General features: G+C 45.0%; 3 protein-coding genes across 3 annotated transcripts in view; 2 read left to right on the forward strand and 1 right to left on the reverse strand.

The window, feature by feature from the left end:
* Window positions 1-1,745: 1,745 nt before the first annotated feature.
* On the reverse strand, window positions 1,746-6,445 carry tmem170a (transmembrane protein 170A). The gene is made up of 3 exons (XM_030053215.1): window positions 6,208-6,445; window positions 3,921-4,091; window positions 1,746-3,285 (listed from the first exon to the last, which is right to left on the reverse strand). The coding sequence occupies exons 1-3, from the start codon at window positions 6,320-6,322 to the stop codon at window positions 3,155-3,157; spliced, it is 417 nt and encodes a 138-aa protein (XP_029909075.1). The 5' UTR covers window positions 6,323-6,445; the 3' UTR covers window positions 1,746-3,154.
* Window positions 6,446-8,348: 1,903 nt separating this feature from the next.
* Window positions 8,349-32,458, forward strand: cfdp1 (craniofacial development protein 1). The gene is made up of 7 exons (XM_030054570.1): window positions 8,349-8,708; window positions 9,468-9,600; window positions 11,022-11,253; window positions 12,130-12,239; window positions 18,308-18,433; window positions 28,929-29,087; window positions 31,130-32,458. Exons 1-7 carry the CDS (start codon window positions 8,639-8,641, stop codon window positions 31,218-31,220), a joined length of 921 nt encoding a protein of 306 aa, XP_029910430.1. The 5' UTR covers window positions 8,349-8,638; the 3' UTR covers window positions 31,221-32,458.
* Window positions 32,459-39,274: 6,816 nt separating this feature from the next.
* The window catches only part of bcar1 (BCAR1 scaffold protein, Cas family member), a 92,259-nt gene continuing 59,444 nt past the window's right edge, over window positions 39,275-72,089 (forward strand). Inside the window, exon 1 of the mRNA XM_030053620.1 lies at window positions 39,275-39,486. Coding sequence (XP_029909480.1) covers window positions 39,475-39,486 — 12 coding nt within the window. The 5' untranslated portion in view covers window positions 39,275-39,474. The remainder of the gene's footprint in view (window positions 39,487-72,089) is intronic.

The raw sequence follows: 72,089 nt of genomic DNA on the forward strand, positions 1-72,089 counted from the left end.
TGAGAAATGACACTGCCCTCACCACCAGACAGACCTGGGAAAGATCCATCTGGAAGTGGCTTTAGCTATTTTAAGCAAACACCAACGAGCAGCTGATTAACAAAAACAAAACAAAACAAAACAAAAAAAAACCTCAGGTGGTCACATGACTTGTGAGGTCAATCAATCGCTCCATCTTCTTTCAAATCTAAACATTCGAAATTTCCATTTCACCCACATCCATATATTAGTTGTAAGTATATATACAATGCAAACTTAAAGTACATATTACCAAGCTAAAGCAACTTAAAGGGATAGTTCACCCATTTTATTAAATGTGATATTACCCCCTCCCCCAGGGCTGGATGCCCCACATGCTAACTGTTAGCCTCCTGACACTGAGCTGGACTTGCCCCCAGCTAACGTTCAACAAACAAAGTTTGAGTCTGATGACTGGCAGCATCTTACAGACCAGTGAGGAGGAAGATAGCACCACTACTGTCCTACAGAACAGCTGGAATATGAAATTTTTCAAAAACTATCCCTTTAAAAGTGACTTTGTGTACCCCACAAATATTACAAGGGCTTACACAAACCAGATGTTGCACATTTAGCACAGAAAAAAAGTGCTCGATCACTGACAGAAAACCTAAAGACCTGCAGGTAACTAGCTAACAGTTTCTACCACAGTTTAGTTTTTTCATGTCACCCAGAGTGAAGCTGTGTACACCCAAAATAAATTAAAACACATACACTAATCATTACAATATCACAAAAATATAACAAACCTGCAAAAGTTTCTATCATTCAAGAGAAAAAAAATGATAGCCTCATGACCGTGAAGTTTGTTTAACAATCTGCTCCGGTGTCCCAGGGCCAGGCCTCTGCTCCTCCCACGGGACACCGCCCCGGCCTGACTGGGCCGAGGAACCAGTGAGACCATCCAGACCGTCCAGCCTGCATCACGCCTCAGGGAAAAACACAGAAAGCAGGAAACATACAGAGCACGGGAGCCTCTGTCGGATTTGTATGACAGCGTATTGGTGCCATCATTCTCTGAATATTCCCCTCATCCTCTGGCTCCATAAGATTTTTCCCACCAAAATGGCCCCAATACACCATCATAGATTTAAGCGGGAATCGTGTGCCAAAAACAAACAAAACAAAACAAAACAAAAAAACATCCTAAATCATGACGTGTTGAAATTCCTCCACAGTCCAAACAAATCAGATGTGAAGTCAAGAGAGGAACAAGTGGTTTGAGCTGATTTGGAATCAGCTGTGATAAACAGACAACCAGTCTTCAACAAAATTAAAAATAAAATGACACAAAGGGAAAGCTGGATTAGGGAAGAGCAAAGGGAGCAGCAAGAAACAGTGAAAGAAAGAGAGCCCTGAAGATAATAAACACCACTTTGGAAGTTAGAAAATATAAATTAAGGCCTCTAGGAAAAAAGCCAAAATGTTGCATATATACGTCATATTCCTGTCTCAAACGCCTGCCTGCCTGCCTGCCTGCCTGTCTGTCTGTCTGTCTGTCTGTCGCTCCTTTCATTGCATGGAAACTGCAGCCTGACTCATCAGAGAGTCAGACAGTCAGACAGACAGACAGAGGACTAGTCTTGGCTCAGTGGCTGCTCTGCCCCTGAGAGGACGCCGTCACCCCGAGGGACGACTTCGTCTGACAGCGACCCTGTGACCTGCCGCCACGGGGGGGGGGGGGGGGGGGGGGGGGGGGGGGGGGGGGGGGGGGGGGGGGGGGGTGGCGCTGTCCCGCTGCCTTCACGTCATGTGGAAACAACCGCTGGGAAAACGTGACAACTGGCGAGTGATCAGTCCGAGGCTCTGAAGCTCTCGGGATGCCGGGGGCTCAAAGTGGTCTGCTGATTTTGGTTGCACCTGATAATCTGTTTTCAAACTTAAAGCAGAAGTGAACTTTGGTGGAGTGCTGGGATGTACAGTTTCCTGGTGCTGTACCATTCCACATTTATGGAAACATCCTCGTTATCTGATGAACTGCCAACAGGAAAAACTGAAAAACCTGCTGCACTTCAGCCCGGGCAAGGTGCCTCCAGAGGGGGACGGGTCTGTTCCTTGGAGGAAGCCAAAGGGGACGCTGGGTTCATGGGTTCAGTTTTACTGATTCTTCCAGAGAGCAGCAGCATAGCTCTGAAAGTACCACTGTTACACAGATTATGCCAAAATTTAAAAAAAAAAAATCCCAGCACCCATTTTGGAGGTAATTAGAGCGCTATTTTGTTGTTATTCTCCAATGTTAACTGGAAAGTAGATCCGGCAGGTAGCATGCAGACTTCTGCATAGTAACCGATAGCAACCAGGAAGAAACTACCTGAAAGGACGATCACAAATCATTGTAATTACACACAAAAACTGGGTACCAGGACTTGCTTCTTTTATATTGGCAAAATCTGCTTTGTCTGCGTGCTAAGTGTTACTTTGGGAGCTGTTTTGCCCAGGGACTACAGAGCCCTCCACTCCACCAAGGCTCAGTTTTGCATTAAGGCTTGCACTTAGTGATTTGCCTCGGCGTTTTACTGTGAACCAAACATCATCATGCCAGTGACAAACCAGTATGTAGTGGTGTCCTGCCATCATGTTTAGATCATACAGTAGCTGTGATGAGAAAATGACTTCTGACATGAAAATGGTAGATTTTGTTTGTTTGATTTAAAATTAATATATCATTCCCTACACCTGACTACAGTTATTTCCTTGTTGGTGATGTCAGTACTCAGGAGCATCCCAGTGGTACTGACCCCCTGAACACTGACATGAAGGTTATTTTTTAGTAAGCGCATATCTACCGTCTTGTCATATGACATGAATGAAGCATTTTGCTGTTGTTGGCTGAGCATTGGGAGGATGAGTCAATAGCACGACCAAGTCAACATGCTTCGATCTGCATGTTGCTCATTCTTTACGCTCTGCTTCCTTGATGCTTGAATGAAAACAGCTCTGGTCCACTTCCCTCAGTGTTGTGACATTATCTCCTGGGCCTGGCCATGTTGGTCTGTAGGTATCTCAGAAATGAAGTGATGGGCCGGGGTTTTTTGTCTTCTACCACAGAAAGGTGAGTCACAAGTTCAGCAGAAGCTCTGACAGGGCTACAACTGCCCCGGGAGTCTTAGGTGCAGCCAGGCAGGACAGGCCGCTGCTAGAGGGTGGCAAGTACCCTGAGGAAGGAGATGATGAGGACGCAAAAGGACTGCCCCACACCAAAAACAAGCGCCTCCAGAGAGATCATCCTCTTCCCTGCTGCCTTGTACACACCGGCTATGGCTGCACCTGCAACACAGACGTCACCAGAAAAACCTCTTTACTCCGACTGAATCATAGCATCTTAGAGTCAGCCTGTGATATCTGCTTAAGGTTAAATATTATCTGATGTTCAGTGGCAGAGCATGAAGCGGCCTATATAGCATACGCAGACAGATACACTTGCAAATATAGAACAAAAAATACATCTTGTCCATTGTTTGAATAGGCTGAAAAGAGGAACAAAAAAATCTGATTAATTTTACAGACACTGACATATGGATTCACAATTTTAGTTGGAATGATACTTTCACATTTTAATTTTCACTAAAACAGCAATTAAAATGAAGTGATTTTATTTTGCTGGTCTGATCAATTTATACTCCATTTCATATCCACTGTGATGGTGTACAAGGGCAAAATTATGAATATTGTGTCACTGTCCAAATACATATGGACCAAACTGTAATTTGTAGGCAAATATATTTCTGTAGCACTGTAATACTTTATTTACAACCACGGTTTGTCACACATTTTACCTTTACCAAAAAGTTGCAATTGCTTCAATTTGGATATTGCACTTGGCCATATTAAGCTTTCACTAATATTTGGATTAATTGTTCAGCCTTAACACATGCACACACAACATCAGACAGAGGACTTACTGGTGAGAACTCCTCCACAAACTGGTCCCACTATGCCCATGAGGAGGATGGCGATGGGCATGAAGCGTGCCACCTTGTGCTGGCGAAGGGTGGCGAGAGCCAGCAGAGCTGCAGGGAGGTGGAAGACCAGGGAGGAGACTGCGGCCCACAGAAACACTCCATACCACATCTCTGTACAAACACACACACACCGCAGTCACACACTGTCACTGTGTTGCTCACATCAAATTAATGCAAACGGCCTTCACTCAGACCCTGACCCACTTTGAACATCCACAAGATAAAGTGTAAAAATAATTACAGACACTCTTGTGTGCGTGCTGAGGTCTGCACCACCCTCACGTCTCAGTCTTCCAATATAACATGAACAATAACATTAAAAAAACAATTTTTGCAGCGTTTGAACAATAAATCCATTTTGTTTCCTCCCACTGGCAGCTAAGAGAGCATGAAACACAACAACAAAAGCTTCTCCCTACATGTTTGCAATGAATGTTTATTACAGGTTCCAAAATGTGTCCTGGTTCACTGGAACAAATGCAAGATGATAATTTGCAAATCATGTGGGGGTACTAAAGACTTCACAATATATAATCAAATCGCTCATCGAAACAGCCACCTCATAATGCTTTGCCTCTCAGGCTAACAAAGTCATCACCATTCATAAACCACAGAACTGATAACTGGATGTGGAGAGCAAATGTTTCCACTGGGACTATTTTCCACAGGAGGGCCATTTTCATTTGGTTAATTTCAAGTCCTGAAAGCACAACAGTGCTGCTGCTTTTAGGAAAACTCATGTGGAGGACTTTATTGCGCTGATGGAATACTGGAGTGAAGAAAGTCTGAAGGCTCTGAAAGTTCATTTTCACATCGTTGTGGAATGAATGGAAACCAGCGGCTGGAGGAAAGGGAGGAGGAATGATGTCGAAGTTCTAAAATACGACTACTCGCTTTGGGAAAACAGTAGCAGAAGTGTTAAGTTTCTACATTTTGCAGACATTTCTAAACATGTAAAATCACTGATATGGTCCTTTAAACAACTGGACTGATTGTCACAGTCACAGGGTCGTAAACAGGCTTGAAATGAAATGACAGTAATTCTGTTACTCTCAGATGACTATAACTCCATACACACACTCCATACACACACTGCCAAACAAGCTGTTTCCTGACCAGTCAAACTCCTCTAAGGCCTCATCAGCACATCAACATCAGTTAACCTTTAAAGCAAATAGATTTCCTTAAAGAAATGGAGGCTGTCCTTTAAGGGGAAAGATCCAGTCCAGTATCCTCTGCACACAGTTCAGGGTTCAGGTTCGGCTGCACCGAGTCGGGGAGGAAAACCAAACCACTGAATACACAAACACGGTCCTCCCAGGTGATGGTTAGCCCCATGGCGCCTCAGCTACCTGACCGTCAGTGTTCAGTATATTTTGAACTGGGAGATGGAAGTGCAGTGTTACAGAAACACACTGCTATGTTTGTTTTAAATAGTCTACGTTTTAACCTTAGAAAGAAAATTTTGTTGATTTCCTATTGCTATCTCAAATCTGACTGAAAAATGTATTTTCACAAATAGTACAAAATACAAAGAACTTTAAAAAAGGTAGTTTTTTCCTCCTTAATGTGCTGAACCGAAACCGAAACCCAAAAACCGCGATACAGACCTAACCGAAGTTTTAATGAACCGTATCCCTAAGCGCTGAGGGACTTTATTTATTATCAGCCTCATATTGCTCACACAGTGTTACTGTTGTTCTCTTGTTCTGTTCATCCCCTGCACATTATATAATCTAAACAAAGTAATCTGTGGAGTAATGTTAATCTCCTCTACTGGTACAAATACCGCACCTCTCTAACCCGTTCAGGAAGCGACCTGAAGACAGAGGATTACTACCTGACATTTATTTGTGCTGTTTAGCTAATGGCTGAACACAGCGCTGTACAGGATCCGAGACAGGCTGCAGTCTGAAAGCTTCTGCCACATGTTGTGTCAAATAAACTTCTAATGTCTTCATGGCTGCTGGCCGCTGCGCTGTAAAGGTCCAAACACCACTGAGGCAGGAGTTAGCATAGCGGCTACAACCAAAACAAACAGCGCTGACGTCCAGAGCCGGTCAAACTGCTGCAGAGGAACAAATCACACGACGTTAAAATAAACCTACACTGCTTATTCAAAAGCCACACTTTTATCAGCTGCCGTTTCCATGTCAGTCAGCTGTTTAAACCCTCACGGCAGCGGCTACCTGCAGTGAACAGGCTAGCTAACAAACATTAGCCCCACCTGAGAAGTCGCCGAGCGATGTGTCGTTGCCTCGGATGGTGCCATTTTTTCTCGGCACTAAATTCAAACTGAGTATCTGCTGGATAAATCCTATCTCGTTATACCTGTCCTGCATGTCTTACACGGAGAGCAGACAGCGCACAGGTGAGAGACGGCAGGTAAACATGGAAAACCATGAGAGTCTGTGAGGTATTCCTGAACACTCTAGCTAGCATGTGGCTAGCTGCTAATGCTAGGCTGTCCGTCAACACGGCTTAGCGTGACGTCACGGCTCAGAGAAAATGCTGCGTTCCGGTTCCTCTGGGAAACTCTGTAAACTCCCCATTCAAAAAAAAAAAATACAAACTGTTTGGTAAAAAGCATCACATCACTGGGGCTCACGCATTTTCCCGTCACCAACAGGAAATTACCTGCAGATAAAGGCAAACAAAACAGCCACTTAGAACAGCCACTTGGCTTTCAACGCCAAGTTTTTCTAACCAACGTTTTTTTTTCATACAGACCATGAACACACCAAAGGAGGAGCAGAACCTGATGGGAGCTGGGATTGGCTGAAGGTCCTACAGAAACTTTAGCTTTGCCTGCCCGCGCTGCGCGTGGCTGTACGTCAAACCGCCTCCCCATCTGTGCTGCTGATGGCAGGAGGCGATTTCTTTAATATGTAATATTTTGCTGATTTTTTTGCGATGGTGTTTTGGGTGGTTGCTAGGGTGTCCCTGATGGTTGCTAGGGAGTTGCAAGATGGTTGCAAGGGTATTTAGGGGGGTTGCAGGGGAGTTTCAAGCCAGTTGCTAGGGTTTTCAAGGTGATTGTTATGTGGTTGCTAAGCAGTTGCGGTCATTGCTGTGGTGGTCCTGATGGTTGCTAGGGCATTGTAAGGCAGTTTTTATTGTGTCCTCAGTGGTTGCTAGGACATTACTAGGTGGTTGTTATGGTGTTTTTGGTGGTTGCTAAGGTGTTGCTAGCCTGTTGCTGTGGCATATGGGGTGGTTGGTAGGGTTAGCCAGGGGGTTTGGTGTGGTTGTTAAGGACTTGTTAGGGTGTTTGCGGTCGTTGTTAAGGACATGTTAGGGTGGGTGGGGTGGTTGTTAAGGATTTGTTAGGGTGTTTGGGGTGGTTGTTAAGGACTCGTTAGGGTGTTTGGGGTGGTTGTTAAGGACTTGTTAGAGTCTTTGGGGTGGTTGCTAAGGACTTGTTAGGGTGGGTGGGGTGGGTGTTAAGGACTCGTTAGGGTGTTTGGGGTGGTTGTTAAGGACTTGTTAGGGTGGTGGGGTGGTTGTTAAGGACTTGTTAGGGTGGTGGGGTGGTTGTTAAGGACTCATTAGGGTGGGTGGAGGAGGGTAAGCCACGGCAGTATTTATTCAGATTTGTCTGCTGGTTGCATTACAGTCTGTGCTCATCTTCCTGATGACGTCAGGTTCTCCGGTTGTTGTCAGGTTGACAGTTGTCAGGTTGTTCACATCATCACATGTGAACAACATGTGATGTGAACACCCCCCCCCCCCCCCCCCCCCCCCCCCCCCATCACCACATGATCAACACCTGATCAACAGTCATTTCTACATTATGTATTTTAGTTGTCATTGGTCATATTATTACTACTCTAATTATTAGTAATTCTCAGTCCTGCACCCATCACACCTATGATTATCATTATTACTATTAAATATCACTGTTGTGACTACCACTACTAATATCAGAAGTTTTATTATTATTGCTGTTTGTGTTATTATCATTACTTCTGTTGTTGCAGCACTATTGGTATTGTCATTACTGCTGTTATCACCACTGTGTTACTATACAGCCCTATGTTGGCCTGCAATGTGTTCCTCCCTCTCTGTCTCTCTCTAAAATTGAAAATTGAATGTGTGTGTGTGTGTGTGTGTGTGTGTGTGTAGACAGATAGATACATAGAGAAATAAATATTCCACTCAATGGCCACACAGATTTTCCTTTTTTCCTCCTTTTATTTTGGCAGGTTCAGATACTGGGAGCACGGGGAGGAGGGGAGGGTAAATGACATGATTTACACACTCCTGTACAGTAGGTGGCAGTATGAAGCGTAGGTGGTTTGCAATTCTCCAAGAAGAAGAAGACGAAGACGAAGAAGACGAGGAAGAGGAAGAAGAAAAGAAGAGAAGGCAGCAGAAGGAGGAGGAGGAGGAGGAGGAGGCACAAAAAGCGAACCGTAAAAAACGGAGAGCAGTGTTAGTTTGGCCGCGCGGGCTTACCGTCGTCGCGGCAGGAAGTGCAGCTCCCAGCGCCGCGCTCACGCACAATAACAAAGGCTGCTGAGCCGCTCCACGCGCCTCGCGCTGAATCTACCTGAAGCTCAGAGACACCGACAGCCGCAGGTTCACTGAGGAGCGGACACACCTGCCGGCTGGCCACAGCAGCGCACCTGTCCGGCGGAGCAGCGGGAGGCAGCGACATGACGAGCTACTCGGATTACGACTCTGACGGCTACTCGTCTAACGAGGACGCAGATTACGTCCCTTCAGGTGAGCACTGCCGTAAAGCTGAGCCGTTACCAGAAACAGGAGAGCGCTGTCCCGTGTGTTGAGTCCAGGTAAACACAGGTGTGTGTACAGGTGCGCACACCCGCAGGACGCAGGGCGGTAGACCAGACGGCAGTCCATGCCTCCGTGTTACCTACCAGCCCCGCAGCAGACCCGCACAGCCCCTCTATAGCCCCGCAGCAGCTCTGCGGGGTTTAAGCCCCAACAGTGTGTATCAGCTGGACTGAGTTTCACTGTTAGTGTTTAAATCACCGCAGCGACTCACCCTCCAGCACACCATTAGATTAATACACAGTCAGACTTTACACTCACCCTCCCAGTCAGCCCAGCTCTCCCTCCCAGCTCTCCCAGTAATGACCAGTTCTCACACCAGTACAGGTGTGTTGTGTCAGGTCCTGAAGCAGAGTGTTATAGAGGATTATAAATGTCACGTTGTGTTTTGTGCAGCTGCCTGAAGTCACACGGAGCAGTGAGACACTAGATGCAGATCAAACTACCTTTAGTGTGTGAGGAACACTGATCCCTGACCCATAGCTCCCAGTCACACCTCCCAGTCAGAGCTCCAGGACTTCATCTCTTTGATCATCATCATCATGATAGAAAGTTCCAGTAGACAGGTTTCCTCACCTGGGATCAGGTCTGCTCTCTCCTGTCTCACCTCGTCCTACCTGTCTGTCTGCTCTCTCCTGTCTCACCTCTCCCTATCGGTTTGTCTGCTCTCTCCTGTCTCTCTGCTGCCAGACGATAACCTCAGTGAGGACGACATAAACGAGTGCGAGAGGGAGGAGCCTCTGGACGAGAGCGAGGAGGTGCCGCACGCTGAAGATGCTGGCAAACAGAGGAAGAAGAGGAAGGGGAAGGAGCTCAGCGTGAGGTGAGAGACTGGCCCATACCCAGCATGCACCCTGAGTCAGACCGGGGGCCGAAGTCTGGTTTTTGGCTTATGCAGATTATATCCGGATTGCTTTTAGAAAGTCTGGACAGACACAAACCGCACAAAATGTTTTCTGATCCGAGCCACGTTGGAGATGATCTGAAAACAGATTCCAGGTGGATTCCTTCAGATCCGCCTCGGTCTGGACGCTTTCCAAGCAGCACGCAGGCTTCTAGCAATCCTTTAAAGAGTTAATCTTCACAACAGATCAGCTGTGTTCAGCCTCAGACCAGGTGTGTTTTGGTGCCGCCTGACATTCCCCCACAACAGGTATACAACAGGTTGTATAATGAAATTAAAATGTGGTTCCCTCATGATTGATTAATTGATTGTATAAAAAATAAAACTATTAAACGTGGAGGAGTGCAGATGGTGCATTTAGTAGTCTACTGAGGGAGGAAGCTGCTCTGTAGTCTGGTGGTACGGCAGCGGATACTTGTGTATCTTTTGCCCGATGGCAGCAGGGCGAACAGGCTGTGGCTGGGTGGGTGTTGTCTTTTAGGATCCTTTTGGCTCTGCGCAGGCACCTCACCTCCCCAATATCACTGATGCTTGGTAGATGAGTACCAATGATGTTTTGGGCAGTTTTAATCACTCGCTGCAGAGTCTTCCTGTCCTGGGCCGTACACATCCCATGCCAGTTTGTGATGTTTCCAGTCAGGATGCTTTCAATCGCTCCTTTGTAGAAGCTGACAAGAACTTGGCATGGGAATATTGCTTTCTTAAGTTTCCTTAAGAAATACAGCCGTTTCTGAGCTTTTTTTTTAACCAGCGCAGAGATATGTGAAGTCAATGGCAGGTTTTCTGTTATGTTGATTCCCAGGAACTTAAAACTGCTCACTTGCTCCACCTCAGCTCCATTGATGTAGACAGGGTTGTGTGTCTTTGCCTCCTTTTTTCTAAAATCAACTATCAGCTCTTTGGTTTTGCTGACGTTGAGCAGTAGGTTGTTTTCTGTGCACCATTCTGCAAGATGGTTGATTTCCTCCCGATATGAAAACTCATCATTGTTGGAGATCCGGCCGATGATGGTGGTGTCATCCGCAAACTTCACAATAGAATAATAATAAATAATGAACCTCAGTCTTTCCATTCAGTTCTGAGCACCGGAGTGAAAAGCAGCGAGACAGGACGCTGGGAAAGGTCCAGGGTGTCGTGTTGAATGCAGCGTTTTAGCTGTTAGCCGTTTATTCCTTGCTTTTGTTGACTTTCTCTGGACCCACCAGGTGTCTGAAGTAACTGCCATGTTTCAGACATAAACTTGGTGCACATGTGACTTTTGGCCTTTGATACAGATGGCAGATGACTAGTTTGTTGTCAGTGTGACCTTAATTCACTGACGTGTTTGTGAAAATGTCCAGAAAGAGGAAAAAAGGCGTTCTGAAGGTCGAGGAGGGGCAGGAGCCTGATGGAGTCCAGGAGGAGAAACCCCAGGAGGAGTTTGAGGAGGCGCACAGAACCAAGGTGGCAGAGGAGGATGACGATGAGAGGAAGAAGAAGAAGGCAGATGATCTGTGGGCCAGTTTCCTGAGTGACGTTGGATCCAGACCCAAAGCCTCCACACCTGCCCCGCCGGCGAGCAGCACGCTGAAGGTACTATTCCCCAGCCCTGCACAGTGCAGTGTGTTCTTCATACACATACACACACACACACACACACACGCACGCAGTGTGCTCTCAACCTGAACATGTAGACAGTACTGTGATACGTAGCTTTTTTCTTCAAGTGTCCAGTTATTTCTGAGCAAAAGAGGAGACAGTGTTTAAAACTGGCTGTAATTTCTAAGAGGTTGATGCCATATTATTGTTCAACCCCTTAAATTAAAGCTGAAAGTCTGCACTTCAGTCACAGGTGGTGGTGAAGAAGGGCAAAATTATGAATATTGTGTCACTGTCCTAACATGTATGGACCAAACTGTAAACTCAGCCATGCAGAAGCAACAGTGGAACACAGAGGCCCTTTCCACACTGGCATCCCTCGGCCCAGGGCTAACCCTAACCCAGGGCTTACAATAAACATTTGTTGCATTCAGGTTAATGACAAAAGAGTTCACACTGATGATTAAGCCTCAGACCCGCAGATAAAATAATTTTGCATTATTGCAAAATTATTTGACATTCTCACACTGGGGCCTGACTGACCTGTAGAGATACCTTTTAGGTCAACAAGGCATAAATTTGTGAAAGTTTGTGCAAAGAGCAGGAGGTTCAGTAAAATTCCTTTATTGATTACATGGGTTATATAAATATAAAAATCATGGCAGAAAAAAATGCTACAAAACGCTGGTTGGTTTCCACTCACACAACCCAGTGTAGGGGGAAACCACTGGGGCGTGGCTGCACACAGATCTCTCTATGAGCTCCTGTACAACCCAGGTTACCAACCGTCAAACCATCAAAACTATGGTGTGTTAGTGTCTTTGTTTGTTTGTTTGTTTCTTTCTCTCTTTCTCTCTTTCTGTCTTCCAGGCTGACTCCTCAGTATCAAAGGTTTCTCCGTCATGTGCAGAAGCTAAAGCGTCAGAACCCACGACAGTCACCATCACTAAGGTCTTCGACTTTGCTGGTGAAGAAGTTCGGTACGGCTCTAAACCATCTCTCTGCATTGTAGAGTTATGTTAACACCGATAAGATTCCCTGTAAAAACACTGCCTGCACAAAGATATACTGGCAATTTAACCATCAAAGGCAAGGAGGCAAGAAAAAAATAATATCAGTGTAAATGAGCTCTCAGGATGATGTGTATTATTAGGCTACACAACACTGTGCCTGGTGTAAGGAGAAAGATCAAAATGAAGGCAGACGGGATGGTTAGGGTGAGTTTGGCTGTCAGTCCAGCTAAAGAGAGCAAAACTGTTTACTTTATGCATATTCATGTAAAACCTCATCATTCCCGAGTTTATGGCCATCTGAAGATTATGTTTAGGGTCTGATGGTGGCGCTGTGGTGGGCCAACCCAGGTTACATTAAAAAAAAAAAAACAGACCCCAGTGTCAAAGTCTACCATTCACACAACTTCAGTTCAGATCAGGTCAGCAGAGGCTCAGAGGTCACATGAACAGATATAACTAGGGCTGGGCAATATATCAATATTATATCAACACTGTGGTCTGAGACTAGATACTAACTGGGATTTTTGATATCATATTATCATGATATGACGTTTTTTAAAGGCTACACAGTAAAGAGATGATGCTCTCTGCGTTCTGACTGCTGCAGCTGCTCTGTTACCTGCCTCCACCCACCTGGTCATCAGATCCACATTACTAATCACTGGTTATCAAAAATCTTTGTATATCTTATGAAAACACCATTACAGTACTATGACAATGCTGCAGGGTTGTCACAGTATCGAAAGAGGTGTTTGGTCAAGCATATTGCGATATTTCATTTCCATATTGCCCAGCCTCAGTGTCGTCTGTTTGGGTTTGGGTCTCTCTGCTGATCTGTGATCCCAGTAGCAGTGGTCACAGTGGAGACGAACAGTCTCCCAACCAAAAGATGAACCGAACTGCAAAACTCAGCTGACCAGAAAGGTGAACAGACCGAGCAGCTGACCTGCCACACAGGTGCTAATGAGGCAAAAAACCACCACACAAGCATCAAGTAATATTCAAAGATGATGAGGTTGTGGATCACTCAGTGTTTAAAAATGTAATATACAACCCTGTAATTCCAAGCGCACAACATGTTGCAAGAATCAACTCCATGTTTTTAACATTTTAAGGCTTACTGTAAATGGCAAGATTTTCTGTGTCCCTTGCATTCTGGGGCCAAACGGTTTGGTCTTTCTTCTCATTAGTGGGCAAGCTGGCAGCTTGCCCACTAATGTTCTTCCTACTATTTCTTTCTTTCTTTCTTGATTATTCCGTACATTTTTTTGGCACGTAATTCCTCCTACAGCTTCCGTTTTAGGCCCACACAGTGAATTGGAAAAATGTGCGGCCCGATTGGGAGAAGTTTGCTATTACTTTTATAAGCATTCCGACTCATGGAATTCTCGAAATTCCAATTTTAGGGGAAATTTCGGCCATCTGAAATGAATGGCCAAAACTTCCCAAGGCTCTGAGGCGCAGAGCTTTTGACCTGTGTCCACTCACCAATTACGAAAAACATGCGTTGTGTGGAGAAGAAGAGGCGTGTTGATTTTCAAGGAGCTCCGACTTTACGTTTTTCCGCAATTCCAGTTTGAAGTCGGATTTTCAGACACAATACACACTAATGGCGGAATGTTCGGCGTGCCAGAGTGAGTGACATCTGAAAAATCGCCTAAAAAATTTTGTCTTTTACTTGCTCTCCTGGCCACAATTTTCACTCCACATGCATAAATTCGGGTAAAGTAGTAGGAAAACTAGTTTTGCTTTGAAAAATGTGAATACAAAAGCAAAGTAGTTTAAACTTTTTAAACAGTGACACTTAACGAGGTAGGAGTGCCAGCTCCCTCCTCCATAGACTCCCATTATATCTGGAACCCAAAATCTGGGGAGAGAAGGAGAAACACACACTTTTTTAACTCGCTCTAGGGTGGGCATTTTTGGGAGTTGAAAAATAGGTTTTACACAGTTTGAAAGCCCAAAACCTTACCTTTCTCATGATACATTTTATTTTCTGCTTGGACTTACTGTCATTGAGGAAAAAGCATTTGTTTGACCACTACTTTCAGGAGATTCTGTCCCAGCACCACTGTCACTCATCCAGCTTGCCCACGCAGTTTCCCCAGAACCTGCACTTTTCTAGTTGGAGGTCATGATCACACAAGACAGCATGAGCGCACAGAATGCTGGCTTAGGATTTAAGGATTTTACTGATAGGGAAAGCTTTTGTTATTGACTGCCTGATCTCAGGGGTTGCCAGCACAGGTTTTCAATGTGACATTTAGTTGACAAAGTGAAGTTTGAAAGTTGCTTATGGATAGGGCTTAAGGATATCAGAATAGACCTCTGCATGTTGCTATCCCAGTCCTTACCACCAGGTGGGACTAGAGTTTTACAATGAATACACAGAGCTCTGTGCTGTCAAACTCAAAGTTTTATCTGTTCAATTAAAGGCTGTAAATTATTGCCTCTACTATATCATTATTTGTCCAAGCCAATTGAAATGGGGACACAGCCACTGTCTTGTTTTTGCACAAGACTGAGCTCAGAGCTCCAGGACTCATCCAGGGGATGATGGGTATTCTTCATAAGAGAGAACAGCGTCGTGATGTGGAAGCTGTGCAGTAAATGTTTATGCTCACTGCACAGCTGGAATACCTTGTGGAATACCTAACCCATTAGATGTGGAATCAGTCACAGTATTCATGTTGGACGAATTGGAAGAGGAAAAGATTTGTCATCCAGTGCAGGAAAGCTGGCAGCTGGCAGTAGCTCCACCTGACTTCATCACAGAGGACTAACTAACTTTCAGCAGTTACTCCCTGTCACTCAGGAAGATATTCTACAGTTAGACTGAAAGTGCAGGCCAGTTAATCTTACAGAAGTTTGATGGATATGATGGATTTGTGATGGGCCTGTGTCCACCTTCACGTCCAGAGGTTGTCTTGTGAACGCTGCTGAGGCTACACGTATTAATCAGTTTTTTCAGGACACGGGTTGTGGTCAGGGAGCAGCATCTGTCAGCTGTGCCAAGCTGCTAAACCTATCCAGGGCAAACAGCCACACAGCTGCAAGACACTCTGATCTCTGTTATGGTTTTCCAGATACTCTTGATGCTCCTGTGCTGTGATGCCACACATGCTAAATGGATAATAACGGCAAGGTTTACATTTTAGGTGAAATTAATGTTGTTGGAGGAAATCAAATAGAAAAAGAGAGATGTTCAGATCACAATCAAAGGCCAGCCAACTGGAGGAAGGCAGTTTGCTGCAGCAGCAGGCGGTCGCCCAGCAACTACAGGATTTGGGTCACAAAGAATGACTTTATTAATCTACAAGCAACAATCCAATGACTATTTTACCGATTTCACAGGATTCAGGAAGTATCGTCACTAAACAGTTCAGCGACGTGTCACCATCTTCCCTCAACATCAGTTCACGTTCCAGTTAAAGGCAGACGTCTTGAGAGAGTTTGAGCTGGAATCAGGACAGAAAGTTCAACATCACATCTGAAATCACTGTAGCTGGTTGTGCACACAGGGAAAGACCACTTTGTTTTGATAGAAACCACAATGACTGTCAGTGTATCACTGATTTGGAGCCCAGCGCTCAACCAGCACATGTACACCAGAGTGTGTGTGGTTTGCACCGACATATTGAGAATAAACAGCCAACAGCCAAGCGAACGCTATCTGCCAAAATGTAGCTGTGCTGCTTTAGAGGAAACGAAATAAAAGCTGCTTTTCGTCTCCGCTGTTCCGCTTGATAAATTTGAACAAACCAGCAACTGCGAGTGAGAGTTAGTTTAGTTGTAAAATATGAATGAAATAAGCTCGCATCAGTGTGTGAGGCTGGAGTCAGACGGGTGTGTCAGGGAGCAGTGTGCTTCTCAGATGTCGAGCTTCAAAGATTTGACATAGCAGCAAGCAGCGTTATTTACTTTCTGTGTTAAATATTTAATCTAGTGTTTTTTTCAGTGCGAGCATAGAGCATAAAATATCACTCAAAGACCATGAATATGTGGGTACCTAACTTTGAAAAATAAAAATGAGACAGGACCTTGTAATTATAAGGTTAAGAGTTTGCTTTAAGTTTAAAAGCTGGAAAAGAGGTTTTTAGTGAGTTTGAGTAGCACATTTGAACCGACTGATGGCTCCCCAGAGTGACGTAACGTGAACGCCGGGCCCGCGCCAACGCTAATGTGCTTTAGCTCTCAGTCTGAATGCGTTTAAGACTCTCACTTTGCAGCCACAACTCAGCAGCAGAGCCTCTGTAATTATTGCAGCACATGATTAACATTTCTTCCAAATAAGCAAGACTCTGATTTGCCAGCACTGTTTCTTCAGCCAGAGCCACACAAACAGGCTGGGGAATATTTCCCATACTAATTCTATGTAATTATCACAGCACAAGGCGAACATGTATCACACAGGAAACCACATCACCGCAGCCTGGATGGATGCTCGCTCTGCAGTGCAGCATCTAACGTCCCACCCAAAATGTTTATATCCAAGTCGACTTTATTCCAACCAAAATATTATGCTGGGTACCCACATTTCTGATTCATTATGCATGAATCTCTGTGCCATGTAAACATGCTTTCAAAAACAGTTGGAGATAGCCTATTCACATACACACATTGCTTATGTCAAACATCAGTGTTGTGATTGATATTAGCATTTTCCTCCAGTAACATCAGCGCTTTAAGACCCAAAGAGGAAAATGTGCTTTGCCCAGAGAATCCTCCTCCTGTTCCAGCTCATCCTCCATGGACCTCAGATCTGTCTGGTCCATGAGAGTCACACTCATCCTCTCCAAATGCTCTGCCTCATTATGTATGGAGCTGTCTGCTCTGTGTAATTATGGCTGTATATAATTAGCATACATCACAGTGGAGCCTTTCGCTGCCGCCATGATGGATGCTGGCGGTTGTGGAGCTTAATGTGCAGCGCTGATGTTCCCAGAAGATGCAGCAGCAGTTCCTCATATAGCCAGACTCGGATCCACTGGGAAGGACAGACCATAAGCTGTGTGTGTGTGTGTGTGTGTGGCCGGCATCTACATCAACACTAACATGTTTTAATGTGCCTCGTTACAGGAACAACACACTGAAGCTCTTACTGTTACTGATTGGTTAGGACATTTAAAGGCTCTGTACTTCAGTTGTTTGGGCAATTCCCCTTTTCCAGTGTACCCAGGCTGAGACCAGGTGCTGGGTGCCAGTTTCACCTGTGTACGTCCACTGGTTTGTTTCCTGTATTAGCTCAGTGTAAAGGCTTGAAGTCACCAGCCTGGCCCCGTCACAGTGCAGTGATAGAGTGACTCTGAAGCTGTTTTATTCACATAGTGGATCATGTGTTTCAAATACAACTTCATTTGTTTTTAATGTATACATTTTAGTTGCTTTGTGTTGTTGGGACGTCCTGAGAACAGAACACAGGTCCAGTTATAGTACTCAGATATGGTTCAGAGTTAACGATGATGCTCATTTGCCACGGAACATGTTGTGATAATGCAGTTAAATTTAGCCTCGCGCTCAGCGCCTTTCTCCAGTTGTTTAAACAAAGGTTTCCATTTTTGGGTCTTAATTTTAAGCCATTGTTGTAGTTTTTCAGTTGTAACCTGAGTTTCCAAGGTTTCCAGAACCAATTTTGACAGAGATCAAATATTACACTCAATTACCTATTAATTATTAATTATACTCAAATTTGTGGGTCAGTTTTGAGGCCCTTACTAATTGCTACATACATATACATTTTAACTTGCCAGAATAGTTACACAGATGACACCTAAAGGTAACACGAGCCCAGGTGAGCAGCTGGTTCACTGACGGGCACACTGACACCTCGGTCAGTCTAATTTCCACCTGTCATTATCCACATATGCACTGCCTCAGGTGCTCTGCCTCAGGTGAGCTGCCTCAGGTGAGCTGCCTCAGGTTCTCTACCTCAGGTGCTCTGCCTCAGGTGCTCTTCCTCAGGTGTTCTGCCTCAGGTGAGCTGCCTCAGGTGCACTGCCTCAGGTGTTCTGTCTCTGTCTGTCTCTGTCTGTCAGGGTGACGAAGGAGGTGTCGGCAGACTCCAGAGAGGCAAAGGGTTTCCTGAAGAGCCAGACGGCCGAGCAGGAGGAGCAGAGAGAGGAGAGCTCCTCGTCTCCCGGAGCGCTGCTGCCAGGCCCCAGGTACACAGCCCCCCCCCACACACACACACTGCAGGTTCACAGTGGTATACTGGTGTTCTTTAATCTAAACTGGGATCTGCTGCTGCCAGTGCTGTCTGCCTCTCATATGGTGGAGGTGATACCGTTTGCCACATGGAATGTATTTTTGGAGATTAAATGGTTTTTTTTTTTGGTTTTTTTTTTTGTAGACTGCACCTGTAATCTGTGGGAATACCATAAAAGTGATACATGTAGCATTTTAGATATGAACATAAAAGAACAACAACAACAACACAGTTCAGGTTCGCGCCTGTGTGTGAGTGTGTGCACGCCTGTGTGTGTGTGTGTGAGTGTGTGCGCGTGCCTGTGTGTGTGGGTGTGTGGGTGAATGTCAGTTTACAGGGAGAAATTTTCTGCTTCAGCCTCCATGTCTCACATTTCAAAACAATGGAATTTCCCGAGGTGTGTGTGTGTTTTTTAATTTCCCATCTCTCATGTCACTATTTGTCGTTGCTATGGCAACAAGCGGTTTTGGGATGGCCACTTCTTCCCTCCAAAATCCCAGACAGGAAACAGGAAATCATCTTCCAACAGACAGGAAGTACAGTATGTCCTGCGCACAGGCCATTTCCTATTTATCTGTTTTGTGTGTGTGTGTGTGTGTGTGTGTGTGTGTGTGTGTGTGTGTGTGTGTGTGTGTGCATTGAAGAAAAGCAGGACATCCAGCACAACAGGAAAGAGCCATCAGCACCCCTCCCTACTTACACACACACACACACACACACACACACACACACACACACAGCCGGTGAGGGTGGTTAGTGTGTGTTGCTGATGGAGATAAGAGTGTTGCTGCTCTGTGATGGAGCTGAACTCCCTGTGTGTTTACTACAGTTTCCCATGTGAGGCTCAGAGGCACTGTGGTGCTGCTGCAGGTCAGACTCAGCCTGTGTGTGTTCATGTTAGTGTGTGTTCATGTTAGTGTGTGTTCATGTCAGTGAGGAACCTGCCAGCGGGGCACCGAGAGCAGAGACGTTGCAGGGAACTGGCAGCGGGTCTGTTTCTTCTACAAATGGTTCTCCTTTACCCCTTTTCCACCAAAGAGGTTCCAGGGCTGGTTGGGAGCCAGTACTTGACTTAGCACCGGTTCTTTGTTTTTCCACCGCCCAAGCACCGGCCAAACTGGTTCCAAATCAGGGGCCAGAGAAAGAACCGATGATGCGACCCACCACGTCATTGGTGGGCGGGGTTACAGACCCAAATGGGAACAGCGATCGCTATAAACCTATAGCGTATATAACGTAGTCGTCTTTCGTTCCAACCACGAATATGACGGGTAGCCAGCAATAATTGTGTTTTTCACCTCTGGATCGCAATGTAGGCTTGTTCTTTGCTGGAACCAGTTAAGTACTGGCTCTAGCACCAGCACCGAACTAGCACCACGTTCTCTTTGGTGGAAAATGGGCACTTGTGTGGTTGTTTTTAAGATTTTTTTTTTTTTAATTTTATTTTTTTAGTTTTTTTAATTTTTAAAGTTTTATTATTATTATTATTATTATTATTTTATTATTATTATTTTTATTTTTTTCTTAAATCTGGGCCAGGTGGAAAGCCATGGGTGGAGATATTGTTTTCACTCCTGTACGTCCATCTTTCTGTGTGTGGGTGGGTGTGTGTGTGTGTGTGTGTGTGTGCTTGTCTCTCTGCTCCCTCTGCTGGCTCGCTGTCTTACCTGGTTCCCAGTCCTGCTCTCATGTTTGCTTGCTGCTGTGGGCGTGTCTGCTCCCATCACGGCTGAAAGAAAAGCTGTTGCTGTGGAAGTGAATGGACAGAAACCCAGAGGAGCTCAGAGCAGCTGCTGAGGTTTCGGCTCCGTGTGGACTCACATCACATCAGGGAACCAGTACTGTAATTATCGAATCTATCAAACAGATCCGTCATGCTGCGTGTGGATGACTGACAGCTGTACTCTGCTGGCGGTGACACTGGCGTCCAGGCTGTGTGAGACCAGCTAAACTGGAGCTAATGGATGCTTGGATGTGAGCAGAGATGCTCCTGCAGAGGAAGGTGTTGCAGGCCTCGCTGTGCCGCGACTAGCAGCATGTTTTACAGCGCTTGTGCTGAGCTGAGTCAGAGCAGGCCACAAACAAACTCAAATTCCTCCTCATTTGTTCATGTAAAAATTTGTGGCCTTTGAGAAAACAGGATAAATATTTACTTCAGTGACTGTGTGTGATCTGTGTTGGGGCAGCTGCTGAGTCACACTGATCACATTTGCTTAATTGTTTTTTTTTTTCTTATGCCGTCCATCGTTTCAGAGCGTTCATTAGCTATGCATGTTCAATTGAAAATGGGCAGGATTTTCAGGCTTTGTATCTTTTATCCTGGTTGTTAAATTGGGCTGTTCTCTAATTCCCAGTATCATTACGCAGTGGTAGAAGTGTTAGCGTGGCGTTGTGAAGCCTGCAGGTCCACAGCGTGCCGAGGCTGCAGAGCTGTGCTGCGTCGGCACTTTCCCGCCCGGCCGCTCCGGTTCCCCTCCCATCCATCATCCCGTCTTCCTGGACCTCTCCACCCTTTGTAGCCGTTCATTCCTGCCTCTCTCCAGCTCATTATCTCTGACTCGGTCTCCCTGGCTTTTCTTTTCCCCTCCTCATCATTTCTATATTGTTTTTGTCTTTTTTTCCATCTCTTCTCTTGCACGCCTCCCTCTCTTTCTGTTGTCCTCATTTTCCCCTTCATCTCTCCCTCTGTTGCCTCGACCTCCTTCTCTCCTCATTTGCTCTGTCAGAGAAGAGCCACTTTTCTATCTGCCTTTCTCACTTTGCTGACTCAGGAGGAATAATGTAAGCACACACACTCACACACACACACAGTTGCACTCACACTGCATGCAGCAGCCACTTCTGTTTTGCTGATTTCTTTATAGAAACTTTTTATTTACAGAAGCAAGCTGGTCATGAAAATAAGGATATGAATTTTACTGGTTGATAGTTGATAGTTTTAGCCGGTTCATTGTTCGTTTAATGAGGCGGGTGACAATGAGACATTGAGATTAACACATTCACACCTTGAATCTCTAACCATATATCAGCACACGTCCATATATCTCTAACCATATATCAGCATACTTCCATATCTCTAACCATATATCAGCACACTTCTGTTTATCTCTAACCAGGGGTGTAAACTAACTTTTTGGCTCACTGGCCAAGGGGACCGGTAGATGAAAAAAATCTACCAGCCAAGCAATTTTTTTACCGGCCAAAATAACAAATTGCCTTTTGTTGTCCCATATGCATCTGTTTTAGTACTTTTAATTGAGGTAACAGTATTATATTGAAATACATGTTTAGAGAAGAGGCCAAAGTAAGATTTAAAATACATTTTAATATTTTGTTGTGAACAATTATTTTTATTTACATTAACTCAGTAAATATTACTAACTGTAACTGTAAATATTAATAGAACAAAATAACCTTTATAAATAAAATAAATCTTTCTTGCAAACAAAATGGCATTTGCAACCAAAAAGGCATACTTCCTCTCAGACATCCCTTAATATGCCTAGGTAACCTAAAACATGGCATCTCTAGTCGTCAGGTCCATCCATGAAGTTAGGCCGCTTGCCTCTGACAGAGTCCTGTTGGTAGCTAACGTTAGCGCTTGACCGGTGACGTTTGTGTGTCGCACTCGCCAAGGGAATATTTTAGGCACATTTGGCGAGTGGCGACCGCTAGTTAACAGCACTGTCTCTAACCATATATCAGCACACTTCCATATATCTCTAACCATATATCAGCACACTTCCGTATCTCTAACCATATATCAGCACACTTCCATATGTCTCTAACCATATATCAGCATACTTCCATATCTCTAACCATATATCAGCACACTTCCATATATCTCTAACCATATATAATTACACTTCCATATATCTCTAACCATATATCAGCACACTTCCATATATCTCTAACCATATATCAGCACACTTCCATATATCTCTAACCATATATCAGCACACTTCTGTATCTCTAACCATATATCAGCATACTTCCATATATCTCTAACCATATATCAGCACACTTCCATATATCTCTAACCATATATCAGCATACTTCCATATATCTCTAACCATATATCAGCACACTTCTGTATCTCTAACCATATATCAGCATACTTCCATATATCTCTAACCATATATCAGCACACTTCCATATATCTCTAACCATATATCAGCATGCTTCTGTATCTCTAACCATATATCAGCATACTTCCATATATCTCTAACCATATATCAGCACACTTCTGTATCTCTAACCATATATCAGCATGCTTCCGTATATCTAACCATATATCAGCACACTTCTGTATCTCTAACCATATATCAGCATGCTTCCGTATATCTAACCATATATCAGCATACTTCCATATATCTCTAACCATATATCAGCACACTTCCGTAACCGTGTGTTAAAGTGAGACGTTTGACAGTTTGAACGGGGAAATTGAAGCCAGATAAACAAACTGAGTTCAGCCTGCAGGACACAGACAGACGGAGCTCATGCAGATGCTGTCTGGTGTTTGTTTGAAGTGCGAATACAGCATACTGAATCACACACACACACACACACACACACACACACACACACACACACCTGGTGAGCAGTATAGGCTGTCATTGAATTGATTGACATGTTGTTACGGCTTCTGGTTAGCAGTCAGGTGTGTGTGTGTGTGTGTGTGTGTGTGTGCGTGTGCGTGTGCGTGTGCGTGTGCTGGCTAAGTGATATTGATTGTTGGCTCACAGAGGTCCTCAGCTGATGCTGATTGGTTTATTGATTACGCTGCATCACCACAGTTACCTCACCAACTGATGTGACATAGAGCCTGAGCGCGCGCGCACACACACACACACACACACACACACACACACTCTCACTGGAACATAAATCACACATGATGTGGCACGTATGTGGACGTACAGACATGGAAATAAAGCAGGTGTGTCAGTGTTTTGTGTCCTGTGTGCAGCTGTAATGGTGATGCAGCAGGTGTGCTATAAAAGATGAAGGTATGACCAGGAAATGGGAAACAGGATTTTTTTTACATTTGTTTCTTACAGACGTTAGGAACAGTCTCAGCTGCTTAGTTAAAGGACCAGACCAGTGACCTTCAGCGCTCCGCCCATTTACCATAGTTTGCCCACACTGTAACAAACAATTTTGCAAACCATGCAGCAGTGCTAAAGATTTCATGACATACATGTCATATATACGTCAAAATCCCTCCGTCTTCAAATGTGAGTTTGTGGTTGAAGCAGCTGCCTTATAATGTTCTGCTCCTGCGGCAAACAAAGTCTTCAGCATTCAGAAACCACACAGCTGATAATTGGCTGTGTGAAGCAAAACGTTTCCCCGGGGACTATTTTCCCTGGTGGAGAGAGCGTATCACTCCGCCCAATGTCAAGTCATCAAAACACAACAGTGCTGCTGCTTTTAGGAAAACTGATGTGGAGGACTTTATTACCAATGACTGGATGAAAGATAAGAAAAACTATGTATTATATTATATTATATTATATTATATTATATATAGACACCAGTCTACAGACTGTACGTACGTACAGGGAGCGGTGTTGGAGTACAGGCATGCGTCATGAAAACCTTCACTTCTTATCACATATGTTTATATTATATATGTTTACTTTATAGATACCAGTAGCACATTTACTGACTGTGCAGTTTTGGATGTTTGCTCACAAACCATGATGCATGTAAACACTGCATGTTGAATAAGAGCCAAGACCAGGTGAAACACAAAACGCTTGTAGTCTGATTCCACAGTGACGATCTCTGGTCCAGTCCAGTAGTTTCCAGATGTGCATGTGACCCATTCTAACCCCTGCTGCTCCACTCTGTCCTGAATATAGATTTAACTCAATGCATGTGTGCTATAAATGTATAAGTGGAAGTGAAAATCCACCCTAAAAACTGATGTCATGACACATTTTCCATTTGACAGAGAGTTGTTCCTCTTTGCAAATATTGATTTAACCTTCAAACATAAATTCCCTGATGAGAATAGATTAGACAAAAACATTAAATAATCACAGTTGCTAGATCTGTATGGCAGTGGTTGTCTTTAGTATCAGACATCTGCGAGTCAGTGTTGTCTGCTTCTGATATGGTTTCTCTCTGTGACCACAGTAAAAAACCTGTTTCCTCTGCCACTGTCTGCCAAAGTAAATGGTGTCCTCCATGCTGAAGTGCCTGCAAATGCACCTCCCCCTTTAAACACATGTGGTCTAACATCATATTCTCCACAGAGCAGCTGATAATAACAGTGAAGCTGCAGGACCGAGTCAGGCTGTATTTCTGTGACAGAGCTGCATGCTGCAGGTAATGGCCTGTTCACAGGTGTAACGTCTGATGGAAAGCGATGTCAAACTGCAAAAGTGTGAGTGCAGACTGCAAACTCGGCGCCACATGAATGCAAATTGGCTTTTTGGGACAACAGGCATTTCAGTTTTCCAATCATGACTTATTCATCACACTGCAGCACGTGATTTTACTCAGCTGCTCCATGTTACATTGAAACGTTTTCAAAGACCGAAACACATTATGTATGAATGCCTCTTCAAATATGAACGTACATCACATTTTAAAAAACAAGGTAGTACTTGTCCATATTGAGTGTTTTATTGCTGTAAAGGCTGTCAATGTTAACGCATCAGTTTGATTAAACACATGTGGAGTTCCTGCGTTTCCTGATGCTCAAATCTGCATTTCATCTCTGTGCTGCTTTGATAAATGAGGCCAATTTTGTGTGTGTGTGTGTGTGTGTGTGTGTGTGTGTGTGTGTGTGTGTGTTTCCTTGAGGCCTCAGAAACGTGTTAAATGCAGTTTTGTTTTGTTTTTTGAAAGATTTTAAAAGTTGCAGTGGTTACAGTCAGTGTGTGTAACATGCCATTCCTTGCTGCTGGTGAGTCACCTTTTCTCACCTCACCTCACCTCACCTCACACTGCAGCTCTCCACGTCACGTTGTTGACCAAATGAAACCTGTCCATTCTTGCTTTTCATGTTTTTAGTTGAAAGTCGTGTATTTGTTTAATAATTTCACATTTAAACATTTTATGTGTGTGTGGCTGATTTAGGGAGTATTTCTGCTGCTTAAGTTATGCATCTTTTTGTGATGGGCCACACCCATGGAGGTCAAAGGTTAATCACATGACCTGGCTGATTACATGAACCTGTTTTCGTGATAGGCCCCGCCCACTGTCATGCCCCATTTTGTTCAGCTTCATGAAAAGTTAAACTGCTGCTGTTACATGTGACTCCACAGCGCCACTGGTGGCCACAAACGGGTACCTTGAACTAGTTGGAATTATCAACTTAGATGTTAACTTTTTTTTTTTTTTTGGCTGGAACTGCTCATTGTATAAATACATCTGTACAAATAGTTTATTACCATATAAATAGCATAAATACATGATACATGTGTAAAACTGTGGCTGCTGTGACTTGGTGCTTGTCTTTTGGTCAGAAGCTCAGAGGGAAGTGATTGGTCTATTCATGAACAGGAAGGACATCCTGATCCACTGAATGACAAGGATTAGCAGGTGTGTGTGTGTGTGTGTGTGTGTGTGTGTGTGTGTGTGTGTGTGTGTGTGTGTGTGTGTGTGTGTCTCAAAGCTGAAGACATCTGCAGCCCCTCCACTCTGCAGAGAAAATGTCATACAAACACAAACGGAGCAGTTTCCATAAGAGCTGCCCTTAAAGAAGGCAGCTGGCCCGGCTGGCTGTCAGACAGGAGATACAGACACAGCGGGGGGGGGCAGGTTTGACTGTGGGGGCTTCATGGTGTCTCACTGGTTTTCAGAGGGTTGTCGGTGTGATTCCTGCCTTGCATGTTCTGGGTTTCCTCCCGCAGTCAAAGACATGTAAGGCAGATGGGAGCGTCTGCACACTGACTGTGTGTCAGTCCCAGTTCATATTCACTGTGCAGTTTTACCTGCAGTTTATCCATATGAACATACCGTATGTGAACATATGTTCATGTGTTTCACGCTTTACACAGCATTGTCAGAAAATTCAGCTTTTCACATCCACCGAGGATTAAAAAAAAAGATGATAATAATAATGATGATAATGATGATAATGCGGGTAACTTGTCACAGTAGCACCAACTACTTCAAGACCCGGCAGACCACAGGACAACACGGAGGGCGGTTGCTAACCGGCTGCTTTCTCTTGAGCGACAGTTTTGTTGGTTTGACCTGATGAGAGGAAAGTGTTTCCTGTCGTGGCTCCACAGGCCGCCCTGTCCCGCCTCAGCCATGTGGGAGCTCCTGTTCCTGCCATGGGGAGCGAGGTGAGGGAGCAGATTTGGTGGCTATATTACACTCTCTTAGAGCAACAAATACAGCTATAGGGGAAGAATCCAAACCATCACTTTAGCGCTGCACACTCCAGGAAACCAGCTCTGGAGCGTCAGAAAGTCCTTTTGAGGAAAACGCCAGCTTCCACATGACTTGTGTTGATGAATTGTGGCTTTCTTGAAAACTTTCCATATGTGAAACTTAATTAAATCAAAACAAAACTGCAACGAAAGAAAAACTCCTCCCTGCACCAACGCTGAATCGATGACAGGTTTGAGAATGTCCTAACAGATATTGTGTGTGTGTGTGTGTGTGTGTGTGTGTGTTTGGGGGATGGGTAGGGGATGATGACACCTGGCACATATCTACACCTCGTGAGCAGCTTTGATGATCAAAAAGAGGGAAGGTGAATCTTTGAGTGTTGGATTCAGACAGGCGTGCTCCCACACAGACTTGGCAAAGCATCAGTCGCCATCGTCTATCTTTTGAAACTGGGGAGGAAGAGAGAGCGAGGGAGGGCGAGGGGACACGGGGAGCGGCTCCCGGACTATAGCAAGAAGAAGAATCAGAGGAACCAAATCAAAATCCGTGTGTGCGCATTAAGATGATGCCGAGAAGGTGCACACCTCTCCACATGCATGCAGGTGACGCACACTGAGCGCGTCACCGTCATCAGGCCAAAAGGCACAGGTGCTGATCTTTAAACCACGCGGTCTTCATCAGCCGCCTTCTCCTCACTCATTTCTCCCTCCTCAGCCGCCGTGCTAACCTCTGTGGAGGAAGAAAGCATTCCTCTCCCTCCCACTGTTTATCTCTACCTGACTTCCCCACCGCCTTCCATTGTTTTCATTTGAATTTCCCTCCAAGAACTCCTCAGATCCTTCATTGGTTCCCCTGGTTCTGTCTCCTGTGTGTCCAGTGAGCAGGAGCTCTGTCCTCTACAGAGACGCTCTGTTAACCTATGAATTCAGAGGGTTTCTTCTTCTCTGGTGCTCGGGGCCACAGACATCAGCAAGTCGCTCTGCTTGTAATGGCTGGTCAATACCTCACTTACAAGTCAACGATCAGAATAAATTTGGTAAAAGAAAACTCTTTCCGCTACACCTGGCAGTCCCAACCACCTGACACCAGTTAACCTGAGGCAGGTGAGGGCCGGCTGCGGCTGCATTTGATTGGCCAGTCGTGTGCACGCTGAGTACGAAAGCACGGCACGTCTAAATATACAGATTTCTCTAATTCACTGCGTTAGAGGCAGTCTGGCTGTGGACGGGGTGATGTGAGGGAGCGGCATGGCCTCCTGCGCGGCGTGCTGGGGTTACCGACCAGTGAACTGGCAGACTGGGGCTGAACTGGGAGCTGCAGTCAGTGGTTATTAGTCCCACCACGGGGAACTTCACAATAATTAAGTTTAAGCAGTTTTGATACTATGAAGCCGTGTCCTGACCCCGTGCTGACATGAAGAAACAGCACAAACACCACGTTACATTCAGAGGAGATGTGAGTTCTGACAGCCAGCTGTTTGATAAGGAAAAACACTTCGTACCTGATGCGTGTTTTACCAGCCTCGGGGTTTTAGTTTTTTTTTTTTTTTTCTTGGTGTCATTTCTTCAAATATTTTGGCTTTCTCAAGATTGTTAAGATTTTCTCTTCCAACTCCTCAGTCTCTCTCTCGTGTGTGATTTTGAACAAACATGGGAAACAGGAGTTGTTGCTGAGACGGCTGGGTCATGTGACGCTGTGTAACTCCAGGCGTGTGCTGCCGCCGGGTGCACGTCAGTGTTTTCCTGACTCTCGCTCAGAAACGGCACCTGATGCGTTTCTTAGGAGTGATGATGGTGTAGCTCACTTTAGCATGGCAGTGTGAGGATCTGACATGATGTGCAGTGCAGTGCCGGTCCATCACAGCACACAAACTAGACCGAATCTATGATTGTTAGAGAAAACCCAAGCACCAGAATTACAAAGAAACATTAAAGAATACATTTGAAATTTAAAGCTGAATTTCTTTAAACATATCCTGTATTGCAGAATCGCTTATATCATGATACCATCATTATCCTGGAGCAAAATGTATATAAAGACTATAGTATATGGAAAATATCTGTATAGTCTAACCTCCCCTGTGGTTGCAGTGCCAAGCGGCCCAGCGGTGTGTCCAGCCTCCTGAGTCGCATCGGAGGGAAGAAGCAGAAGATGAGCACGCTGGAGAAATCCAAGATGGACTGGGACGCCTTCAAGACGGAGGAGGGCATCAACGACGAGCTGGCCATCCACAACAGAGGGAAAGATGGGTAAGAGTGTGTGTGTGTGTGTGTGTGTGTGTGTGTGTGTGTGTGTGTGTGTGTGTGTGTGTGTGTGTGTTAGTGGGCGACAGCTTTTGTGAGTGCATGGCCCTGGGTTGCCCTGGCAACGACACAGTGATGTCATGGTTAATTAGCATTGTCAGAGGAGGGTGAAATTATTCTGCCCCGTTTGGTCTCCCTCCTCCTCCTCCTCCTCCTCCTCCTCCTCCTCTTTATCCTCTTCACATCACTTCTATCTACATTCATATCCATATGGGTGTGTGGTTATGTATAATATACAGTGTAATGTGAGAGCAGCTACATGGGGTTTACATCACGTTAAAGGGTTAGTTCACCCATTTTGGAAAAACATCCTATAATGTCAGCAGCTGAATGTGGAACAGCAGCTGATCTCAGCTCAGCCGTCAGCAGACGCTGCTGAGGAGGAACAACATGCAGTAACGCAGGAGAATATTCATGTTGGTTCATTTTATTCTACACTTGTTTAGCCATAAAAGCACAGCACTGAAGAATATTCTCAAGACACTGGGTGTGGAACTAAATTTAACATAATTGTGACATTAAAGCGTCTTCCTCCCCAGTGGGAGTTTCTGCTGCAGCTGCTGGTTTGGGAACGCACCGCACACTCTCTGTGTTTTTGGACTGTTTTCCCCCCTTGATAATGAGGATTCAAGGCAGAACAGTCACACACAGTCTCTCTGTGTCTGTCACACACACACACACACACACACACACACACACAGACCACAGACAGTGGTGAAAGCAGGCAGATATAGCAGCTGAATTAGAGAGTGAAGTTGTTCTGGTTTCTACAAGTTACAGACTGCAGGACAGGCAGAACATCTGATCCCCTGTTTGGGCCTCATTTACCCGACAGACTGAATCTGAAGGACAAGCTCCATCACTGTTAGTTCACCTGCAGCTGGTAATGAGAGTGAAAAAGTCAGGCTCAGAGGAGAGAAGATGAAGATTTGAGGACTGATGGTCAGAGAAGAGCTCAGAGATGGAGAGAGGAAGTGAGGGTGTGACCAGCAGGATAAGAAAAGAAAGGCAGCTCAGCTCAGGAGCTGGAGCTGTGGCATCAGCGTGACGGCACGCTCTAAACGCTCCAAACGCTCCAAACACTCCAAACATGGAAGTACATTTCCATACCTGACATGAAAGTTTGTGAAACACCTGTGTGACACCTGTCCAACATTTGTAATGGGACCAGAGCAGCCAGGGCTGTGCCTGCTGGGCCCCGTCACCGGACCTGTGTACCTGTCACCTGCAGGACGTCCAAACCAAACACACGTTTGTGTGTTTTAACACTTGAGGCCGCGTGTCTGCCCTTTAGCTCAGTTTCTCTGCACACAGTGATCACTGCTCAGACTGTGTGCATCTCCCCTGTCCAATCCTAATTTTTGTCATCATTATTATTATGATTTCTATTTCTATTGCTGTTACTACTACTACTGCACTACTACTGAACATTATTGGCCTTTACAGGCCTCCGTAGTATGCAGCTATGGAGGCTTGTAAAAAACTTCATGTGGAAGCAAAATGATTCCTGTGTGTGTTGGAAACTGAATTAATTACAGCTCAACTGTGGAGAGCTGCATCACTACACACACACACACACACACACACACACACACACACACACACACACACACACACACACACACTACAGGAAGTGTGTAACTGCTTCCTGTGGTGAACTGGGAAAAGCAGGGAACTGCATCTTTGTGGTGGGGAAAAAGTCTGTGTGTGTGTGTGTGTGTGTGTGTGTGTGTGTGTGTGTGTGTGTGTGTGTGTGTGTGTGTGTGTGTGTGTGTGTGTGTGTGTGTGTGTGTGTGTGTGTGTGTGTGTGTGTGCAAAAAAAAGAGATCATACTCCTGTTGTATTCTTTTTTTCTGTCCTCAGTCGTGTTTGTCAGTGTGTATAAACGTCCTTCATGATGACAAAGCCTAACACTCTCCTTCCTCTGTGTGTATGTGTGTGTGTGTGTGTGTGTGTGTGTGTGTGTGTGTGTGTGTGTGTGTGTTTAGGTACATGGAGCGAAAGAACTTCTTGGAGCGCGTTGACCACCGACAGTTTGAGTTGGAAAAAGCGGTGCGGCTCAGCAACATGAAACGATGACACACAAAACTGACAGAGCCCCACACACACACTCACACACACTCACACAGACTGAAGCAGATGTTTTGACTTCCTATCACTCTTCCTCTAATAACAGAGTTGTTCCAACTCACCGTGTGCTTCACTGTTTCTGGACGGTGATATATATATATTTACAGCGCGAGGTTGTGTAATGGTGTGTGTGTGTGTGCGTGTGCGTGTGTGTGATAGCCAGCCAGAGGTGAACTCTTTGGTCAGCCTGGCTCTGTGCTTGGACATCTTCACCCTCTGAATGCAGCTGCTGTTCTTCTTGGATTCAAGCTGCTCAGAGCAGATTTGTTGTTGTTTTTTTTTTTCCAAATTTGACCATTTTTATGTCAGAATCATTCCAAATACTCTCCGTTTTTGCCCCACAGCCGTATTCTCCTGTGAGTAAGCCGCTCAAACAAGATCCAGACCGCCTGTGTAGTGTTGATAATGAATGAATATCCATCATGTACACCTGGTACACCTGTTAATAAGATATATGTCCCAGTATGAGCACCAGACATCAGCCTCAGACCAGCTGTTTGGGTGTCATTGGTCTCGTCATGGTCCTCATCAGCTGACCGGAGCTCCTCTGGATGATAATCCACTCGCTTGACGTCATTTGGGGAAAAGCAAAAGCAGAACACAAACAAGTGCCGGTACCCATTTTTTGAGGAAATTAAGCGTCACTTTTCTTATTTTCCTACTTGAACTGGAAAGTAGATCCGGCTGATCGCGTCTGCAGGAAACTTGTGCTTAGAACTAGGAAGAATCCACCTGATAGTTCTTCACAAATAATTGTAAAAAAAAATGGGTACCAGGACTTGTTATTTCTTATATTGGCATAATCCACTGTGCTGATGTTTGTTTATGTGCTAAAGCTTTTAGTTTGGGAGCTGTTTTACAATGGAAGCGAGTAGAAATCCAGTATTTTAGATTATCAGCTAGAGGAGCTCAGAGCAGCTGATGAGGAGGTTTCAGCTCCATGTGGAACCAGACAACAGCTCGGCTCGGCCCGGCCCCGCCCAGCTCTGCCTGCTGACTTCCTGTACAAACGGAGGACAGAAGAAAAGCAGTAAGGACATAAAGGAGGGGGAAGGAGGCCAAGGCAAAGGTGGAAATAAAAGAAGTTTGGGTTGTTTTTGTTGGAATGTGGTGTCTAAGTGCAGTTCCCCGTTTCTACATGTGAACTTAATATTCAATAAAGAGCAACACTGACACTCCGACTCTGATGACCGATTTACTTCTCGTTTGTCAGCTGAGATGTGAAGATGTTGTGGTTGGGCTGCTGCTGGCAGGACTGCATTACTGGTGCTGCGTTTGTTGCTTCTTTATTATGATCATAACAGTTTCTGTCTGTATGAAGACAGATGTTCTTCCTGAGATCCACCCATCGTCCAAATTTGGGTTTTCTGCATGTTTTCGGCTCCAAGAGACGACAGGACGGTGACGGTTTTAAGGGGAAACTCAAGGCTTCAGAAAGACAGAAGCACAAGAGCAACACTCTTATTTTGTCCTTTCTATGGTCTTAATAATTAATGAATATATTTGACATGAAACCGTGACTCTTGGCTCCCAGCAGCCCAGTGCAGTTGGAGTTCATAAGTAAAGCCTTTGATTTTGCAAAAGTGTCATGGAATCAGGACATAAAAATGGATTTCATACAATAACGAGGAAGAGCTGAAATTCAAACGTGAAGTGATGTGAACAGACTTGAGTTTGTCTGCAGGCTGTCCATCCGTCCGTCTCCTTGGCAGCAGCGGACTAACAGCAGTTTGCACAACTTACGGTAACATGGCCCCAAATACACACAGGAGAGGAACTTGTCCAGGCCACAAGCAAATAACAAGCCAGCAGCAACACACACACACACACACACACACACTCGACCGGACACAGAAAGAACTGCACTCCCAGCCGTTCAGCCAGGGTAACCCTAACATGTTCAACGGCTTGAGCGTTACGATTCGTTTTGCAAAGTGAACTTTTACGTAGTCGTTTATTTTATTTGATTTCTTTTCCTGAGCTTTAGTCCATGCGCTTGATTAAGGTGAACTCAAAATGCTGCTTTACTTATGTTCTTATTGATTCACAGATTTCAAAAACAATAAAAACTCAAAGCTTCAGTGTGGACTCACATGCTCAGGGACTGCACATTCATGATTCATGACATTCACCGAAAAGTACAACCTTTATCTTATCTGACGTTTGCTGTGACGGCTCCTCGCTGCCCATCAGTCTGTGAAAGACAGCCAGGACACTTTTCCAGTTTGTTGACATGATGCATGAAAACCAGGATTACACGCTCAAATCTGTTTCTAGTTCCAGTCGAAGAGCGAAACAGCCGAGACTCTCCAATGCAGCACTGCCGCTGACTGGGAAACTGACCTCCTGTGCTGTGACGGTATGATCCTGAGGGTGGCGCTGCACAGACTGGAGATGTATTTTCTGTGTTAGAACTGTTAACTCAATCAGTGGTAATTAACATTCAAGATTTATAAAAGATTTTCCCTTCAAAGTGGAAACTGTAAAGCTGATGCTTTGTGAGCTGCTCTTCTTGTAATGATTTCCTGCTTGAAGGGGCTGCGTGTCGCACTTTCATCCATCAGGATATCATCATCCTCAGATCAATTATATTACCTTGGCAAACAAACGAGCTCGGCAGTGCAGCACGCCATGCTTCCCAGATGCCAGATTATATTTCATATTATATTCCTCCTGCCCACAGGGTGTGTGCTGTTCACTGGGGACCATGTACAGACGTAGTCGAGAAACATGAGCACACGTTACCTCCCACGTCCATCCAGCGATGATCCTCCAGCCCAGCAGACGTGCAGGCAGTTGAACGCTCGTCGCTCGGTTTGTCTGGTAGCAAAGAAAATGGCTGCTCCAGGTCTTTGCTGCCGTGGAACCGAGCAGATATGTTGTCCTGTGGCTTTAGCCTAAAATCAGAGAAGCACCGTGTTTGTCCTGGTGTGCCAGTGCTAACCCTAAGCCTAACTTCTCCTGTTGGCTCCTCCCATCAACATCTGCAAACTAACAAACCTAGCAACCTCGTAAAACAGCTGTTTACTTCCTGTGACCCCTTCAGTGCTACAAACTGAGGCACTTCAGCCAAACTAGTGTTGAACTTTATGCGACTGGGACACGACGTCTTTTCACTGCTGTGATCCTCGCCGCAAAGCTCTCGCCTCAGCAAGGCAGTGTTTACAGCAGAGAGCCCGCTACCATAGCAACAGTTCACAGAAAAATGGCGTCAACCATCCTGGTGTCTTAATGAGATAGAGTCCATTCTACTCTATTCAAGTTCTCCGTTTGTCCAGGAAGAGCAGCGCCAGCTCCCCGCTCTGCGCCTCGGGGGAAAACCTGAGCCGCTCACAGCACGACATGCGGCGATCGCACCGACGTCTCACAGTCAACACACCATTCAAACAGCATCACTGACCCTGGAGCCTGTTTTCACCAGAGGACCTGATTCACTCATCAGGCTGCCCAGTCAAAAGGGGGCATCCCACAAAAAGTCATAGGACGTCCTGACTGATCTGAGTAAAGCAACACAAGGTTTTGTCCTGGGCTCAGGAATAACCTTCTCACAGAGACTGGACCACGCCCACTTCTTTTCTCCCACTTTCTCCAAACCAAAGGGGGCTACGGGGGCGTGGCTGGGTTACATAAGGCCACGCCCACTTCGGATTGTGCTTTTTATTAGAGATTCTGGACCAGAGCATTTAACACTGCTGAGTTTTATTTGTTCATTATTACCATGCGACTGCTTCACATGGTGCTGATGAGAGCAGCAGTCGGAGGTTGCAATGCACCATGGGAGGGGCCAGCATGTTTCCTTGTTGATGTTAAGATGCGACACGAGGCGCCTGTGACTGACCGCCTGGAAGTTCCCTGAAGCCGCTCAACCTGCGGGTCACACAGGTTAACATCCCGGCCAGGTCTCTGAGGAATGCTCGCTATTTTCCTCACGTCACACACACACACACACACTCATACCGTCACACTCACACAGTCACACACTCACACAGAGTGGAAATAATTCTCCTACACTAACACAGCTTTTCTTCCTCGGGGTGTGCTTTGGAGTGGTATTCAGTGTTTTTTTTTTTTTGTTTTTTTTTTTTTTAACAATACATCACTCTACTTAGCCAAATATTTTTTTGTCAATATGTGGCATCTTTAAATTTGACTTTTGCATTTTTTTCACCCACTATCATAAGAACTGATGAGGGATGAGGTTCATGAGGAATTCTTGGTCCTCTCAGACCACAAGACCACAAAGCTGATTCAAATCCACTTCAGCAGACGCTAACAAATCAAACGAACCAGGTGGTTGTTTGCGACAGAAGCCTCCTCTGTCTGTGTGTTAGGAGCTGCTAAACACCATCAACCTGACATGGACCCAGCCTCCAACATGACGCTTCAGCCAGAACCTCACTGGCTCCTGAGCTGATTCCTTTGGGGGTCTTGGAGGCTGTTGTGACGGAGGTGTGGCTCAGTCTGCTGCTTTACCGCCCCGGGGCCACGCCGTGTGACCCTGCACGCCGCCCAGGGGCCACAGGTACAGACACTTTGCACAGAAACATGCAGACACTTGTTTCTACGCAGAAATGGATGAAAGTGGGAATTTATGTGACATTTATTATTGTAACTTAACTATTACAATATATTAAAAGTTCTTTATGCCCAGTTTCATTGTGTGTATGATTTTGTACAAGCCTATTTATAGTATCTATTGTTTTTTAGATTATTATTATGTTCATGAGTGAGAATATGTCTGGTGCACTGTGTTACAAATAACACACATGTGACTGATGGGTGGATTGATCCGGAGGCTCATGTGTGATCAGGTCATATTGATCATGAGGAGCTACAGTATGGATGGATCTACAGTTTGATGCGTCTGGCCCCTGGAGCTCCTCGTCCTCCCCCGGTCCCAACCGTCTTTCAGCAGTTTCTCGAGCTCCCTGTCCAAACTGAAAGCAACAATCGTGTGTCTTTGGCAGACCGTTGTACTCTCTGGTTTCCCCGTCGCCTCCGTCTTGACCTGCGGAATAACAAACCGCCCACTCTTGTTGTCACTTTGGTTCCCACTTCAGGTCCTACTACTTTTTTTGGGTTCCTGAGGGGAAGCAACTTTTTGGGTTCTAAACCAATTTATTTTTGGCTGAAATGCTCAGAATAGTTCAAAATTATGTTCACAAACCGGAACAGAAGCAGTTCCTCGTTGGTCAAAAAGACCTATGAGAGTGTGTATCTTCTAGCCTGTGTGTATGTATGTGTGTGTGTGAGACACCATATCTGGCAGAGTAATGCCCTCAGACTCCTCAGCTCCTCCACAATAACTGGCAGAATCTGTTTTTATCTTGACGGTCCAGAGGTTCAATCTGTCATAATAAATCAGATGCCTGACCTTGTTGCTAAGATTCCCCCTCCTGATACCTGAGCCCAGACGAAAACATGGCCTCCCTTCCTCAGGGCAGTGCAGGTGTGAGAGCCCTGAGCGCCTGGCCTCAGTGCAAAAGAAAACCCAAATAGTTGTGAGCTAAAATTTGACTGTGGCCATCTGTTCTGATGTGATCCTCCAAGCCGGGGACGGGACAGGTAGACCCCCCCCGCCCAGCGCTCTGCTGTCACCATCCACAACTGTCAGTCTGGCCTGGAGTGTGTCATGGAAATGATTTCATGGTACAAGAAATGTGTGTTGTGTGCTGTGTGTGTGTGTGTGTGTGTGTGCATGACTTTCAGAGAGAGAGAGAGAGAGAGCATTATACAGTTTGGATCCGCTCTCCTGCTGTGAGCTGTACCCACTCGACACACACACTCCTCAGATCTCCAGGCATGTGGGCCTGTCTGTCATCAAAGGTATCACTGCCAACAGGTTGTCTGTGTGTGTGTGTGTGTGTGTGTGTGTGTGTGTGTGTGTGTGTGTGTGTGTGTGTTTGTGTGTGTGGTCTAAAATAGCTGCTGTTTTTTTTAAACCATCACACACACAGTAAACTCAGCAGGGAGCCTGATAGCTGGCATAGCTGCATCATGTGCATAGCTACACACACACACATACAGTGTCTAAGAATAACAGTGCTCAGTGGGAGTCATCTATTTATATTCTGCATCATCCAGATGATTATTCATCTATTTAAATCCTTGAAGTGACCCGGTGATATCAGAAGGCGAACAGACTTCAGCATCATATCATCTTTTTTTCTGATTGTGAGTCTTTGAGTAAAGTCTTCAAACAGTCCCGTCTGTGCCAGGCGCCGACAGCAGCTGAGAAGATGCTGCCAGGATCTTCTGCTGCCTCACAAAGGCATGATGCCATAAAGCGCAGCTAACTGTGGTAAACCAAACCTGGTGTCAGACGTGGCAGGAAAACATGCGTGACCTTAGACTTGCGTTGTGTTTCTGGGTCAGTTACAGGAGCGGCTGCAGCAAACAAACACTGCTGCCACCAGATCTGCACAGCACAGTCATGCTCACTGTGGCTCATTCATATGTCTGTATGTCATCATTACATCATTTCATCAAAATTAATCAACAGTCTACCACTTGATTAAAATGTGTACAGCCGTCACACTAACCTCCCCCGCCTGTAAGTAATGTGGCTGACACTGATCTATTATCAACTGAGTTTATCACACTTTTTTTTTTTTTTTTTTTTTTTTTTTTAACAAAGTGATTCAGTTACATCAGGGTTAATACAGAGGTACAGTTAATGTGGTCCATTGTTGCAAAATGTATGTGTATCTATGTGTGTGTGTGTGTGTGTGTGTGTGTGTGTGTGTGTGTGTGTGTGTAAAGAGAGATGGTAAAAAAGCCAATCTTTTAAAAATTAAGTCGAAATCAGAGAATCAGAGTAAATAATGGCTTCTGGAGGAGATGGTATTATCATACCTCTGGAACCCTGAAGCTGTATAAAATAATAATATATCTATATCGATATAGCTATATCTATAGATAGATAGATATACCTATATGGATATATATCTATATCTATATCTATATAGATATAGATATAGATATATATAGATATAGATATAGATATAGATATATAGATATAGATAGATAGATAGATAGATAGATAGATATATGTGGGGAGAGAGAGAGAGAGAGAGAGAGAGAGAGAGAGAGAGAGAGAGAGAGAGAGAGGTATTGCTTGATGATTAGCCCTCCACATGTGAAAATGAAACCCTTGCTTTGAATGGAGCTCCTCTCTGCATGTTAACAGGCCATAACAGTTGAGTGTAATATCTACAAAACACTGGGTTATTTATACAGGGTGCATATACAGGGTAAACAGGCAGGTGACCCAGGACGGACTGAAGGCCCGCCCACTCACCTGCCGCTCCCTCGCTCCAGCTCCGGGCCAGCCCGGGCCAGCCCGTCACCTCCCCAGCAGAGAAACCCGGCTGGACTGTCCGAGGTGGAGCCGGATGGAGGCGGACTCTGCTGTCTTCTGATGACTTGAAGCTGGACGCAGAGAAAGTCCCTCCGCTGGAAAGTAGTCCCCGGGGCGGTGTTTGCTCTGCAGAGCCAGTTATCAGCTCTGTGGTTCATGAATGTCGGTGACTCTATCAGCCGCAGAGGCGGAACATTATAAGGCGGCTGTGGCAACCCAAAACTCAAATTTTGAAAAAGAAGGGATTTTGATTGTATACTGTGAAAGCTGATAACCCTGCTGGGCCTGCAGAGTGCTGTGAGGAGCTGGGAATGTGGACGCTGTGACGGAGGAGCCTTCACAAACAGCTGACAGGCTCCGTCACAGGGACGGCCCCTTTAAGCCCGGAGAGGGACGGGAGCAGCCGCTTCGCCCCGGACACAGCAGCGACACACAGCCGCCGAAACACCGCCGCTTCGGCCCGAGTCTGAGAGAGCCGCCGAGCAGGAGGAGGAAGGAGCAGGGAGAGACTCGGCCGCTGGACACTTCATGCAGCTGGACTGCTGTTACTGCGCTGTATTCCCGCTACACACACACACACACACACACACACACACACACACACACACAGAGAGAGAGAGAGAGAGAGAGAGAGAGAGTCCTTCTCACGTTCTCTCCTTCTCACACACACTCCAAACTCCATCACACACACACACATACACACACATACACGGTGCTCGTCATGGAGTGGATGAGGGGCTGCTGACACCCGGAGAGCCGTGACGAAAATCTAGCACCTGGGGGAAAGGTTGCCGTGCATATTAAGAGGCAGCAGCAGCGGAGAGGAGAGCAGCCGCCAGCAACATGTCCGTCCCTGTGAGTATATCTGTCCTGTTATTTCACTGCTGTTGTGTGCTGCGTGTTGCATGGCTGCCTGCAGGCGACAGCAGACGAATTACTTCATCAGTACTGCAGAAATATCGTTTGTGCACAATACAGGGGGCATGACTGCCTGCATGCAGAAGTCATGTATGTATGCAGACACAGTCATGCTCCCCTCCTGTGTACAGACGCCAGCAGTCAAGTTCCCTTCGTTTTTTCGAGGATTAAAGTCGCTGTCTGAGCGCCTCCGGACATCCCGCCGTGCTGTCATTTTATTCCAAATGAATCCTCCCATAATTAGTCCTTCATAGTTCCCAATCTTTTTGGAGGGTCTGCTTGTGTGTGGCCCAATACATAACTGCTTGCCAGACATACAGTAAGCCACACTCCATGTAAAAATCTGGTGTTTTAATGTTGCTCTGCTTGCAGGCCAAGACTAATACCAGGTAGAACATGATTATAGCTATGTAATGAACTGACAGAGGCCGCTCCTTCATCCGGCTTACATCTGATAAACCAAGGCCTCTTTATTTCAGTCAAATGTTAGCTTTCATAACTGGTTATTCCCACGGTCTTGTCCACCAAAATACGCGGTGGAAGGTGGCAGTGAGCAGTGCCAAGCCGTCTTGAAAAAGTTAAAATTTCATTGGACTGAAGTGCTCCTGGTCAGATTTTATATGCCGACTTAGAGTTAAGACTCCCAGCTATCAAGTCACAGTATTAAGTCGTGTTCTTCCAGGTGTGTGGCTGTGCACATTAGCAAGACTGTACCAAACCCTGTTTTTTTTCTATGAGGTTTTGTACACACGGGGTTCACAGAGCCATTTCACTATTCTTGGCAAGACCTTGTCTGTCAACGAATTCCCAGCTGATGCTTTTGGGGGAGCTTGTGTGTGTGTGTGTGTGTGTGTGTGGTTTTCAATCAAATTCCTGCTTTTGCACAGTCTATAGTGGTTTAGGAAAGGCTGCTGTTGCAACACGTTGAGTGATTGGGTCTTGATGGAGCCTGTTGTATTTGTTCTCTATCACATTCCTGAGGATCTGTTTCCACACACACAGCCCCAAGGTCCTCTTCCAAGCTGTGCCAGGGTGTGTGTGTGTGTGTGTGTGCGCTGTTTTTGCTGTCTCTACTTGTCTGTCAGTGCTGCCAGTTCACTGTCCTCAGGTCCACAGCGCAGTAGAGCAGGGCACACATTTCCATGAGCGCTCTGCCTGCCACTGATCAGGACTGAGTGCTGCTGCTGGCTGTCTAATTACAATTAATTGCATTCACTCAGCATCTCAGGTGTAAATCGTTTCCTGATTTGACAGTGAGACTGAAAACCCCCGCTAAAGCACCATGCAAGTGGTTTTTAATGTTTGGACCCTTTATTACATTTAACCACATTTATACTGCAACATACCTCTTTACAAATCATGCAGGGTTAAGGGCTACAGATTTCACAAAATACAACGAAAATCCTTTGATATTAAAATTTGCATTTTTGGTTGAAGCAGCCACCGTATAATGTTGTGCTTCTGTGATAATAATATTCATAAATGACAGAACTGATAACTGGCTCTGTAACACAAATGTTTCCCCTGGGGACTGTTTTCCCTGGTGGAGGAAGCGTCTCACTCTGCCCCGATTTCAAGTCATCAAAACACAACAGTGCTGCTATTTTTAGGAAAACTCATGTGCAGGACTTCATTCCGCTGATGGAAAACTGGAGTGAAGAAAGTCTGAAGTCTCTGAAAGTTCATTTTCATATCGTAGTGGAATAAAGAGAAACCAACAGCTCGATAAAAGGGAGGAGAAATGATATCGCAGCTCTGAAATATGACTGCTCGCTTTTAGAAAAGATCATCAGAAATGTGAAGTATTTGGTAGATTTTACACTAAACATGCAAAATCACTGGTAAGGAGTTTCAAATGCTATCCATGGCTTTCACTTTATTTGCCTACACATGAATCCTCCCATCAGTTGTGTGTGTGCTTGCATGGAGCCGAGCTGCCACACAAAGCTCGTGTCTGGCAGACGGTTCAGGCGTCTGAGGCTTTGCAGGCAGAGCTCGTAGGGACGGTAAAGTAACGCGCAATTTTCCATTGAAGTGCTTTTTATTGGCATCATCGGGTAAAGAAAACAAAACAAAACTGTGAGAATGTGAAGTCTTTAATGCAGAGAGGTCAGCTGGTTGTTTTCTCCTGACTCAGACCAGCCGTTTTACTGGGTATTAAAAGGTTTTACCTGTAAGAGTCAAAATCAAAAAGTCAAAATCACAAGTAGTGTTAGTTCCAACAAGCAACATATTTTAACACCAACGTTACTCTGCGGGAAATGAAGCCCACCCAGCCCTGCTGGAATGCTTATTCTTAGACACTGTGTGTGTGTGCGTGTGTGTGTGTGTGTGTGTGTGTGTGTGTGTGTGTGGCGTGTGTGTGTGTGTGTGTGTGAGTGGCAGAGTGACAGTGAGGAACAAAAGCGACACTGACAGTGAATTGTTGGTCCTGAGTGACGAGGAGACAAAGAGACAGCAGCTTCATCCAACTCCACCTCCACTGCCCAGGCAGGCAGAGAGACAGACAGCCAGGCAGGCAGACAGACAGACAGACAGACAGACAGGCAGGCAGACAGACAGACAGACGGTGCAGTGCGGTGCAGAGGAGCTGGGCTTGTACAAACCAGGATGAGGTTTCAGAGGCTGATAGCAGGACGTTCGGTGTTTGGTATTTTCTGTCTTTAAATTTCACACCAAGTTCTTGTGAGCTCTGGTTCTGGTCCCACTCAGTGACTCTGCCAGTGTTTGTCCTCCTGGGTCAGATCACTGTACGTTAGCCCGGCCTAAAACTGCATTCACATGTTCATAACTACTGGAGGAAATGAGCCATGCACACACATGCACGCACGCACCACGCACACACGCACGAGCACACACACACTTTGAGGTGGTGGTATTATTGGTTCATCAGCAGGTTGCTATGGCTGCATAGGAATAAGCAGGTGTTGACCTACCTGCTGCTGCTGTTGTGTGTGTGTATGTGTCAGTGTGTGTGTGTATGTGTGGGTGTGCGTGTTTGCTGTGTAAGACAAAGTAAGTAAGTGCTAAGTGTATGTGATGTTGTACTCTCTCTCTCTCTCTCTCTCTCTCTCTCTCTCTCTCTCTCTCTCTCTCTCGCCGGTGTGCTCTGCCAACACTGCCCACCCCCCCACCCCCCACCACACACACACACACACACACACACACACACACACACACACACACACAGTCAAAGCCATGCAGACATACACACCAATGTGAGGAGCCATTATCAACATCAGAAGTGACATCATCGCAGCAAAATGGCAGTCGCCTCTTTGTGTCCATGACGATTGTTCCCATGATCCCTCTCACCTGGATCTCTCTCTCTCTCTCTCTCTCTCTCTCTCTCTCTCTCTCTCTCTCTCTCTCTCACTCTCTCTCTCTCTCACACACACACACACACACACACACACACATAACTGATGTCAACTGATGCTTTGTTCTGCTGCTCGCTGCCCCTGTGCTCTGCAGCCAGGCAGCAGAGCAGCACCAGGAGGCTCTGATGCACGGCCCCAGGCAGCCAGTCAGTGAGCCAGTCAGTCAGTCAGTCAGTCAGTCAGTGAGCCAGTCAGTCAGTCAGTCAGTCAGTGAGTCAGTCAATGAGTCAGTCAGTCAGTCAGTGAGTCAGTCAGTCAATGAGTCAGTCAGTCAGTCAGTGAGTCCGTCAGTCAATGAGTCCGTCAGTCAATGAGTCAGTCAGTCAGTCAGTCAGCCAGCCAGTCAGTCAGCCAGTCAGTCAGTCAGTGAGTCCGTCAGTCAGTGAGTCAGTCAGTCAGTCAGTCAGTCAATGAGTCAGTCAGTCAGTCAGTGATTCAGTCAGTCAGTCAGTCAGTCAGTCAGCCAGCCAGTCAGTCAGTCAGTCAGTGGGTCCGTCAGTCAGTCAGTCAGTGTGTCAGCCAGTCAGTGAGTCAGTGAGTCAGCCAGTCAGTCAGTCAGTGAGTCAGTCGGTCAGTCAGTGAGTCAGTCAGTCAGTCAGTGAGTCAGTCAGTCGGTCAGTCAGTCAGTCAGTCAGTCGGTTTGTCAATGAGTCAGTCAGTGAGTCGGTCAGTCAGTCAGTCAGTGAGTCAGTCAGTTGGTCAGTCAGTGAGTCAGTCAGTCGGTCAGTCAGTCAGTCAGTCAGTGAGTCAGTCAGTCGGTCAGTCAGTCAGTGAGTCAGTCGGTCAGTCAGTGAGTCAGTCAGTCAGTCAGTCAGTCAGTCAGTGAGTCCGTCAGTCAGTCAGTCGGTCAGTCAGTGAGTCAGTGAGTCAGTCAGTCAGTCAGTGAGTCAGTCAGTCAGTCAGTGAGTCAGTCAGTCAGTCAGTCAGTGAGTCCGTCAGTCAGTCAGTCAGTCAGTCAGTCAGTCAGTGAGTCAGTCAGTCAGTCAGTCAGTCAGTCAGTCAGTCAGTGAGTCAGTCAGTCAGTGAGTCCGTCAGTCAGTCAGTCAGTCAGTCAGTCAGTCAGTGAGTCCGTCAGTCAGTCAGTCGGTCAGTCAGTGAGTCAGTGAGTCAGTCAGTCAGTGAGTCCGTCAGTCAGTCAGTCGGTCAGTCAGTCAGTCAGTCAGTCAGTGAGTCAGTCAGTCGGTCAGTCAGTGAGTCAGTCAGTCAGTCAGTGAGTCAGTCAGTCGGTCAGTCAGTGAGTCAGTCAGTCAGTCAGTGAGTCCGTCAGTCGGTCAGTCAGCGAGTCAGTCAGTCAGTCAGTCAGTCAGTGAGTCAGTCAGTCGGTCAGTCAGTGAGTCAGTCAGTCAGTCAGTCAGTGAGTCCGTCAGTCAGTCAGTCAGTGAGTCAGTCAGTCAGTCAGTCAGTCAGTGAGTCAGTCAGTCAGTCAGTCAGTGAGTCAGTCAGTCGGTCAGTCAGTGAGTCAGTCAGTCAGTCAGTGAGTCCGTCAGTCGGTCAGTCAGCGAGTCAGTCAGTCAGTCAGTCAGTCAGTGAGTCAGTCAGTCGGTCAGTCAGTGAGTCCGTCAGTCAGTCAGTCAGTGAGTCAGTCGGTCAGTCAGTCAGTCAGTCAGTCAGTCAGTCAGTCAGTCAGTGAGTCAGTCGGTCAGTCAGTGAGTCAGTCAGTCAGTCAGTCAGTCAGTCAGTCAGTCAGTGAGTCCGTCAGTCAGTCAGTCGGTCAGTCAGTGAGTCAGTGAGTCAGTCAGTGAGTCAGTCAGTCAGTCAGTCAGTGAGTCAGTCAGTCAGTCGGTCAGTCAGTGAGTCCGTCAGTCAGTCGGTCAGTCAGTGAGACCGTCAGTCGGTCAGTCAGCGAGTCAGTCAGTCGGTCAGTCAGTGAGTCAGTCAGTCCGTCAGTCAGTCAGTGAGTCCGTCAGTCAGTCAGTCAGTCAGTCAGTGAGTCAGTCGGTCAGTCAGTCAGTCAGTCAGTTAGTGAGTCAGTCAGTCAGTCAGTCAGTCAGCCTGTCAGTGAGTCAGTCAGTCAGTGAGTGAGTCTAACCCTAACCGTAACACACACACACACACACACAACAGACAACAACCCCAACACACGCACCAACACACACACACACACACACACACGCACACATACACACACACACACACACACACCAGTACACACACACACACACACACACACACACACACACACACACACCAACACGCACTGCTGGTGGCTCAGAGGTGATGACTGACAGGGATTATTTTTGTCTGTTTATTGTTTTTAAGGATAATCCAGGAGTCCTGGCTTTCCTCCTCACTGGCTGTGTTCTCTCCTCTCCAAGTTCCGTTTAAAAAGCAGCTTTTCTCAAAGCGGTGTTTGACTGCGAGACCCACAGCGACACCTTTCAAAGGGTCATTTCAACGAAAAAAAAAAAAAAAAAAAAAAAAACAGCAGCATGCATGTGACGTGCAGCACAGCTGTAATCTGTGGACTGGAACATGGAGCCGGGCGGCTCACAGGACAACGTGGCTTTCCTCAGACTGAGTCTTCGGCTCAAACAAATGCAGTAAAATGTTGAGGTTGCAGCAGCCCGGCGTAGATGTGCGGGGCTTAATCCTGCAGGATGAAGCTCACACACACACACACATACACACACACACACACACACCAAACTGGAATTGCATTGTAATCTGTTGAAAGCAGGCCAGCCAGTGGGGCTCTGATCAGCAGCTGCTGTCGTCCACACTGCACCAGTTAACAGAGCACTGGAGCACTGCTCCTCCAGTTTACCTCTTTTGTTTTGCCGTCTCACTGCTACTGACAGCTGGCAGGTTCTGATGCTCTGTCCACACAATATATGAGAAATACTTTAAAGGGATAGTTCACCCATTTTGACAAAAGTGATATTATTTCACTTCCCCCTAACTGTTATGTAGGAGTTATTGTTACTGACTGCCCAGCTAATATACTGAAAAAACTGAAATTATGTAAAAAAAAATATATATATATTGACCACAAGAGTAAATTGTTCAAAAAAGGTGAACAAAGCCTTCACATGAGTGTAAAATAATTTCCAAATGTCAGCAAACCTTTAACAGTCTTAGCAGATGTAAAGCCCATATTAGCTTTTCCTCTCTGAGTGATCTCTGTGGAAATAAAAACAACACAATCTTATAAAGCAAAAAGTAAAGTTAGCAGTGGGCTGGCAGTGTTAGAACTAAAAAAAAAAAATGCTGAATGGTTCTCAGATGAGTGTATCCTGCAGGGCTGAGCGTGTTCAGGCGTCTCAGAGGAGAAATCAAGCGCTCCCTCACAGAGTCCCGTCCTGCTGCCCTCATCCATTAATGCATGCTGTCTAAATGCACACACGCATAAATTAACATTGCTGTCCATGTTTAAAGATTAATATGTGCAGAAATAGTCAAACATACATGCACACTTCCATATGTGTGTGTGTGTGTGTGTGTGTGTGTATATGTGTATGTGTGCATTTAGCCTGTTTAGAATCATCGGTGCATCTAATCTTCCTTAAACACATGCAAAGAATTTGCATGCATACATACATATATACATGCCAGATGACTGGGTTCCTTAGTGTGTGTGTGTGTGTGTGTGTGCGTGTGTGTGTGTGTGTGTGTGTGTGTGTGTGTGTGTGTGCGTGCGTGCGTGCACATGCTCTCTATCACTCTGCTGCTTCCTATCAACTCCTCCATCGCTCTCTTTCCCTCTCTCCATCCCTACTCGCCCACCTCACACACACACACACACACACACTCCGCCACCACCCTATAGTAGGATAGGTGGGGTTTCCTGAGGCTGCAAACAGGGGCTGCCTGGCCAGTGATAGGTGTCTGTGTGTATGCACATGTGTGTGTGAGGGTGTGTGTGTGTGTGTGTGTGTATGCTGGTAAAGCGTTTCACATCCATATTAATCATCGCTGCTCAGGGATAGAAGTCCTCCCTCCCATCTCAATGCACACACACACACACACACACACACACACACACACACACACACACACACACACACCCCTTGCATCTCAATTTCCCCTGGCTCTCCACGTTCTCAGCAGGGAGTTGCTAGGGGCAACAGGAGGGTCTGCTCCATGTGTCAATCACATACCAGGACCTGTGTGTGTGTGTGTGTGTGTGTGTGTGTGTGTGTGTGTGTGGGGACAGGTAGCTACATGGATCACAGAGAGCGGCAGCAGGATGTTTCTGTTGTTGTCGGATGTTTTGCTGTGGCACTTTATCTTTTCTCGATATTCAACATCTTTAGATCTGACGTCTGACGTCTTAAAGGGACATTTCACTCATTTGAAAAATGATATTATGGGTTAGGGTTAAAAGATTGAGTCTGTTCATTGAAGGCATGTTGGAGGACAAAACGAACTCGTTTCTGCAGAGCGTTAGCAGAAAGCTGACAGATGCTGTTGCTAGCTTCTGTCTGTCCTCTCCTCTCCGTCTCGCTCTCGTTGCCGCCAGCCTCCTCTGTCGCTGCAACTCCAGCTTTCTGACGTTAAAACTTCATCAGACTCTAATTCTGTTCATTTAACAATTTGGATTAAGGGGGTTATTTTATGTTAGCTGGGGGGACGTCAGCAGTAGACCACACCCACTGGAGCAGAGCCAGTCACTCCCAGTGATCCAGTCACTCCCAGTGCTCTCGCAGTGCTGTGTCAGAGGACAGGCAGCAGAGCCTCAGTATGTGTGTATGTGTGTAAACTGTGCAGTGTATAGTACATTGTGCAGTGTATAGTGTGTATGTAAACTGTGCAGTGTATAGTGTGTGTACATTGTGCAGTGTATAGTGTGTATGTAAACTGTGCAGTGTATAGTGTGTGTACTTTGTGCAGTGTATTGTGTGTGTGCTTTGTGCAGTGTAGTGTGTACATTGTGTAGTGTATAGTGTGTGTACATTGTGTAGTGTGTACATTGTGCAGTGTATAGTGTGTGTACATTGTGCAGTGTATAATGTGTGTAAACCGTGCAGTGTATAGTGTGTGTAAACTGTGCAGTGTGTAGTGTGTGTACATTGTGCAGTGTATAGTGTGTATAAACTGCAGTGTATAGTGTGTGTAAACTGTGCAGTGTATAGTGTGTGTACATTGTGCAGTGTATAGTGTGTGTAAACTGTGCAGTGTGTAGTGTGTGTACATTGTGCAGTGTATAGTGTGTATAAACTGCAGTGTATAGTGTGTGTAAACTGTGCAGTGTATAGTGTGTGTACATTGTGCAGTGTATAGTGTGTGTACATTGTGCAGTGTATAGTGTGTGTAAACTGTGCAGTGTATAGTGTGTGTACATTGTGCAGTGTATAGTGTGTGTACATTGTGCAGTGTATAGTGTGTATAAACTGCAGTGTATAGTGTGTGTAAACTGTGCAGTGTATAGTGTGTGTAAACTGTGCAGTGTATAGTGTGTGTACATTGTGCAGTGTATAGTGTGTATAAACTGCAGTGTATAGTGTGTATAAACTGCAGTGTATAGTGTGTGTAAACTGTGCAGTGTATAGTGTGTGTAAACTGTGCAGTGTATAGTGTGTGTAAACTGTGCAGTGTATAGTGTGTGTAAACTATGCAGTGTATAGTGAGTGTAAACTGTGCAGTGTGTAGTGTGTGTAAACTGTGCAGTGTGTAGTGTGTGTGTAAACTGTGCAGTGTGTAGTGTGTGTGTAAACTGTGCAGTGTGTGGTGTGTGTATACTGTGCAGTGTGTAGTGTGTGTGTGTGTAAACTGTGCAGTGTGTAGTGTGTGTGTAAACTGTGCAGTGTGTAGTGTGTGTAAACTGTGCAGTGTGTAGTGTGTGTGTAAACTGTGCAGTGTGTGGTGTGTGTATACTGTGCAGTGTGTAGTGTGTGTGTGTAAACTGTGCAGTGTATAGTGTGTGTAAACTGTGCAGTGTGTAGTGTGTGTAAACTGTGCAGTGTGTAGTGTGTGTTGCTGAAAGGATGCTGTGTCCCTCTCCATGCATCCATTAGCCATAAATGGTTTAGTATTGATCAGCCTGTATGCTGCTAGATAGCTTTTATTGATTGTTTGACATGTTGGCTCTATGTACAGTACAGCAGTTTGATGCATGGAAGCAAACACTTGTCCATTTTCTCCGAAATATTTAACCTTCATCTTTAGGTGTGTGGTTTTTAAAGGGACAGTCCACTCTATCAGGAAAAACCTTTCCTCCTCCTTTCTCTCCTACCTTTAAAGTATCCTCCATCTCTCCTCCATCTGTCTCTCCATCTCTATGTGCCAGAGCAGAATTCCCCAGGTGTGTGTACGTGTGTGTGTGCGTGTGTGTGTGTGTGTGTGTGTGAGAGAGAGAGAGAGAGAGAGAGAGAGAGAGCTTTGATAATGAGGAGTTATTGAGAGATATGACAGACTAACTGCTCATTCCTCCGTTGTCCTCTGTCAGTCTCACTGTCACTCCACCGTGTGTGTGTGTGTGTGTGTGTGTAAGACTGTGGTTGTCTTTGCCACTTCCTCTCATTGTTCCTCATTGTTCTATCATATGTCTGTATCTGTTTACAGTGTCTAGTTATTTGTCTGGTAATACTGTAGTGTGTTTTGTCAGATGCAGTCATGGTTTCATGTTTGTATTGCAGTATCAAGAGGAAAAAATGTGCTCTGGAGCAAATATAAGAGCAAACCTAAACAATGATGGAACTAGTGACTGCACACTAGATGAAGATCAGATTTTTAATAAGTGTTTGGCTTCATCAGGATCATGAAAGGCCCAGTCCTGAAAACCCACGTGTGGAGCTTTAAACAGACGGCAGATATCAACACACACTCAGCGTCCCTCCCTCAGCTTCAGCTGTCCAACCAAACAGCAGCACGGCCATAAAATCCACCTTTTAACAAAGTTTATAATGTTCAGTTTGTGTTGACATTGTGCAGAATGTGTCACTTTAATTCTGTGTTTATTACTGAGATTGTAGTTTGCAGAGGTCTGCTACTGGACTGCATTATACTGAGAGGTGTTTCTCATTTTTTGTCCTCCCAATAAATATACTTTAGGGAGGACAGAATAGTGGAAACAGCTGTCAGTAAAGTGCAGTCCAGTCCAACAGCAGCACTAACTATGAGCTCAATGCCAAACATAGAAGTGGATGAACACCTCTGTTACTGTGACAACAAGACAAGCTGAGCGCAAGAAAATAAGAAGAAAGAAGAGAAGTGAGCTATGGCACAACAGTTGGACTGGATTAGATTAGATTAGATTAGATTAGATTAGATTAGACTGTACCAGTGGAGCTGATCAAGTGGAAGCTGAGTGTAAACTTAACTGCTGTGATAGTGCTGATTGAATTTACAGTCTCATGTGTTTTAAATGTTTTTATTATGGGTATTTTGTCTCTTCTCTGTGAATCACTTTGGAAATACTGTTTCAGAAAGGTACCATATAAATAATACTAATTGTTGTTATTGTTATTAGATGTAGTATTGTACTAAAAGCTGGTCATGTTGAATTAACTCTGTGAAGGGAGGAACAAATTTCCAGATATATTATTTATCTCCTGTAGTATTCATTGATTTATTTAAGTATTGAACAGTTTTGGGGGCAGTGCACAGCCCTGACACATCCCTCTTCTTCCTGAAGGTTTACAGATGTCGGTCATCACGATTTGATTGCACGTTTATTCTCATGAAGCTGTAGATTCACATCGCATCAAATGGCGAGCAGCAGGCGGTGACGCCCGCTCATCTGTACTGCTGGACAGCGCTGATCATCTCAATCCCCTGCAAATGTGCCATTTCTGTAATTTTCAAAGTAAAAATTGCAGTGCAGAGAACAGGCCCTGACAATAGTAATCAAGCATGAATGGAGCTGTCAGCGATTTCAGACGGGATTGGCACGTAATTTCTCTTTCTTTCAGAGGCAGAGGAAGCTCCTCACAGCATTTTCACTGTAAAGTTGTTATATTGTGAGAAAGCAGGAAATTAGTAATTGCAAGATTTACACCTCATGTGTCTGTAGCAGCAAAATTTGTTATTGCATGTGGTCATATTTCACAAAATGCAGAGGTTAGAGTGTAATTCACTGATGATATGACGTCTCCCTGTAAGACCCATTTCCATGCAAATGCTGGCTAGAACAAGTTTCATGCCAAATGATATCAGACATTATTTTAAAATCTGTCAAACACACATGACTTTCTTTGGTGTGAATGTTTCCTGAAGACTGAAGGGTTCAGGTGTGCTCAGGTGTAAGGGTTTTAAAAGAGACCCTAGATGGTTTAGATGGGACATTCTGTTGGCATCCAGGAAATGGAATGAAATACTGCTATGTAACCTTTGCGAATTATGTTTGTGTGTCTCTTATCAGTTTGTGCTGTAAACCCTTAATCTGTCTGGGTTTTATTCAGTGGAGCAGCCAGGACGAGCCCGAGCGCGTCACCTTGGAGCCCCAGCTCCTCATCAGCATCGCATTTTTTATACCATGAGGACCGCACACTCTTTTTGTTTGCAGGTATTTTAACCTCATTACCCGTGATTCATCTGAGATTAGAAGCTCAGGTGGATTCTGATTATTTTCAACAGGTCTTTCTAATAAATTGAGTTTTTTTCTTAATTACATTGTGGAATGGGATCATTCTGTGAGATGAGATTTCTTTATAAAGATCCTCAGCGGGTATTCCACGTTTCGTCATTTTGAATTGGTAGTTTCTCTCTCTCTCTTTCTCTCCATTTTAACCCTCAGTATGCTGTGAGGCACTTTGCTGCTTAATGCACATTCATTATGCACATGCATTTGTGTGTGTGTGTGTGTGTTTGTGTGTGTGTGAATACAGTAGAGGCTGATATCTTGGGCAGATATTTTTAATGTTTTGTATTAAGTGTCAGATTGGGACGTGATGCTGTCTGAATGGCTGTACATGTTGTCTGACTGCGTGTAGACACACTCTTGTGAACACAATAACTGGATAACAGCACATGATAGGAAATTCACTCTCACCTCGTGGTTTTCCCTGCAGGTGATCTGATTAGTGTGATTAGAGTTTAGAGCAGCGTGCTGCAGAAATTTAATGAGGAAGAAAATGATTTTCTTTTAGCTTCTTTACAGTAAACCTGAGCTCCACATGGAGCTGAAACCTCCTCAGCAGCTGCTCTGAGCTCCACAACACTGTCTGTCCATTCACTTCCACAGTAAAACAGCTCCCAAAATCAGACTTTGAGTGCATAAAAGATCATGAACAAACTATAAAACCCAACCCTACACCAAAGTTCAGTTTTTCTTGAACTCCTCAGTGGTTTTAGATGCAGACTCCATGTATTTTGACATAGAAAGATCTGCTAATTCATGCATTAATTAGCTTAGTTAATGACCTCATTAGCATAACTGGTCATGTTTAATATGTTGTGATTATGATGGGACATTAGGCAGCTCAAGTGCCTCTTGATTTATGGTTTATATTATAACTCTGCCAGGTTTCAGATTTAGTGATTTAGTGTTTCAGTGTGTTGCACAGGCAGGAGGATCTGGGCAGAGCTGGCAAACACACTGGCAACATAACAAACTGGCAAAATAATGAACTGGCAAAATGAAGAGCAGCAGCACAAAGAGCTGAACTGTATTAGCTATATCACCTGTATCAGCTGTATCACCTGTATCAGCTGTATCAGCTGTATCACCTGTATCAGCTGTATCAGCTGTGTTAATGTGTGCACAAAACAATGATATCAATAGAAACAGATAAGATGACACTTTATTTATCCCCCATAGGGGAAATTCAGGTGTTACAGGCAGCAGCATGAGGATAGATGATTCAGCCATAGAGCATGTTATACACTCTCTCTCTCTCACACACACACACACCTTGTTTTTATTCCTCTTTGCTGCTCTCATTGACCTGCTGCTGCATCTCTTTCTCCTTTCCCATCCCTCTCTACCAACCACAGCTGTGTGTGTGTGTGTGTGTGTGTGTGTGTGTGTCCTCCTTCTACAATGTATGAAGGTTACAGGTGATGCTCACATTAACATTGCCCAAACCGGAACAGCTCCATGAATAATTGATCGCTTTTGTGCAGTGTGTGTGTGGGTGCGGGTGTGTGTGTGGTGTGGGTGTGTGTGTGTGTGTGTGTGCGTGCGTGATAAATGTAATTGATAAGAAAATTGTGGAAGAGCCATGTCATCAGGAGATGTGATGGGTGTGTGATATAAAATCAGAGGCTGTAGATGAACATGATGCCAATTCAAAACCTCTCAGATAAATCCAACAGAAGCACATTAGAGTCCGATGGAAAACAGCAGCGCTGCTCTGAAATGGTGGAAATCATCAGTTACTGGAAAGGGGCTGAAATTTTCTCAGAGGGAAAGCAGAGAGAGGGAAAGCAGAGAGAGGGAGTGAGGTGAGGGGAAGAAGTGCAGCAGCTGAAATGTGATTGAGGAAGTGTCGGCAAGGGAAATTGCAAAAAGCTCTTTTTGTCTAGAGCCACTTCACATCATTATTCTTTCTCTCCTCCACCCATTTGCCATTTCATTATCTCTCTCTCCCGGTCCCTCCCTCCCTGCACTCTGTAAGCCATCTAATCAGGCATGATACACAGTCCATCACGAGGGAGGTGAAAGGTCAACTGCAGACAAACTGGGATGAGGCATTTCCGACGGGGAGGATGGATGGATGGAGGGGAAGATGGCAGGATAAATGGAATGATGGAGAAATGGATGGAGGGAATAAGTAAGAGTGGAGAGAGGCAGAGATGTCCACCTTCCAGATCAGATAAATGGCTTCAGGGAGGAGAGAGGGACGTCTTAAAGGGACATTTGATCCATTTTTGTGGGGTAGGGGGGTTAGAGAAAATAAGGTTTTGATTTCTACTGACAAATATTTTTGTATTTAAGCTGCTGAGAGCCAGTATTTTGTGCTGAAAAATGGAGATTCTGAGGGTTTGCCCAGGAGGCTCAGCGTTTTAACACCTCTGAGGTGAACAAACTGAAACTTTACACTGAAAACAAGACAAATATTAATATGAGGGAATGATATTCATTTTGGACTCATCAGTTCAGGTTAAGGGTTTCCCGTAGACAGTCGGTGCTGTGTAGTACTGTGTAGTACTGTGTAGTACTGTGTAGTACTCCATACCGTGTGGTATTTACAACACAATTCTACTAGCCATGTCAGCAGATCTACTTTACACCTCCGCCTTAAAGCAGACCTTTGGTTTAATGTGCAGTCCAGTGTTTCCAGCAGGCAGAACATTTCCTCCACACATGAAAGACAAACTCTCTCATGTGCATAAAAAGGATTGAGGGAAGTCATAAAAATGATGACATAGTGATTAAAAATAACCGTGCATGCCACACAGGAGTACTGATGCTGGGATGTCTCCCATCCCCATGACTGAGTGGCTGCCAGATGTGCAGATTCCTGCACACAGTTGATTTGATCTTTGCTGATGTTGCATTTTCATTTATAAAACATCACCAGAGATGAATCCATGTTTTGAGGAAAAGAAACTGCCCTGTTCTTATTTTCCTACTTGAATTGACCAGAAGAGTCCCTCCATAAATATCTGCAGCTCCATGGGAAACTGGGTACCAGGACTTGCTGTTTTTATATTGGCGTAATCTGCTTTGTTCATATTTGTTCATAAGTGTTATTTTCAAGCTGCTTTGCTGCACTCAAGGCATTTATATTTCACCTTAACTATATAACCTCAATTCTGCTTTAAAATCAGATTGAAGCCTAAGACTCAGTCTGTCTTTATGCAGCTGATGCCTAGCTCGAGAGACATGGACAGAAATGGTGGCATTGATAAAACCAGGAAACCAAAGAGTTTGTCCCAGACACCTGAATTTAATCATTTTGTCATAATGTAGAAAACAAATCTAAATATGAAGTCCAAACTTGGTGTGAAAATGGATGACAAACTTGGAGACGCAGATTAAACACTTCCTGTGTGGAACCAAGAACAGACTCATGTTTATATATTTTCCCAGAGGGAAGACATTAAGACATCACCAGTTTTACAGGTAAACAACAGACAGATGCAATAATTCATCAAGAGATCCAAGAGGACATAGTAGTCAAATGTTATGCATCCCAAATGTAAGTGACGAACTGATCCCACACCCACACCCACACACACACATACACACACACACACACACACACACACACACACACAGCAAGCCTCTGAAATTGTTAATGACTTTAATGGACTTTTGATTGGAACTTTTGAAAAGTTTGCTTAGAATTTGCAAAAAATCTGAATGGAAACGCACTGACTGATGTACGAAAGGTGGCTGCAGTTTGGGTGGTCTGTCACAAGCACATGCACACACACACACATACACACTGGGGGAGCTGGGGGTTTAATCTGCCCAGCTGCCATCCTGTGAATTGGTTGTGAACTGAGAGGCCAAGCAATTTACTCCTCACAAAGGCCATTCCACACCACCAAGCTCTCTCTCTCCCTCTCTGTGTGTGTGTGTGTGTGTGTGTGTGTGAAGGAAGGATGATGGAATTGAGAAGGGGCGGGAGGGGAGGTCAGATAGCTGGAAGAAGGGAGGGATAAAAGGAGCTGTAGTGGAGCTTGTGAGCGGGCGGATGGGCGTACGGAGAGAGAGAGGGCTGGAGGGATAAAAGCAAATGAGGGAGGGATATTGGGAATTGAGGGAGGGGAAACAAGAGGAAGGAAGTGATAGCACAATTTACAGACAGGGTGGGAGGGACAGCGATTCATTTCAACAGAGATAAAAGTGGAAGGGATGGGAGGCTCTGGAAGCTGCTGTGTTGGAGGACAGCAGAGCTTTTCAGGGGAAATGGATCAAAGTCAAGATGCACACAGTGTTAGAAAGCATCAGCATCAGGGCTCAGCCCACGTGTTTTATAGGTTGATTTTTATTTTTTTCAGGTGAAACGATTGACAGGCGGTATTTTGTTCTATCTTCCTTTAGGTAAACACGGTAGTATCAATCATATCTCCAGTGTAATCATATCCATCCTAGACCACACCTGATCACACCTTGAACCAGGGGCGAAAGTCCCATTTCATTATTGGGGGGACAATAAACAGCAAAATTTCAGAGAGTAATTCCTGGCGGGGACATGAAAAAATGTCTGTCTGGCACGACTGTACCTCAAGACATGGCAAGATATGGCATCAAATAGTGACACACAGTATATTTTTGAGCTGTACACTGTCCCTTTTAGATAAAATAAGAAAATGAAATGAAACTCTGCCACAAAATAATGCAATTTAAAGTGCACAGCCCTTATACATTTAAATTCTGTAACTGTGGGCCTATACAACATTGAACTCAAAGTACAAATAGCCTACTGTTTTACATTTCTAATTAGCACCGCTTGTGTTGTACTTTCATTGAATATTACAGTATTATTAAAAAATATTTATGGATGGAAGGGTCTTGTCCCTCCTGACCCCCCCGGGATTTCCGCCTATGCCTTGAACATCCCCATAAATGTTGACATTCCTTCATGTTTCCTCTTAATTAGATTAAAAGTTAGAAAAAAAAATTCCACATTGCACAACAGTAATGCTAACCCATGATGCCGTTGTTTTAAGGCTGCAGAATTACCTCAAATCGAAAATATCTACATGTTTGGGCATCAATTTATACTCAGCAGGTCATGTTGGGGATGTTTGGAGACCTTGAGATCTCCATTAGAATTTAAAATAAAGCTGTGTGTGTCGGCCAGACTGCATCCCTGTGTAACGGGGAACCCACCGATGGGACTGGCAGAGCTGGAGAGTCCAGTGTCCAATCAGACCCTTTGCAAGCTGGAGGAGAAGACCAGTATTGGCCCCATAATTAAGACTGAAATATTCCTGTAAGCTGCCATATTTACAGCAGAGCACCTGGAAAAAAAAAAAAAAAAAACACAGAAAAGGCAAAACTCCTCCAGTGCCGTTCCTCTGTTCAGACGGGGGTGTTTCTAGATTTCTGCCTCTCTCCTGCACATTTTGCTGAAGGCCACTGCTGAGCGCTGGGCGGCAGAGGTCAAAGCCGTGTTCAGGCTCTCAGGACTGAAGCTGCAGTTTGCCAGCTGCCTCCGGCTGGCCGCCGCCTTCAGATGCATACAAGTCCCACTTTCATGTTGAGCTGACTGCACTGCAGCTATTTATTTCTGCACTGTTGACTCTGGCTGAACACGAATTGGCTGAAATTCAAATTCAGCTAACTGTAGTTTTTGAATCATGAAAAGGGCACAAAAAGAGGCACAGTTTTGGTCTTACCATAGCCATTCAGAAAATACTCCAATATTCTCAGTATGGTTATGCTGATTACACTGATGGTTATTAGATATTAAAAATAAGGTGTAGTCCATCTCTGATATGATAAATATGATGCAGTTTGATTACATATTAAAGCATTGATCAGTACGACGCTGGTCCATGTGAAGACCTTAAAGCTGAGGTGAGGTGAGGTGAGGTGAGGTGAGGTGTGGTGAGGTGAAGTGAGGTGTGGTGAGGTGAGGTGCGGTGTGTTGCCCCTTTTCCACCAAAAAGCACCTGGTGCTAGTTCAGTGCTTAACTGGTTCCAACAAAGAACCAGTTTTCTTTTCCATCACCAAGAGCCAAGCGGAGCCAAGTCAGACCCACGTCTTTACGTCATAGTAAAACGTGATCACGTGGGTGTGGGTGTGCGAGATGCTCGCTCGGAATCACAATAACCAACATGGGCGACAAATTGACGACCCATCATAGCGATGCAAATACTGCTCGCGTCTTTACAAGCCTACATTGCGATCCAGAGGCGAAAACCCAATTATTGCTGGCTAAACGTCGTATCCGTGGTCGGAACGAACGACAACTACGTTTAGCTATACGTTTATAGCGTTCACTGTTCCTGCTTGGGTCTGGAACCCTACCCACCAATGACGTGGTGGGTCGCGTCATCGGTTCTTTCTCTGGCCCCTGTTTAGCCCCTGCTCGAAGTTGGTGCTTGCCTGGAACCAGTTTGGAACCAGTTTGGCCGGTGCTTGGGCGGTGGAAAAACAAAAAAAACGGTTCTAGGCTAAGTCAGGCACCGGCTCCGAACCAGCCCTGGAACCTCTTTGGTGGAAAAGGGGTGTGTGTGGTGTTGTCTGGTTCCACATGGAGCTGAAACCTCCTCAGCAGCTGCTCTGAGCTCCTGGGTTTCTGTGTCTCCATTCACTTCCAGTCCCAGTAGCTTTTTGTTGTTGAGGAAATCAGACATCGCTTCCCTTGTTATTTTCCTGTTTGAAAAGTAGATCCAGCAGGAAACCATATAACAGCTTTGAGCCACAAACAAACAGCCTGATACTACTTTAAGAAATAATTTGAACTGCACAGAAAATGGGTACCGGGCCTTGTTGTTTTTATTGTCTGCATAATCCTCTGTGTTGGATTTCATGCATGTGCTAAAAGTGTAACGTTGGGAGCTGTTTTGCTGCATTATGGAAGTGAATAGAGTGAAATACTTAATATTGTGGATTAGCAGTCAAAGGGAGCCTGGAGCAGCTAATGAGGATATTAATCAGTTTTGCTTCAACCTGAACTGATTCTAATGAGACATTTTGATTCCATTCCTTGCAGCTCTGCATACACAACAATGTGTGACTGTTATTCCTGTTGTCTTTGGTGTGAGTGGAGCGGTACCTACAGTGTGTACCGGGTTCAACAACCATCACTCTGCAGGAACTCCAGTTAGGGATTTATATGAGACTCATCACTTCTCTCTCTCTCTCTCTCTCTCTCTCTCTCTCTCTCTCTCTCTCTCTCTCTCACTCACACACACACACACACACACACCAGTCTGAGTCTTAATGCCTTTAATAGTGCTACCTAGCAGTCCATGAGTGTGTATGTGCAGTGTTTCTGAAGCTGCATGGCATCACACCAACTGTCCCTCTCGCCTCCAGCTGCTCTGTGTTTGTCATGATTTGGTTCTGGTTCTGGTTCTGGTTCTGGTTCTGGTTCTGGCCTCCTGTCTGCAGCCAGGCTAACCAGTGTCAGATGGCCCGGCTCGAGCTACAGCACATCGTATTAACAATGCAGAGGGAGATCGAGGTCAGTGGCTCCAGAAATGCTGCTGGGCAAATGGGAATCTCCATCATGTGGCCGGCTCGTGCTGGCAAGCCGTGGCTGCACACTTGGCTAGCATGTCCGTGTGCTTGGGCTTCATTAATTCATGCCATCTGCAGGAGAAACTGAAGTGTTTATTAGGCTGCATCCAATATGGCTTTTAGAGGGCTGATACTGACAGTTTGGAATTTGAAGCTTTGATAGGGGATTGTAGAGGATGTTTATCTTTAGTTTTGACCATTTTCATGTTGAAATAATTTCTAAATAGTGTATGCTGCAGTGTTATTGTAGCACTACAGTGCACATGAAATGTTTATATTTATCCCTCACAACCTGTCCAGTATGTGTGCTTTGACTGGCACATGAAGCACCTGTAGGACTGTCACCCCGACATGAAGCACGTGGAGAGGCTGAACGCTGCTGCTTCAGCATCACACAGGCCGTCAACATTTGCCTTTAAAATGTGTGTTGCTGTTTCATATTAATATTCTCCAGCAGAGCTGAGTGAGCTGAAGCTGCCGGTCTGCCTGGGTGTAGGCTGACTTTGGTCACAGTGGGGAAAATACTGTTCACTAGTAAACAGGGTGACACAACACACAACCCCTCTATGTTACAGTATTAATTCCATTATTGATAAATCCATTGTTATTACCCATATTATACTGTGTTTTGTTTTGCCGTATTATCGAAAAATGGCATGAAATTAATATAATTTCACAGGTAAATGAGAAACTCCATTATCGACGGCCATGGCTTTCTGTGTCAGCCGAAACGTATCCGATATGGTGCGACTACAGTTCAGGGCTACAGGTCAAAGTCCACCTTTGCAAATGGAGTTCAGTGCCTCTTTGAGTCTAAAGCGTGTAGGACAGAAGCTTCCAGCGTGACTCCACTTCCTGTCGGGCAGGAGTCGGTCGCTGCGAGGAGACGAAGGCGCCAGCAGGAGGCGCTGAAAGGCTGACGTAACAGCACGGATACGCCGAGACGTCTTAGGAAAGGCAAATAATTCTCCAGTTTAGGGGCCGGTGTTACTCAAAAAAATCATACGTGTCCTCCCTGTTAGTGTGACGTGATACTTGGTCCACTTTGAGAACCGTTGGTCAACTCTGGAGACGCTGAAGATCCTCTTAGTTTCTGTGCGAAGCTACAACTTTTCTGCTGACTGTTCTGGTAATAGCACCGCACACCAGAGGCTTTGTGTGTGTGTGTGTGTGTGTGAGTGTGTGTGTCTGCTGATGTGCTTGAAGTTGGATAGATGTGTGTGACAGACAAAGACATTAAAAGAGAGGGAATGACATCTACATTTGGAGATGATCTAAAATATATGTGTTTATATGGAAATGTGAAATCACGAGTGCTCTGATAATGATAGACTTAAGTTCCTATCCACTTTTTAAAGCCGTGCACAGAGCACGTTACCAGTCAAATTAAAGCAAACATCACCCCACTGCAATGAATCAGGGCCATGAATGATCTAAGAATACAGGATATGGTGAGATCGCATGAAAGCAAGTCTATAAAAATAAGTTTTTAGAAGTGATATTCAAGGTGATAGTGATTCTTTTTGCCTCAGCTCCCCAGGCAGTTCAATCTAAAACCAAAAATCTTAAGGTTTGTGGTCATAGGAGTATTAGTTGTTAGTCACAGGTAACCAGTGTTGTGGCTTAGCTGGTTAGTGCCGGTTAATATCCCGGCTCCTGCATTTTGGACAAGAGACGTAAAAAAGAGAACAAAGAGCATTATATTGAAACATAAAGAGATGAAAGCGTGGATCCTGTCTTCCAGATGACTAGATGATAAAAATGGCTTCATTGTGGAAATGGCTCTCAGCTAAGAGACGCAGCTTAGCTTAGCTTCTCAGCTCTGGACCACAGGCTGACTGGCGGATGCTGAGGGAACCACTGATGTGGATCCTGATACACATCATGCAGCAGATGTAATGTATTTGTGACATAAAGTGTTGGCTTTCATGGGCAACGGAAGAGAAACTGTGATGCCAGAGAGTCAGGGACATAAACAGAAGACGAGGATGGGCCTGAGTCGCTGCTCTGCAGGGCGCTCTGGATGAATGACATCATAATTTACTGCCCGCTATGACTGAAGCCGGTGAAAGTGGGTCAGCTGCCACATTGGTGTCTTGTTACTCGTGCTGCTAAGAGCCTGTTGTGTTTCCAGTGTCCCCTCCAGCCGCTGGTCGTCCATCGGGGGGCGATGTCACGGCCAGTTTCCAGGGCGAACCGAGGCCTGAGGCAGAGCCAGGCGTCAGAGGCAGGGCTCACCTGGCTTACCTGGGGGAACGGGCTGATACGTAGAGACGTCAGCACCGCAGCTCATTTCTCACCAAGCAGCTCTTATCCCTGAAGAATAATGAAAGAACAAAAAATGGACAACAGCTGACAGTATTGGCCAAACTGTCGGGGCTGAGGATCATGTCCAGGTTGATGGTGGTGAAAACGTGATAAAGTATTGAAAAAACTGGTGTCAGTACAAGGCAGTTAAAGCACATAATGCATGAAGTGGCTTTGGTCCAGCTCGATGGACGGTGTCCTGGGACATCCCTAACCCTCACCCTGTCATCAGCGGAGAGACCACCCGGGACGCCGCGGTCGTGTCGCCAGAGGCAGATTCAGTTGCTGAGTTCTGTTGCATTCATTTATTTTTCTGGCAAAACAATGAAAGTGTTTAACGGCACACATCTCAGTCGACTTGACTTATGGATTATTCGATGGCGTGAACTGTGATTCCAGTACGGCTGACATGTCTGGTTATGTTATCTGCGGGTTTCAGAGCTGCTCTCTGACCCGTCCACACCGCCGATGTACATGCTGAAAGACAGCAGTTTGTTTATTGTTTTACAGATATGGTATGTTTTTGTTCTGTCTGTGTTTAATAAGCATAGTTACAGCATTTAGCTGTTTCTGTTTTATAATAATGGTAAATCAAAAATCCAATGTTTATCGTAGTGGCTTCCCATTTTAACACACCACCAGCAGTCCAGTGGTTTATTATAGATCATTGGGCCTAATGTTGAAAAGTCCTTTGAAATGGAAAGGTGTGCTGTGGTGTTAGCGGCGGCTGTGTCTGCTAGCGAGGCCTGTTTCCTTATCAAGCTGCTGGAATCTGCCAGGAGGCCCACAGGGAAGCACCAGTCTGCTCCCAGTTTGATCACAACACACAGGAAATGGAGCATTCCTCTGGCCAGACAGAGGGGGAGGTGGGACGCAGGCCAAACTGAGCACCGCTGTGTGTGTGTGTGTGTGTGTGTGTGCGTGTGTGTGTGTGTGGAGAGAGCGAGAGACAGGCCAGACTGTGCACTGCTGCACTGTGTGTGTGTGTGTGCGTGTGCTGCTGCTGTCTGTAATGTCCTGTGTATCACGTCGAACTCGTTCTTGACCCCAGCAGAGACGTTTGCCAGTGAAATTAGGTCAGGCTTACTCCTCTAGCTCACGTTACAGTATTTTCCCATGAGGCCTTATGTAAGAAGGGGCTGGCTTCCCGAAACTGTCGTAATCTCAAAATAGGTCCTTTGTCCCCATTTTTAGCTTTGGATTACACTCGTGTAGCTTCACAGCAGTGGAGAGGCAGGCTGATGTGCGGGGCTCATATTGACAGTCCGTGTTGGCGCATGATCTCTGCAGAACGTGGAACAGGAACAGGTTATGATGTGATGATGCATCAACACCACAGCTGACACACTGCAGGTGACGCATGTAACACATTGTGTGGTCTGATCGTACCATGTCCTTGACAGCATGGATACATGTACACACACACGTACACACACACACATACACAGACATACAACATATGGTAGAGTTACACAATGCTCCAGCTCTGACACTAAGGGCGTTTTCACACCTATCTCGTTTGGTCCGGACTTTCGGACTTTTCAGTTTGATCCAAACCTAAATTACAGGTGTGAAAGGTGCCGCGGACCACAGTCGACCACAGTTGATGTGTCCACTAATGAGAAGAATAAATTTCCCATGTAGGTTTGTCTTGTAAAGTCCGTTACTCCATTTGCAGTGTGAAACCAAAACCAACAGGACCAAATGTATTACAATGTAACAGAAACATGGACCTTGGTTTGGACTTTCACACGTGAAAACGCCCTAAAATGACTTTGACGATTGAGTGTCTCTATCTGTCTTTGTCTTACTGTCGCGCGCGCACACACACACACACAGACACACACACACAAACAAACAAACTAAAGCTGTGTATGTGTGTCATCTTATTTATGTTGTCTGTCACACACCAATAGCTAACATATAGTAATAGTAGTAGTAGTAGTAGTAGTAGTTGTAACAGTAGTAGTTTTAGTGGTAGGCCTTCATAACAGTTTTGTATTGTCTTCCTGAACATTATTTGCTCACCGTGAGTTTCACATCATCTCCTCTCAGGCCTCGGCCCGGTCTGACTACAGGAGTCTAACAGACCCCAGATCATTTTTTGAAGTTGTGACTGATGTTGCCACCAAATATAATGGATTTTTGTAAGATACTGGATTTTTTTTTCTGAGCAGTTTTTGTAATCAACTGATTGGAGGTTTGAAGAAACTTGCAGGATTTTTAATGAGCCTCGCCATTGCATTGAAATTAGGATGATGTGCAGGCGGCTGTGGTCCTAAATATTTCTGAATGGATTAGGGATGCTAACCGGTGGCCGTTTGACCGGTTGTTGACCGTTTGAACTTTAACCGAATAATCTTGTCGGTTAAAAACCCTTTAAGCCCGAACTAGAGTGCCTGTGGAGAGAGGGTCTCCTTACGCCGCCATTGCTGTGAAAAAACTGAACCGTTGGAGTGAACGGAGTTGTCGCCACTCTCTCTCTACAGGCACTCTAGTCCGAACGTGTCGTCGCCGACACAAATGCGCATGTCAGATTGTAAATACCGTAACTACCGTAAGGTTTTATCGATCGAAAAATTCCAACTGTTCCTGAAGGCGGAGAAGGTGCTCTTGCGCTTACATACAGTTTAATACGGTAAACATGGCGACGGGACGCTCTGCCAGGTTTCGATGACGTCATTACGCACAGAGCTCAGCTCGGTAGAGACAGACCGGAGAAACCATAGATATCGATAATAATTACATTATAGTATATTATAATTATATTATAGATATTATAGATATCTATGGGAGAAACGAGCCAAGCTTATGTTTGTCGCGGACGTAGTGGTATGCGTCCGGGGCAAGACAATGGCGCTGCTAGCTTCTATTTGTTGCGGTTATTCTTTTATGGTTTACAGACAGTCAAATAATATTCTCGGTTAACCGAAATAAACCGATTAATGAGGCCCAGTGGTCGACCAAGAAAATTTTCCATTTTCGCCATCCCTAGAATGGATATTAGGGGCTCTAAAGTTATTCTGTGGTCTCATCTTTGTCCTCTATTCCTTTAAGTTTCATCAACTTTTTTGATGTAACTGGACAAAAACCAGTTATGCCACCTACCATCTATTTCGACACCAACCAGGGGCTCTTTGTAATGAAACCAAAATCAGGCAACATTAATCGAACAGAGAAAATCTAGTAGCGGTTCCAATGAACTGATCTGATGATCATAATGAGCTCTTTCAAGCAGACGAGGGTTGAGAAAGGATGAAATTTCTCTGCCGTCCTCTGTTTCAGCCGGTCCATTAGAATAATGTAGGTCAGTCATGTTGCTGCGTCTCATCCACAGTGACATGCAGCTCAGACACACACACACACACACACACACACACACACACACACTCCTTCCTTCCTTCCTTCCTCCCTCCTTGGCCTGTGTAAGGTCAGTATTTCACCTCTGATACGACACACACGGCGTTTGTTTGATCTGATATTTATTCTACATTTGTTGTCTATGTGGAGAACCTAACCTAAACTGATTCTAGTGACATTTCAATCAGATTATCCCACAGTGTTGTAAAGTAAAATGATGATGATGATGATGATGATGACGATGATAGTAATAATAATAATAATAATAATAATGATAATAATAATAATAATAATAACAGAAAAAAAATGACAGCAAAATTATTGGAAGCAAGACAAGGGACTAAAGGAAGGTCAACAACAGGTCACCCATTTAGAAAAATTTGACATCATTTCTTATTTTTTTCACATTTTCAGGCTGTGAAAGTTCTGCTACACATCATCAGACTTATTTAACAATCTGAGTGGATTAAAGCTGTTATTTTTAAGTTTTTTAGCTGGGGGGAAGGCCACCTCATTGGCAGCAGGCTAACAGTTAGCATGTGGAGCTTCCAGCCAGAAAAGGTTGTAATATAAAACAAGTTTATAAACCTGAGTTTTAAGAAGTGACTTAAAGAACGATGTGGCCGTAGCTGCCTGAGCTGTGCAGTCGGGCTGATCCTGTGATCGAATGTGAATCTGATATGGATCCTGGCACAGCCAATAGCAGCGTCTGATGTGGCTCACATGCAGTTAAAAAGTTATTGATTATCGATAAGGCTCCAGCAGGTGAGCAGAGAGCATCGGGGTGATCTGCAGCGCCCCCTGGTGGCCTGGCGGCGGGGCACAACACGGCAGGATGGATCTCAGTCTGTATTGAGGCTGAATCCTAATTAGCCTACTCTACTTCTGATGGCCTATAAAAAGACAGGCCAGCCTCTGGAGAACTCTGCGGGACTGGGAACTCTTCCTCTGCTCCCTCCTCCCTTTTCTCATCTCGTATTTGATGATCAGCTGGATGGACACGTGGTTACGAGGGTTTGCTTGAGAAATGCGATTATTTGCCTTATATCATGAAGTGGATGTGCTGCAGTCACTCCAGTCCACCTGACATGATGGATAGTATGAAGCTTGAATTTCTTAATCAAATCTGCACTCTGACTCCAACTTCAATCAGTTTCTCTTCATTTATTTGTTTATTTATCTATCTATTTATTTATTTATGTAGTCAGTCAGTCAGGAAAATGTTCATTTAAAGATATCAAGTGTGGACACAAAATATAGGCTATTGGTAGTTTTTACCCCAAAATATTGCTGTCAGCCTTCTGAACCCCATATTAATATTATATTAGTTTATGTGTTAGGAAAGAAGTTATTGAATGATGGGTCCATAGATGCAGTCAACAGTTAGACATTTAAAAATGATTTATTTTATTTGTGTTGGTCAGCAGGTAGTCAGTAAACCGTGGTGCTGAGAGTGTGTGTTTGTGTGAGACCTTGTACAGTTAATATGGAGTTCAGGGTGCCAGCAGGTTTTTAGTGCAGTCGGTTTGGTCACCATGGAGAAAATAAAACAGGCCACCTGTCAGCAAGGTGAGCAGACGGCCGTCAGTCTCAGCAAAGACTCTCCAAGGAGCTGCTAGACTTAATTGACCACATCAGTCATTTTCAGCGTTTGTTCCATTTACTACAATTTATCCACATTTTACACAGCAAAAAACCTTTTTTACCAATGATTTCACAACATATGATCAAAATATCTTCATTTGGAACAGCCACTTTATAAAGCTCTGCTTCAGCAGCTAACAAAATCCTCAACATTCACGAACCATGGGACCATGGGGATGCAGAAAGGTGTAAAGCGATGGATGGTAAACATCACGACAAACACACCGTGCAGCCCCGTCACATCAGAGGTGGACCAGCCGGAGAGCAAACACAGCACACTCCGGCTGTGAGCATCCAGCGAATCACTGAACGCTGTTTGAACTGTCAGTCTGCCGCCTGGAGGAGAAGAGACAGAAAGATAATGGAGAGAGCGACAGATCACAGCGAGGGATGGAGACAGACTGTCAGGTAGACAGAAAAAAAACTAGAAAGAGGAAAAGTAGGGCAGAGCCATAAATGTGTGGGTGGTTTACTCTCAGAGTCAGAGGATCCAGAGGAGCAGTGAGTTGCTGTGAGCAGAGAGGCGAGAAAGTCCACTCCTCTCTCTGTTTAGGCTCTTAGCAAAGCGACTAGCCCGACCCGAACCACAGCCACTGGCTGCTGCGAGTGCAGTGCAGTCTTTTGTCCACTGGGGGCAGTGCTGAGTACTTGCTAAACAAAGTAGAATAGATGAGTGATCATAGATACAGCTCTGAAGAATACAGCTCTGGGGAAGTAAACTTACAGTATTTCTTTTTTTAAATGTTTGCTATAAAAAAAAATATATTGAATACTGACTGTAGATAACAGCTTACAGCAAAAGTTTCAGCTCCATTAAATCAGTATCAGCCTTGGAAACCCCATCAGGCCAGAAATGTGTTTATCTCCATCAGTTGTCTCTCTCTCTCTCTCGCTTTCTCTCTCTATCTCGCTCTCTCTCTCTGTCTGCCTCTCTCTCTCTCTCTTTCACTCACACTCTCTGTCTCTCTCTCACTCTCTCTCACTCTCTCTCTCTGTCTCTCTCACTCTCTCACTCTCTCTCTCTCTGTCTCTCTCTCGCTCTTTCTCTTTGTGTCTCTGTCTTTGTCTCCCTCTCTCTCTCTCTCTGCTGCCCTCAAGCTGCAACAGAAGCTCTTTCTGTTGCAGCTGTAATAGACTGTGACAGAAGCCAGTAGCTAGCAGCAGTAGTGGACTAGCTATGGCCGATGTATTTCCAAAGTGTGACAAACCAAATGCACATTCTTTGCTGTAAACGCAGTTTGTAATTTCATAACACACTTTTTGCAACACAGCTCACTGCTTTACACTCAGTGTGGAATGTCATAACACACTTTTGGCAAAACTGTAAACAGTCCTCTCTATATCGCGACACAATTTTGCCTTTCCTCGTTTCCACGTGTGGAAATGCTTTTACATAAATCATGAATTCACTTACAAATCAGAGCTTGAGCCACAGGTAAACACCTGGTTTGGACAACAATGGAGGCCGATGTTGGACGGGGTGGAGGAGAGAACTAGAGGAGGATGAGGAGGAAGAGGACAAGGAGGTGAAGAAGTAGGATAAAGTCTAATGGCCAGACCCACAAAGAAGAGATTTCCTCCGCTTATTCGTATGATGGGTTGTGTATCATGTATTAACACAAAAACAGAAGTTTTTTTTAAAGAGGTGGAAAAGAGGTTTGATGAGTTTTGGAAGAGCTGATTGCTTTTGCAGGAGATGTGTGTTGTTTTGCTGGTTTGGTGCGAGGCCTTGTGGTTAGTGTGTAGAGTTCTGCCAAAATAGCCTCAGAAAAAAACTGTGAAGCTGTCCACTTAAAACACTCCATGTTGTCAACGGTAACAGTGACGATAAACAGCATATTGATGTGGATGTCTCATCAGAATTAGCTTTGATTATTTCTACCACTAAATAAATCAAGCTGCACCAGATCCGCCCTATCCCAGGTCCAGCAGCAGTGCCAGCCCCTCCCAGCAGGTTAACCAGTGAAGTGTTGATTGTGATAAGGCTTTCATTGTACATTCACTTACTGTATATGTGTGTGTGTGTGTGTGTGTGTATGTGTGTGTGTGTGTGCTTTATATAAGCTTCTGCATGGTGTCGTGTGTTTGTGTGGGCATGCAGATACGAGTGTGTTTCTGTGTGCTGTGTTTTATGTGAGAATGACTGTGTGCGGTCTACCTGCATGTGTGTTTGTGTGTGTGCATGCATGTGTGTGTTATCATCAGCAAATCTAGTCCAGTCCAGTGTGATTCATTGGCCCTTCAGGCTCTGTTGCCATAGCAACTTCCCTTCCTCTTCTTCTCTGTCCTCAGGCCTGTCTCGTGTGTGTGTGTGTGTGTGTGTGTGTGTGTGTGTGTGTGTGTGCAAGAGAGAGATATCAAATGATATATGATCTTGAAATAAGAGTCAGTGCAACTTGCATGGTGAAGGACTCTCCAGGTAACAAAACACACTGAAGAATATTTCTGCAGTGACAGAAAGCTCACACACTGACTGGAGAGCTCATGATGTGTAAAAAGGCCGATATGGTTAGCAAAGTGAAGGGTTTATCACATACACACACACACACACACACACACACACACACACACACACACACACACACATTTCAGTGCTCAGTCTCTGGTGACTGTGAATGAAGACTCTGATGTGTAAAACCTGTAGTGTTTTCTCCTTGCTCATAGTGTGTGGTCCTTCCTGTCCTGCAGGTTTTCTGTAGAATGTTTGACTGCCTGCAGGGGGCGCCGCAGGTGGAGGTAGGTCCCACAGCATGGAGTGGACAAGTAACACACCAACGCCGCATGTCCATCCTAACATCTTAAAGTCATTTGAAGTCTCTGAGAGGTGTGTGGTGTGATGTTTGGTCATATTGCAGAACAGTTCTATTTGTGGCAGACTCAGGTTTAAAGGGACAGTTCACCCATTTTGAACAATTCAAAATGAGTGTTCTGCAGGACAGTGGTGCTGCTGTCTTCCTCTCACAGATAAAAGTCCCTCCTTTTGCGTTATTGTGAGCTGATGTGTGTGATGACATTCCCACCTCTTAGACCTTTTAGTTACGTGTTTAACGGCAATTACATGAAGCTGTTTTTTTTTTTTTTTTTAAACTGAACTTGTATAATTAAAATTGCAGCATGGCTAATCACCTCGTCTGCTGATTCCACGCCTGTCTCCAAGTTTCTTGCTGTTTTTCTTTGCATGTGAAGAGTGAAAGGGAATTCCCCAACATTTGTCAAGCAGTATTTAATTTACTTCCATATATGAATAAACTGAAGTGAGTGATACATTCAAATTCATGTTGTACATAAACCATGAAACTAGAAAATAAATAATTACACCTTGCATTTTAAGGCAGTGACATACATGTGTCATACATATGTATATGACAACATTCATGACGGCTACAACAACCTGGCAGCTTTGATGACCCCGTTATTCATCAGTCTAGACAAACCGCTTGAAACAAATGATTTCTGTTGATTTGTTTGAGTTGTTCAGGCGCCCGCTCGCTTGCATGGCGTCCTGTGGATGTGGCGTCATGCCTGTTCTGAACTGAATGTGATGGAAGCTAGCGAATGGAGGGGCAGCCCAAAAAAATACATTGCAGCCAGTAGTTTCAATGAAGATACTGAGATGAGCAGCAGCAAGTGAAAGGAGCAGAGTCACTATGACTACGTTTACATGCACACCATATTCCGGTACGGGTCAATATTCCAGCTAAGGTAACTGCGCTGCGGCAACTGGAATATTCCATTTACATGTTACTTTACATGCCCCCGTGTTTCGGCGTATTCCACTCTCTTACATAATGCGACACTCAGCAGCGGGGGGCAGCAGCACGCATATAGGCGTCTGGTCTGCCGGAAATACAGAAGAAGAAGAAGAAGTCTTCTTCTTCTTCTTCTTCTTCTTCTTCTGTCGCTATTTCTGTGTTTTCTCCCATCGATATCCTCCATGATATTTAAGTCTTTCATTAGCTGAAGGCGGACTGCAGTCTCCTGGCTCTTGCTGCTTTTCGCCATGCTTTAGTGTGCGCCATGTTGTTTTCCCCCGCTTGCAGTAACCATAGCAACAAAGACGCCCCAGAATTCCTTGCGAATCGAGCATATGCAGACGTGACTGAATATTCCGGTTCGGGGCATTTTCCGACTAAGGTGTTAACATGCCTCAGTATTCAGGTTGGAACAGGCATATGCCAGGGGCCTTATTCGGAATTCTCTCCAGCCGGAATATGACCTTAATCGGGTTCAGTGTGTGTTTACATGACAGGTGCGCAACAGGAATATTGCGAATATTCTGAAACTACGCTGAACTTCCATGTTGTCCATGCTGGAGAGAACAGAGGAGGCTGTAACCTGGTGTTAACGTCCGTCCTGAGAAATCTGAACACAAGCTGACACCTGTAAGTTCAGGTGGAAACAGCAGCAGTGCGTCATTTCCTGTTTCCTAGTTATTATGGAATATTTTAGTTTCCTTTTGGACTTACTGCGTTTGGGTCCTTCTTATCTCCACACTTAACAGTATTGTTGTGCTATTTTTATGTTGCTGTAATTATCATGCAGTCGTATGTGGGATGGGCCATTTAGAGGATATAACATGAACATAGTAAAAATTCATACATTCATTCATTCATTCATTCATTCAGTGAAAGTGAGGGCAGTGGCAGCAGCAGTTGCTGCAGTCAGACAGACACATGGTGGGGAGGGAGGTTGAGGGGGCTGATTTGCAGTTTGACACAAAGTTCAGGAGATCCGTACTTGACAGCTGCCACAGGCGGTGTGTGTGATGCTGCTCTCACTGAGACATTCATTTCTCTGTCAAAGGACTGATTGTCTGGCTGATTTGAACAAAGTGTCGCCTCTGGCATCTCTTACACTCATACTTTGGTCTGTCTCTCTCTCTCTCTCTCTTTGTGTGTGTGTGTGTGTTTCAGAGAGAGAGCGTGCGAGACAATCAGAGTTTAACCGATATCAGATTCTGAAGGCTAATGCCGATACAGATAGTTATGTCTTCAGTATAATCAGTAAATCTGAACACAATCTTTACACAAAATACTTTCAGTCAGCACAGTATCGATCAGCTCACCTGCCAGCCGAGCGTCTCCGTCACACAGGTGGGTGATGCACACTTATTTTTAATAAAAGAATATCAGTCGTGAGTGTCGGACAGCGTCTCTCCCAGAGCCGGTGGTCAGGATGTGTGTGTGTTCCTCTTGTTGCTGACGTCGTGACATTCATGCTGCAGTTTTATGATAATGGCCGTGAAGCCCTGAATGGCGGTTGTTGTGTGCTGAATGGGATGCAGTTACACTGCAGTGCAGTCTCATACTGCCAGATTACAGGCTGCTGACCTCTGAGATTAAGAGATGACAGAGAACGAGGAGAAGCCCTTTCACAGTGTGACCTGCATGTCAAACACTGAATTTAATTATTTCTTCTTATATTGTTCTGTTTAGTTATTTACTTATTTTATTTGTTGTCTTTATTTTCCATCTTTTTGAATATACTATACATTATTGCTATTGTACATATATTAAACCCATGTGTGTGCATATGTGTGTGTGTGTGTGTGTGTGTGTGTGTGTGTGTGAGAGAGAGAGAGAGAGAGAGAGAGAGAGAGAGAGAGAGAGAGAGAGAGAGCCCTGACCTCAGCCAGCATCTGACATCATAGTGACAGAGGGACACACATACATACACACACACTCACACACATACTGAATGGAGTAATTTATACATTCGGAGGGGGTTCTAACTGCACCACAAAGGTCCAGTGTTGGCTGCAACCATTTGAGCCTGATGCAATAGAGGAACTGGTTAAAATGGTTATTTTATCACAGTTCCT

The sequence above is a fragment of the Myripristis murdjan genome, chromosome 6 (assembly GCF_902150065.1).
Source record: "Myripristis murdjan chromosome 6, fMyrMur1.1, whole genome shotgun sequence".
NCBI lineage: Eukaryota > Metazoa > Chordata > Actinopteri > Holocentriformes > Holocentridae > Myripristis > Myripristis murdjan.

Coding starts and splice junctions, on each gene's coding strand:
- tmem170a (XM_030053215.1), bottom strand. CDS start 6,322: ATGCAGGACAGGTATAACGAGATAGGATTTATCCAGCAGATACTCAGT. Junction 4,092..6,207: donor ATCGCTCGGCGACTTCTCAG/GTGGGGCTAATG, acceptor GTGTTTGTACAG/AGATGTGGTATGGAGTGTTT. Junction 3,286..3,920: donor TTGTGGAGGAGTTCTCACCA/GTAAGTCCTCTG, acceptor TCTGTGTTGCAG/GTGCAGCCATAGCCGGTGTG.
- cfdp1 (XM_030054570.1), top strand. CDS start 8,639: ATGACGAGCTACTCGGATTACGACTCTGACGGCTACTCGTCTAACGAG. Junction 8,709..9,467: donor CGCAGATTACGTCCCTTCAG/GTGAGCACTGCC, acceptor CTCTGCTGCCAG/ACGATAACCTCAGTGAGGAC. Junction 12,240..18,307: donor TTTGCTGGTGAAGAAGTTCG/GTACGGCTCTAA, acceptor TCTGTCTGTCAG/GGTGACGAAGGAGGTGTCGG.